Source organism: Symphodus melops (assembly GCF_947650265.1).
Source record: "Symphodus melops genome assembly, chromosome: 11".
NCBI classification, from domain to species: domain Eukaryota; kingdom Metazoa; phylum Chordata; class Actinopteri; order Labriformes; family Labridae; genus Symphodus; species Symphodus melops.
The window spans coordinates 9,082,735-9,153,171 of NC_136701.1; the positions used below are offsets into that span (position 1 = coordinate 9,082,735).

The 70,437-nt window shown below is 40.0% G+C and overlaps 5 protein-coding genes across 8 annotated transcripts; 4 read left to right on the forward strand and 1 right to left on the reverse strand.

Moving 5' to 3' along the window:
• Positions 1-2,056: 2,056 nt before the first annotated feature.
• sar1b (secretion associated, Ras related GTPase 1B) lies at positions 2,057-14,149 on the reverse strand. The gene is made up of 7 exons (XM_079355004.1): positions 13,966-14,149; positions 11,283-11,358; positions 9,144-9,263; positions 8,308-8,373; positions 8,010-8,113; positions 5,143-5,274; positions 2,057-3,790 (listed from the first exon to the last, which is right to left on the reverse strand). The coding sequence occupies exons 2-7, from the start codon at positions 11,338-11,340 to the stop codon at positions 3,674-3,676; spliced, it is 597 nt and encodes a 198-aa protein (XP_079211130.1). The 5' UTR covers positions 11,341-11,358; positions 13,966-14,149; the 3' UTR covers positions 2,057-3,673.
• Positions 14,150-14,553: 404 nt separating this feature from the next.
• On the forward strand, positions 14,554-33,313 carry sec24a (SEC24 homolog A, COPII coat complex component). 3 transcript variants are annotated; one of them, XM_079355002.1, is made up of 24 exons: positions 14,554-14,987; positions 17,335-17,946; positions 20,361-20,528; positions 21,351-21,428; positions 21,932-21,994; positions 22,612-22,778; positions 23,402-23,589; positions 23,763-23,865; positions 24,390-24,513; positions 25,643-25,752; positions 25,849-25,961; positions 26,168-26,286; positions 26,763-26,818; positions 27,500-27,706; positions 28,241-28,364; positions 28,604-28,762; positions 28,905-29,078; positions 29,189-29,299; positions 30,492-30,667; positions 30,819-30,956; positions 31,130-31,234; positions 31,635-31,727; positions 31,878-31,981; positions 32,320-33,313. In XM_079355002.1, exons 1-24 carry the CDS (start codon positions 14,927-14,929, stop codon positions 32,432-32,434), a joined length of 3,468 nt encoding a protein of 1,155 aa, XP_079211128.1. In that variant the 5' UTR covers positions 14,554-14,926; the 3' UTR covers positions 32,435-33,313. The 3 variants fall into 3 exon arrangements, with proteins under 3 accessions (XP_079211128.1, XP_079211127.1, XP_079211129.1); XM_079355001.1 differs by having other exon boundaries at positions 14,555-14,987; positions 24,387-24,513; XM_079355003.1 differs by lacking the exon at positions 21,351-21,428 and having other exon boundaries at positions 14,557-14,987; positions 24,387-24,513.
• Positions 33,314-35,869: 2,556 nt separating this feature from the next.
• camlg (calcium modulating ligand) lies at positions 35,870-40,406 on the forward strand. The gene is made up of 4 exons (XM_079355305.1): positions 35,870-36,180; positions 37,236-37,699; positions 38,026-38,091; positions 38,424-40,406. The coding sequence occupies exons 1-4, from the start codon at positions 36,030-36,032 to the stop codon at positions 38,613-38,615; spliced, it is 873 nt and encodes a 290-aa protein (XP_079211431.1). The 5' UTR covers positions 35,870-36,029; the 3' UTR covers positions 38,616-40,406.
• A 1,001-nt stretch (positions 40,407-41,407) lies between these two features.
• Positions 41,408-55,933, forward strand: ddx46 (DEAD (Asp-Glu-Ala-Asp) box polypeptide 46). Its single transcript, XM_079355633.1, has 23 exons — positions 41,408-41,569; positions 41,812-41,976; positions 42,350-42,472; positions 42,670-42,757; positions 42,851-43,019; positions 44,196-44,434; positions 44,871-44,981; positions 45,194-45,359; positions 45,715-45,835; positions 46,676-46,851; positions 47,122-47,243; positions 48,068-48,146; positions 49,792-49,874; positions 51,143-51,307; positions 51,498-51,660; positions 51,947-52,140; positions 52,924-53,061; positions 53,501-53,650; positions 53,799-54,026; positions 54,528-54,746; positions 54,955-55,099; positions 55,189-55,262; positions 55,451-55,933. Exons 1-23 carry the CDS (start codon positions 41,553-41,555, stop codon positions 55,496-55,498), a joined length of 3,183 nt encoding a protein of 1,060 aa, XP_079211759.1. The 5' UTR covers positions 41,408-41,552; the 3' UTR covers positions 55,499-55,933.
• A 98-nt stretch (positions 55,934-56,031) lies between these two features.
• Positions 56,032-59,012, forward strand: cUnh5orf24 (chromosome Un C5orf24 homolog). Of its 2 annotated transcripts, none has more exons than XM_079355636.1 (2): positions 56,032-56,517; positions 57,858-59,012. In XM_079355636.1, the coding sequence occupies exon 2, from the start codon at positions 57,864-57,866 to the stop codon at positions 58,485-58,487; it is 624 nt and encodes a 207-aa protein (XP_079211762.1). In that variant the 5' UTR covers positions 56,032-56,517; positions 57,858-57,863; the 3' UTR covers positions 58,488-59,012. The 2 variants fall into 2 exon arrangements, with proteins under 2 accessions (XP_079211762.1, XP_079211761.1); XM_079355635.1 differs by having other exon boundaries at positions 57,861-59,012.
• The last annotated feature ends 11,425 nt before the right edge of the window (positions 59,013-70,437 follow it).

Sequence of the window (70,437 nt, forward strand, 5' to 3'; positions counted from 1 at the left end):
TGTTGGCCGGACTGGACTGTCTCTGGTTGGTCTCTCAATGTGTCGATTGTCTTACGTGATTCCTGGTCTGTACCAAATGGGTCAGAGAGACTGTCAGAATTGTCACTGATTGTCTCAGGTGATTCTTTGACAGTCTCAAGTGTGACCAGGGTGTTCTTATGTGACTCTTTGCTTGCCTCCAAAGTGTCTTCCTCTCTTGTTTTGTCCTCAGATGTCTCCTGCAGAGGGGGAGGCTTCGCTTTCAGCCCACATGTATTGAGACCGAACTGTCCACAGAGCTCCTTCGACAAATTCAGCAGTACATTTACATTGTACAGGTCATAATTTGTCTTTTTTCTGGTATTTCCTTTAAGATTGTGCTTTCTGCAGTACGTGTTTGATTTTTTTAAGATAAGTTTACTCTTAGAGTCACTTAAGATTGTTTGCACCAACATGAATTAAATGAATCCTGGTTTAGGGTTTATCTAGTTTTACTAATTCTAGGTTTAAACTTGTTTATAATGAATTACAGGTGTATTTCACATCATCATTTTAACTCTGGATTATAACTAGTTTAAACAAGGATTGAAATAGGATTAGTTTGTGGTTTGCTTCTGCCATGATGGATTCTGGTGAAATGTGAAGAAGTTCACAATGTAGGCTACATAAATATCGGGACCTCTATAAATTCAAGAGCTCTATCTCGTAAACAAGAGTGTTTTGAATAAACCATGTGTTACCTTTAATGTTATCCTATAGGTGACGCTACAGCACTTAACAAACTTCTGAGATTAGCCTACTGTAGTCTGCTGTGAAAACTTTCTATTGTCATTAAATGCAATTGGGTTTAACCTATCTTTCATTTTCCAGCAAGGAACTCTTTCCTCTAACCCCTTCCAGCGAAGATATGCAGCCATGTTGTCAACGTAACTGAGCTATAGCTAGCATAAACCTCCTCCAGGGTTGGTTTACCAAGGTTGCGAAACCAGGTTTAGACTAGGCCTAAAATAACTGGTGCAACAGATTAAAAATTCAATCTACTGTATGTTCAAGTGGAATTTAAACTGAGACTGCCAAAGGGTTAACATTCACCAGGTTTGATTGTAAACTAAATTTAAACTAGGTTTAAAGTTTGGTGCGACACATTTAACACTTAAACCATGAGTTCATCCAATTCATGTTGGTGCAACCCAGCCTCAATCTTTCTAGCTTGGGTTAAAGCTTTTACAGTCCGTTCTGTGACATCACCAAAGCCACTGTCATTATTTAAAAGTAAACAATCAAGAATGGCATCGTGATGAAGGATTTCTGTAGGCCGGACTGGACTGTCTCTGGTTGGTCTCTCAATGTGTCCCTTGTCTTGGGTGATTCCTGGTCTGTACCAAATGGGTCAGAGAGACTGTCAGAATTGTCACTGATTGTCTCAGGTGATTCTTTGACAGTCTCAAGTGTGACCAGGGTGTTCTTATGTGACTCTTTGCTTGCCTCCAAAGTGTCTTCCTCTCTTGTTTTGTCCTCAAATGTCTCCTGCAGAGGGGGAGGCTTCGCTTTCAGCCCACATGTATTGAGACCGAACTGTCCACAGAGCTCCTTCGACAAATTCAGCAGTACTTTTACATTGTACAGGTCACAATTTGTCTTTTTTCTGGTTTTTCCTTTAAGAGATGAATGGTTAATTAAAGATCGGTGAATCACATAAACCTTGGTTTAATCCAATTTTAGAGTTAATCCATGTTTCCACTTAAATCTAGAGTTGTTGATTGTTGTCATGGTTTCATTTACAGTTTGAGGCCAAAGAGGGCGATCTATTTATCCATCTCATATTAGGCTCATCTACTTACACTTCTCTCCATCATACCAAACTTATCATTCAGATGCATTTTTTTATTGCAGTTTCTATACTTTGAGAACGTTTTCCTTAGACTTCATGTACTTTCACATCATTTGAATGTAGGACTACCTTGCAGTGGAGTTTTTTCCCCCACCATTTCATTAGTATTTTTACACAAGAGAATGAACTTAACTGCCGATTTTAACAAAGCTAATTGTAAAGAAAAAAATGCATTTTGGATCAATGTTAAAGTCTGTTATTCATTGAAAACATTTATTACATTTTTTTTTATGATGCAAACAACAGCAAGTCCCACCCTTGTTGGAACAGCTCATCACGTTGTCATGAGGGAATGAAATAGACAAGGGGACAGGGACAGAGAAAAACACATGTATTAAGCGCAATTCCATCGTTTCTGTTAAGGGAAAAAAAACATGATAATCTTATGGAAAATTTTGGCATCTTTTCCCCTCCTGTTGTTCGCTCTGAAATATTGGTCATTCAAAATCAAAAGAACAAGGCATGCATAATAGTTTCTGGTAATGCACGAGTCAAAGGATACCACTTAATACAAAATCCATGTACGGTGTTCATGTACATTTCATATACATATATGGTCCCTTTTCTTAGAGGCTGCAGCGGCCTACCTACCTGTTCCCATTGAGGGACTGTGTCCTCTGTTATCTACACTTGGTCACTATTCACCCTGTGAAAAGGTCTGGAAAATACATCTAAAGGATGGAATTCCAATATTGACAATTACTAGATGTTACAATCATCTGTTTAGTTCTTCCATCATATCTCACTGCATGTTATCATCAAGCTTTCGATCCCAAACGTTCATTTATTTGTTTCTTAGCATCAACCGACGTGTGTGCCTTCTACACCATGATAAACTTTTACTGGATTATAGCCTGAATTATTTCCATTAAAAGTCAGATACAATATTCTATACTAACACCCCATGACATCTCTAAAAGGGGAAACCACAGATTACGTGAATCCATTCAATGCAACTGTGCTCACAAGATAGAAAAGTCTGGCTCGAGTTTTGTATCTTTCATGTAACCCTAAATGAATTGACCAAATCTCTGAAACACTAAGTTTAATGCACTGGTCCATCTAATTAACGGGTGAAAAAGCCATGCGTCTATAGTGAGGGCTGTATACATGGCCACACTTATTAAATGAATTGTAAAAAAAAAAAAAAAAAAAAAAAAAGAGAAAAGAAAGCAGGACAAACCAAAGTGTCGATTAAATACAATGTCGAATGAATGTCTTTACTGTTAAAAAAGTGTACTGCAATGTATGCTTCTATGTGGTTCCCTCTCGTAGCTCAAAATGAGCTAAAGAGGGGACATAAGCATCAGGATTGTTGATATACCAATGAAATCATATACAGATTTACAGTTATAATGCATCTATCATCACACTCAACTGATGGCAGGATGGGAGGTTTTTTTTTGGGGGGGGGGGGGGGGGGGGGCAAGAAAATGACAGACACAATATAGAAAAGATTCATCTGTTTGAATTTAAACACCCTTTGCAGTGAAACCAATCCTATGTTACTCTTAGAAAAAACAAGAAGGAGAGTTTGAGAGAGTGCGTGTGTGTATATAGGTATGATTTCTAGAAGTGCAGAACCAAATGTTCAACCAATAAAAGTCTATTGGGATCAAGTTGTACTGGTTTCTCTGAAGGTGGAGGCAGACTTGTTAACCAAACATGGGGCTGTGTAAGATGGTACTGGTGGCAACAATGGGCGTCTTGAGTGGTTCGGTGTTTACGCCGTCCCCCCCCCCCCCCCCCCTCCCCCCGAACCCCCCTGGTGGTGGTGGTGGTGTATTTCAGGGTTTGACTGCTTTAATCGATGTATTGGGAGAGCCAGCGGAAGCCATCGCCATAGCCTTGTCTCTTCAACACACTGCACATGAAGACCTCCAGTGGTCTCGTGTTCAGCTCCTTCATGGCAATGTTGCCCTGCGAGTAAAACAAGAAATGAAGTCACACTGTGTCCGATTTCAGGTACACAAAGGGAGATTATGTGCCAACTCAGGTAGATCTAATGTCATAATACTAACAAAGACCTAATTATACTGAGATATTGTGTTCATAAGGATTAGACACCTGGACTCTCAGGACCTTAACGACTCCAATGGAATCACTTCATCCTGAATTAGTCGTGGTGAAATGTCAATATATTCTCTCCTTGACAGAGATAATTAAAGTCAGTTTAAGAGAATGGCGAAACAATTCAAACGTTACTCTGTTATTCAGGCATTAGAGGAGAACTGCATCTCAGTTAACATACCGATGAGTTTTGGCCAAAAATCTTTTTCTGAGAGTTCATGAATCCAAGCGAACATTTGAGCTATGTTCAGAAGATCATGTTCACAAGCAAGGGACGGACAGTTCCATCGAGAGAGATCCCAAAAACACCTCCGACTATAGCTGTAGAATCTATTTACATTATCACACATGAGAAGGTAACGTCACAAGCTTTAACCGATGCCCTTGGTCTACATAAACTCCTAAGGCCTGGTGACTTTGAAACAATAGAAAGTTATATTTATTTGTAAATGTTTGAATTACCGTAAATTCCGGACTATTGAGCGCACCTGGATATAAGCCGCACCGGCTAAAAATAAGTAAAAAAATGTATTTGTACATATATAAGCCGCACTTGATTATAAGCCGCAGGTGTCCACGTTATAACAAGAGCTATTTACACAGAAAGACGTGACACAAAGACATTTTTTTAACTTTTAATGAAATACGTACTACTGGTAACATCCGCAAATATGAAGCCTACTGTAAATCCTTTATCAAACAGTGTCTGTAACGCAGCTGATGAAAAAGATTACCGTAATATATTTCACAGGAAAAAGTCCATCCATTCACTGCCTCAGAATGACTTCATTACTCACTTCCTCAGTCTCTTTTTCGTTGTCGCTGTCAGTGTCAACTTTACGTGCAGCAGCTCTAGTTCCTTCTTTGACAGCCAGTTCGATCGCCTTTAACTTGAAAGCTGCATCATATGTATTTCTCCGTGTGTTTTCCATGATGAGGGTGCGTGCATAAAGCGCAAAATGACTGATATTAAGATCCGATGTGACGAAGTCAAATGTTTTTGCGGCACAAGCTCATTGTCCCGCAAGAAAAATCCATAAATAAGCCGCATCCTTGTAAAAGCTGCAGTGTTCAAAACGTGACAAAAAGTAGCGGCTTATAGTCCGGAATTTACGGTACTTAACGACTTCTACATCTTGGGATCAGATGTTTGTAAAGAAGCTCTTTGTTAGATATGTGCTGGGATGGACTGGTCTACTCACTTTGCCTGTGGTCTGTCCGTACAATCCAAACATTTCCCTCAGCTTCTCCTCACTGATGGCGTCATTTCTGTCGATCTTGTTGCCCAGGATCAGGATAGGCACATTTCCAATGGTCTCGTCTGTCATTAATGCCTGGGAGGAGAAGAGAATGCCTTTTACTTCTAATGTTAAGTAAAGTGAAGGAAATCAAGCCTTGTACACGTTTTTGTAAAATTCATGACATTATATTTAGGATTCATTTCAACATGGATACATAAAATAATACCTCACTCCTTACATTCTCAGGATTTCCAAAGAACTAAAAAACAACATTATTTCCTCCATGTTTAGTTGGTTGAGAAAAATTGCAGTGTAAGATATTTTAGTCGGGAGAGTAAGTCAGTTATTTGTTGTGTTGAGCTGCGTCAGCTCAAAGAATGAAAACATATTAGACAGGGCATTTTATTTTCATGGCCTTTTCAATAAATAATTCTTTAAAGTAAAAGTTAAAAAAACAACAATTCACCCGTTTCTGTGTGCAAGGGATTGCGTTTATGTATACAGTATGGTTCCTGTATATTTCTGGGCTATTTTTTCTTTTTCTCCCTTATTGCAAATGACAATGTTTACACATTATAATAAAACATTGATCACAAAAAACAATTGTGCACTCTCCGCAGAGACAGACTAACATGTATGTCTGCACATAAAATCCTGCTTAGCAAAAATGACTCCATGCTTTGAGCGATAGATGTGCACTAATAAGTCTGCCCCTAACAGTGAGCCAAAGAGTGTTAGAGATTTGTTCTTTGCGATTTTTCTGGCAGAAATTGCGATTTTGATCATTGTCACGATTTTCTTCAAATCAAGCTTGTGCAATGTTCTCAATGTACAGTAACATTTACAAACATGACAGGAAATTACATCATACCAGTTAAAACTTTGAATGCCAGAACTCTAAATTAATAGAATGAAAACTAAAGTTAAGAATTGATTTCAGATTTATTTATTAAGAAGAAACAAACAGACGGTTCTTGTTTTTAGTGTCAGTTTGACAGAAATCTGGTCATAAGCGTTGATATATTTTGTGCCTTTGGGGTTGCCATAGGTGACTTAGTTCACAGAAGTTATGCAACAAGAGAAGCCAACACTGTCTAGGGTGACCATATTTTGATTTCCAAAAAAGAGGACACTTGGGACGGCCATGAGACACAAATTCAGACATGCTTCTCAGAGGTCTATGATCATGATTTATTATGCCTCAATGGTGCAAATGTAACTAATGTAATGAAATCAAATGAAATATGTAACTACCTGTAACAAAATAATAGCTCTCTTTTCAATTAAATCATGTGAAAATATGAACTCTTATTTATCCTGCTTTTCTTCTTCATCCTCCTTGTCTGCCCGTCCATATTTTCTGCAGAACTGGTCTTTCCCAGCAGTTTCCAGTTGCTCAACAAATAAGCATAAAAGTCTTTGCAAGACATCTCTTTGCGGTTGCTGTGTAGCTGCTATAGTGTTTTACAGTGTTTTTGTTGTTCATCTGTGAAGCTGCACTTACGCTTCGGCATTTCGTGTGCAATCATTGCTGCTCCGCTGTCAGCTCTGTTGCCGCTGTCAGCTGTTCCCTGTGAATGTGCACGTCGCAGAGCCGCCCACAAAGCAGTCTCTCGAGAATTACGTCACGCAACGAAGTAGCTACCGTAGTATTTTGCGCCGGTCAATTTAAGTACAAACTTGATGGTTCCATGAAAGACAGTGAACCCCGGACATTTTCATGATTTTATAAAAACGCCCCGGACAGGACGTAAAAAGTGGACATGTCTGGGCAAAAGAGGACGTTTGGTCACCCTAACACTGTCTTCATTTTTTCTTCTAGCCATACGGCCGAAACATTTGCCTGTGAGTGTCATTTCATGTTCAGATCTTGCATTGTTTCTTTTGAGTATGTTTAATAAGGTTACAACGAGAGATAACAACAATTGATACATTCGCGATGCTAACCGTTAGCATTCCTATTCAAATTCTCATAGACGTTAGCATCAAGCTAGCGGACTTTTCGGTTTAACTTCTGTTTTGATGTCCATTTAGTTTTACAGTGCTTCTTTTATTAAAGACTGGACAAAGAAACTTCAGTGTCTTTATTGGAGGAAAACTGTTAGCTATCTGTCGAGTTGTGTATCAGGCTAAAGAAGTCACGCACACACGCAGGGGCAGAATAGACGGCGTGTATGTGTAAATTGACAACAGCTCCTGGGTCAGTCGGGAGAAGCACTGCCAAAAACCGTGGCTTTGGCGATCACGTGATCACATTTTTTGAAATTGCGATTTCGATCAAAAAACGATAAATCTTTCCTCTGCTTTAGATTAATGTTTAACAACTATCATTTTACAAACAGCAAATAATCTCCTATTGCGATGCCAGTGCACACTGTATTTGAGCTGATTGTGATGGCATTTCCATGAGTATCTTCAAAATGATTTCCCTTCACTCAGATATTTGTCATTTCATTTGTTTATTTCTCGAGCTTCTAGGGTTTTTATTTTATTTATTTTTTTAAGAATGCTTGACGAGATTAAACCATCAACCCAGGCCAGTTTGAGGACGCACTGTTCCATCACCAGTTTGTACACTGCACAAAACACGTCATTTTTTTTACATTAAACTTGATGAGCCAACAAGGAGGAGCGTAGCTTTGTTTTTGTGTGCTTTAATTATTGAAGTTTTTTGGTTACATACATTTAGAGAACATGTACTAATAAAGGTCTGTTGTGCGAGTCTTAGAGGGCAGATTAGACTGCATCAGTAAGTATTTTAAAGAGTTCTGGATGCAAACTAAGCGCCCCACGGTGTTACTGTGACAAGGCATGGAGCTGCTACTTACATCAAGTTCTGCTTTTGATTCAGCCAACCTTATGAGGTCTGCACAGTCCACGAGGAAGACGATGCCATTAATGGCAGGGAGGTAGTTCTTCCACACTCTTCGGGCTGTGTGAACAAACAAAACAAAATGTGTGAGTGTGCAGTGCAACCCGTCACCTTTTGCACGTTTTAGCCATGTCTACTGATACATCCTATTTGCCATCATAGAACTTCTTAAACAAAAATTCCCTGTTGTATTTCCTGTCATGGTGGCGATCATGTATTCTGCCTGAACACCCTCCTCACATACACACACTAACCTTGTGCGTGGCCTCCAAGGTCAAAGGTGGTGAAAGTCATGCCAGCGATCGTCAGCTCTTCCGAGGCTGGAGGTTGAGAACAGAAAGAAAACATTTACCGTATTTTCCAGACTATAAGTCGCATTTATTTAGAATTTTATTTCACAAAATCCAAGACCAAGAACAGACATTTAATAAGGAAAGGTAAGTTATTGAACTACACAATAGCACACAGAACAACAAGCTAAATATGTGTCCAGTATGTTAACGTAACACATTAACAGTTATTCAGCTACACAATAGCATAGAGCACACTCCAACAACAGGCGAAATTAACACAACAAGCCAGTGAGGCGACCAAGCTCGCGATCTCAATCCACATAACTGAATCCATTAAAGTCCTCATGTTTAGTGACTAAACAACTCTGGAGGAAGATGAAGCCCGGTCTCTTTTTCTGAAGGGTTATACAGTTGTCACAAGCCTAGAGCGCCCTCTTGAGGCTGTAGACGGTAATGTGTACTACTTATTTAATGTCAGTCAGTATGCACGTAGCCTATATTTTGATATATACAGTAAGTCGCACCTGACTAAGAGTTGCAGGACCAACTATAAAGAAAAGTGTGACTACAGTCGGGAAAATCCGGTAAGCAGCTGAAACACACTGACAAACCCTTTCTTATATAAGTAGGCTGCATGTATCCTGCATTAGAATGGTTTTCGCCAAATTCAAGTATACTCTGAGCTTGTAATCTGAAAATGGTAAATATAATTGCCTCTGATTAATCCAGTCTGTGTATTTATGGGGACGGTTTTGAATACATCACTGGCTGTGTGTGGGAGAGCGGCACCGACTCACTTGGATGTAAAGTTGGCACATGCTGTCCCAATCTGTCATCTTTAAGCATGTGCAGTAGCGTCGTTTTGCCAGCGTTGTCCAGGCCAAGAAATACTAACTTGCCGCATTTCTTGTACAGTCCTGAAACAAAACCCAAAGAGTTTCAGAACATGGGCCTTGACACAAGAAAGCAAACTATTCACATGTGAGAGAATGTTTGGAAATGAGGTAAAAAGAAAAACGCACATCATCACAGTTGATTAGTCAGGTGGCACTAAAGATCATATATGAAAGGTTCGAGAGTTTGGAAGAAGAAAATAAAGGTAAAAGACCTGACTTTTGACTAAAGAGTTGCTCAGTCTACCGGATCTAGTGTGACCAAACAGGTTGTCTGATTCACAATGAACACATGCAAAGGTAACTGTTATCACATACTCTTACAAGAACTAAAATTACTGACAGTACAGTAATGTATATATTATTTGGGAAGCTGACTAACAGATAAATAACAGACCCTCTGACCTCTGCTTCAAACCTGACATGATTTGATTGGCAGTTCAGTCAGATGGTGTATGGTCTGAGAGAACAGAGGAGAAAAGGTGTAACTCAGGCTTCTCCTTCTTTAACACCTCTGACGTGATAACAAGGCTCTCCGTTTACCTCCCTCTGAGTCAGCATAGTGAGTGGATTTGTCAAATTTCTCAGTGAGTCAGCGCCACCAAAACGTAACTATACTCATAAGCGCACTATGTTACCCGTCTGACCGGGAGAACAGGACCAACTGCTTCAAAGAAAGGAACTCTGACACACTAAAGTAGAACAGCAAAGCTCAGGAGAGGAGCAGCAGCTGCACCTGGAAACATTTTCCATCACATTATTTTATGGATAGAAAAGCCGGGGTGAATTATGACGTCATGACTCGATGAAATAGAGTTCCTTTAGGCTCTTTCATTTTCAGATAATATTGAGATTCTCCCTTTTAAAAATCAGATCACTTTTGATCAAGGAATTGTTTAGTTTGTTCAAAGAACAGTAACATACTGTAACAGAACTGGTAATCGTCCAGAGTTATCAATAATGTTAGGGAGGTTTTAAGAATCACTCATTTCCGGAATGTGGTTTGAGAAACCCCTCACTGTTCTTCTGGTCAATTACCAGTCTGTTACCAGGAAGTAAAAAGCTGACATAACATGTGCCATGTAATGTAAGCTTTCAGCCACACCACTATACAGACGCATAGGATTTATGTTCTGCCCCAAACAGAATCAAACTCATATTCCATCTTCTGTGAATGCTCAAACAACAGATTCACAAAAAATCATTTGGAGGCACATGAAAACATTTAAAAGGAATTATTTTTATGTTTTGATGATCACCACAGAGGATGAAATCACAAAGTGTTTCCAATCTTTAAATACAGATTATTTCAAGGATTGACAGAGTACTTGCGTTCCAGGTCACAAACTATATTCTATTTTATTTAAGTACTTGCTATTTTTGTTTTTATACACTTTATTAATTCCCGAGGGAGAAAATCGTGTTTCGCTCGGTTATTGTAGAGACATGCTTCTTAAACACACAGGCGTGAATCACACGCATGCAGGACCTGTTGACATGCATTCATGTAGAGACGTCAGAGTGCAGCGACTGCCTCCACTGGAAATGCCTCCTGAGCTGGTGGTGGTCCGGTGCCTTGCTCAAGGGCACCTCGGCAGTGCTCGAGAGGTGGTGTGGCAGTTCTCCAGCTACCAGAACAACTTCCACACTTTGGTCCGAGTCTAGAGCTACTGCGCCCCATTTATTTAGCCTTATTTCGCATGTTAACTGTTTTTTGCGTCAAGACAAATTCCTTGTAAATGTAAACGGACTTGGCAATAAAAAAAACTATTCTGAACTTGTACAGAAACTCTGCTTTTTCCTTACAACAAGGAAGAGAGGAACAAAGCCCACCATTGTGAAGTACACTGTAAGACTTTAGGGCAGTGGTGCCTCACAGACCAGTAGTTGTTTCAATTAAAGTTGTTGTGATCACATAAATGAGACTTGAGTCACAGTAAATCTTGAATTAAAGGTTCTGTTCATCACGTCACAGAAAATCTCTAAAGAAGAAGAAGAAAAAAAAGGCTTTGTGCTGTAGAATGTGCGTTCACTCATACTTACCTAAAAACTGTAGCACACCATTGAAACTGTTATAAACCCATTGCAATAAGAATGACATATCCGGAGCTGTTGAGTCCTGAAACAACAACAAGCACAGGAAAAGAAGAGGTAAGAAGTGTGTGATGAAAGGATAAGAGAACAGGAAAGAGAGGAGCTGTGATCCATCATCATCATAAATCTTATAAGACAAATATAAACAACACTGTACACTGAACTGTCCAGCTAAAAGTCATCTCGTTTGTGCACTTCTTTCCAACTGGTTCTTCATCAGTAGTTTTTTTATACTGTTGTCACTGATGCTGCCTACAGTCTCCTTTCCTCTAGATGAGGAATAACTTATCAGCTGCACTCAGACAGTATCCTACCCAGTTTATTTTCATTATTCTTCAAATCCTAAAACCACAGGGTGGAAGTGTTAACACTTCATTCAATATTTAGACCTGAGATTCAAAGTCTCAGAGTAAGCGGAATAAATGGGTAAATTCCTGTTCACATTTGGCTGATTACTTTTTGCGCTGTCAATGAAACACAGTTTTCAAAGATGACAACACAACTTTTAATTTGTCATGACACAGTGTCAGAAAACTCAAATTGCATAGTGAGCACCTTTAGGGGATAATAACCAAAGTGGAATACAAATTAGAAACCTAACACAATAGGAGACAAAGTGTACAATCGATAGAAACCAACCACAAAAGTGCCAGCACTCAGCTCTAAAAGTATGTACACTGCCTCATCCAATCAGATATCTGCATTTAGTGATAAGAACAATGACTAATGGTCTACAGCCAATGATAAGCTTGTTCTAGTAGGAATCTTTGGACAGCAGACTTAGAGCACTGATCACATACGAACATCTGACAACTCCTCTAAAACCCATCTGCGAGGACCTTGGGAATAAAGCCTAGTCTTAGCTTTTCATGATAAGCGGGACAGAGTGTATTACCATCGAAACACAATGAATCTGAGATCGGACCTGCTGAGATCGGACCTGCTGTTACTGTGTGACATCAAACAGCTTTCTGACAAAACACATGCCACAGATTGTTTCTAGCTTTGTTCATTTGCTGTTCTAGTTCACACAAGCTCTTTTTCCCCCTCAAATGATTTGATCAGCCGATTCAGCTGCAGTCATGAAAACAAAAGTCTGAGAAGGGGAGTAAAAAAACAAAACACAAACTTCCTATCACTGAAACTTAAGAACAAACTTTTTTTGTAACCTCAATATTATTTTAACATCACACCAGGACGTTTGCTATGTTGGACAAATGAACTCTGCTTTACATTATTACTTAAATTCCCAAGACTTTTGTCTGTGACAGCCAAAGTTAACAAGAACAAAGGTAAGCTAGTGCTGCTGACCTCAAGCCTTTCTTACGTAACGTGCAAACAACACAGGGGCTAAAGTATACAGTAGGTATAAAGTTCAAGAACAAGCAAATACAGCTGAACTACACGTCAGCTGTTGCTACAGTATGCTCCAGTCAGAAATGATGATGCTGTGGGTTTGAGTTTCTGAGTGATGCTCCCATGTGGAGTTTCATGCAGCTGTGAATATGAAACAGTTTGACAACAGTCACAAGCAAATGTGGTTTCATATCAGACAAATATAAAAGTGTTTGAAGATTATAGCAAACAAAAAAAGAGTAACTTTAAAACGATTAAGGAATATGCAGTAGGTTTAAAATGTGGACACAAATAAAAACCACAACCATCCACAGTTATATTACAGGTGTGATAAAAGAGTTCAGATAGTTGAAATTGAACAAGAAGACAAACTGAAAGAGACATCTGATATTACAATTTTATCAACAAAGATGCCAATTAATCCAAAACACGTGGACAGAAACTATATCTTTAAACGTTTTCAATCTTTACTATACATAAAAAGAACCAAACCCGATTTTAAACATCTGAGGGGGGAAACGGCTGGACGTTATTTACAGAATAACGGTTTGAATAAAAACTGAACATTTTAAAATCTTTTGCCTGATCTAAAAATTGATGTTCAAGAAATGCGTTTAAAAGTTTGGTAGCTTTACCATGGCAATATTTTCCTTCACAATATTTAGTCTGGATTGACACGATTTTCATTAACCTGTCAGGAAGGGATTCTGATAATTAAAACTAATAATAAAACTGTCCTTGGTTTCTCTGACTCTGTGTCACATTTACAGCCGCTGTCAACGAAGTTAGCTAACATTTACCTTTACGGCTAACGTTAATATGGAGGTCTTTTGCTCCGGCAGAAACTTTAAATAATGTCCAAACATGAGAATAACATTTGTTAAATAATAAACAGGAACGAGGGCCATTGTGTGTAATGTCACAGAGCTGGGGTCAGGCCGGGTAGTCCGCCGGCTAACATAATCAAACTAGCTACGTGTCATCTTCTGTAACGTTGCATCGAGTTAGCTCGAAGCTAAGTTAGCGACAGAAAACTAAAAACATGTACTGATGAAAGAGATACATGAGGTTTAAAGAGTATTTCACACCCCAATAATAAAAGTGAATTTTGACAAATACAAGCACAACTTGTTAAGTGAACGTTCAGGTTGTGTCTATTTGATTGACCAAGTAAGCAAACTTGGTGTTAGCTATGCTAATGTTGCGGGGTGACGTGCTAACAGAGACGCCGATCATTCACGTAAGATCCTTTTTATGGAAAAATACAAACACTTACCCGTTGTTTAGGTGTAGACTAATTAACCGAATGTGTTTGCTCTTATAGTCATGTAAATTGGTCCCGTGGTCGCCTGTGAAAAGCCTTCCTCTCTCTTTTCGTGTTTTGTTACTGAGCCACGACTCTACAATGGCTGCTAACTCTCCTCCCAACTCTCTGCCGCTTCCTGTTTATGTTTCACAATCATCTCTCCGGCAGGCCAACTGATTCATAAAGACTGCAAATGTTCTTCTAACGATATATATATATATTTCTCTCTCACACACACACATATTTCACTGGATTTTGTCGAACAATTTGTAGTTTAGTAAGTATTCCTGGGTTATATAAACAGCCACAAAGTACTGTAGTGGATGTTTCAAACTGTTTTCAAATAAATGAATGTCACTTATTTCGACTGATGGCAGTCTGTTTTAGGGTCGTTTGAACTTTGTACAAACAGACTAGACACCATTAAGAATGTCACTCTATAATTAGCTGATGTTGACATCCTTTAAAATAAGTAATTGTATAAAAACTCGGCCAATGTAGTCTTGACTACAGGTCTCTGGTCTCTACTCTTGTTTCTGGTACTCTGGAAAAGCCAGGACACCAGAGGAAATGCCACGTGTACACACTGCGCATGCCCGACGATTTTGACGTTGATCCTGCTGGGTGATCCCAACTTCCGGTGAAAGAGGAGAAGTGTTTCACACGGTTACTCTGACCAGGCCTATCTTAAAACCACCCGTAGACAGTCCACGGGGTTTCTGTTTAAGTCATGGCCCTGTGATCACCACCAGGCCGCCTAATTCACTTTATACGATACCAGCGGAAGACTGTCGACGCAGATCGGACTGATCGGAGGAGCCGCAGGTTTAGAACTGAACCGGGACTACGAGAGCTAGGAGGCTAGCTAAAGACGCAGCTACCTATTCGGCTACCAAGCACCTCTAACTTGGATTCTGGTGTCTATTTCAAGATGTCAACAGCAGGGTTCAACTCCCAGAATGGGACAGGAACAGGGCAGACATATGCGAATGGTGGGTTGTTTTAAAATACAATTTAAATTGTCCCGGGGCAATAAGCTAACATTCAGCATGAAGCTAGCTAACACTAGCAACAGTCTCCACTCTGGCTATTTGCTAACTGTTAGCCTACTAGCTGTCTTAGTTAAGTTAACACTATAATTTAAAGTGGCACGAGCTGCCAGGTAACTCTACTTACCTGTGGATTAACTTCGGCAAATCTTGATGCGTTAATATGACATGAATAATTAATACACAAACTATACGTTACCTGTAAGCACCTGTGTTGTTTATTAAATTTGGCCGATGTTACCTTTGGTTTATTGACTTGGAAGATCAACAGGTGGATACATGTGAAGACCTTTATTTAAAGGGATTGTAATTCATCTCAGAAGAAGTAGTTTGACGATGGTAATTTGGCAGCTGCTCAACAAGTCTTTCTTTTATATCTAAACTTTAAATGTGTCTTCACTTGTTTTTTTTCCACCAGTGTAGATCCATTGCTAGTGAACATGCAAGTCTGAATGTTTACAAGTTACCTTAAATGTAGTCATGTTTCTGGTTTGTATGTGTTTATCCATTCACTGTACATGTGGCACATTGGGAATGATCCAGATACGGTACCGCTCTCTCTTTGCAGTCTCAACCACGTACTGAGAGAGAGACTGAGTAGAGCTGCAGAATACTTTTCAATGATCACTGAAAAAGACACACCTGCAAAAGATATCAAAAGTGTGAATGTGTCCAGCCTTCATTTTTTAATATTGGTGCTTGTGAATGGTATCTCTAGTTCTGCACTGTGGAAGTTAAGTAGAAGTCAAATTGCAGCTGTGGTTTACTTAAGTTCTAGATAAGTGTGTGTGTGTGTGTGTGTGTGTGTGTGTGTGTGTGTGTGTGTGTGTGTGTGTGTGTGTTCTTGGCAATCCTGTTATTCTTCCAATAGTCATTTAATCAGATGGGCCACTAAAAGGTGTTAATCTATCTCTATTGTTTGAACTGTGATCAATCTTAACACAGTTTGATTAACTCTAAAAACAAACCCTGTCGGCATGCCACTAAAGCTAAATTAGGTCAGTGGTTGCAAATCAATCCTTCTCATATCATTTCTTTAATTCTAAACTATCAAAGTCTAGATATATTAACAGAAAGCTCTATATTTCAAACCTTTTCCACAAAAAGTGTCATTTTAAAAGAGTTTTAGTATGAACATGCTCATAACATACAAATGCTATGTCTTTTTTTCTTTATACATTTACACTCTTGAGTCTTGATTGACAATGGAAAACTGGGTTAAGTTGTGATCTCCAAGAGGGCCCTTTTCTGATTGGACGCCAGCTGTAACTGACCGTGAGCTTTAGTTCTTAAAACTTCCCTGCTCCGAGGAAGGAAGGAGATTTGAGATGGATTATGCTCCTTCATTTATCTTTGATCATTGGGAAGAGTTGTTTACTAATCCCTTTAACTCTGCTGACTTGACACTACTTTAAATTGTGTAGTACTATATAAGTGGATAGGAGTAAGTAATCTGTTGGTATTATGGCATTATTTAAGTTGGAGAAATCTACAATGGCAGCAATGCTGGTTTTAAGGTAACACCGTTATTGATATGCATTCCCACTCTGACCCAATTCTTTCTCCTTTTACTTTTCTTTCCTGAATAGTAGATGAGATTTGTTTTTTATATCAATGCCTGCACAATATAGAGTAAAGGCATTTGTAATCATGGAATAGAGTGTGTTGTTTGAATATGACAGTGTTTAGAAAGTTCAGACTTTGATCCCCCACACTGGCTGTCCCTGGGAGCAGATCATGGTGAATTAGATCCAGGTAAAGAGATTAGACCCTGAGCACTGAGCAGGCAGCTTATTGGTTGTTTGGTGGATCTCAGTTCTTTTTTTACTCAGCGTTGCCATTAACAATATTGGTATATCATCATGTGACTTTTTAAAACTGGGCTCCAGATTTAAACCCAAGGATTTCCTTTCACTAAAACACAAATGAATCCTTATGAAAGCAAACGTCTTGCCTTTGGGGAACTATAACATTGCTTATCTTTATTTGGGTGGCTGTACTTTTTATTTTGTAATCAAAGGCCACTTTCCAGAAGTATTCCTGGATATTTCTGGTCCAGCATTGTTAGTCTGTCTCACTTGAAAAGCTGCAGTCATTTGAAAATGTTGCCATCTGGTACAGGAAAGTAAATTCTACAACCAATTTATAGCAGTACTTTAAAAGCATTATAAGTTGCAGCTGTCTGTTAGTACATGTCTGAAAGGACATGATTTTATTTTGGTGGCTATACACGTGACTATAGACCTGTGAACTCTCAACCTTGTCTGTATTTTTCTTTTGTCTTCTCCAGGTCCGTCACAGAATCCAGTCGCCCTGCAGCAGTTGCCCGGGGTCAACTATGGCATGAACCACCAGCCAACCTACAACCCAATGCAAGCCAAAGCTCCAGCACCCCCCGGCCCCGGACTCTATCCAGTTGGGCCATATCAACCTGTTCCCCCAGTCAGCTCCTTCCCTCCTGGCCCACCAGTCTCCTACCAAGCTCCTCCAGGCCAGCCACTGTTGACAAGACCTCCACTCGCAGGTCCTCCATCCCATACCCCTCCTCAGTCTGCCAGCCCAAGCCCTGGTCCTAGGCTGCCCCCTGCACAAGCCACGCCCCCGCCTCCTGCTGTGTCATCTAGTAGCTACTACCAAAACCCCCAGCAGCCTCAGCCCATGGCTCCAACATGGCAGTACAACACAGCTCCCCCACCAATGGGGCCGCCTACTTCCATGAACACACCTCCCCGCGGCCCCCCAGCTAACCATGTGAACCCCGCTGCAAGCTCAGCAGCACCACTGCCGCCAATGTCATCAGCATCTTATAACCCAGCTCCACCAGCCACCTTGTCTCACAGTGCCACCCAGCCCCCCGGCCCGCGGATGCCCCCCACATCTCTGCACGGATACATCCAGCCAGGTAGGACAACGTAATCTCCTTTGAGGGACAACCGGTATGTTCTAGAATCACAATATTAGTATTAGGGGTGGGACTTTAATGCCTAAATTACGATTAATTAATTACATTAATTACATTTTTTAACGCATTTTGTTTGCCGCATACACGGCTCGGAACCGTTTGTCATTGCTTCGCGCTAGCTTTTCGTTAGCTTCGCCACAAGTACAAACAAGAAGCGTGTACAGCCGAAACTCGACCAAATAACTGTCTTTAGGACCAAAATTAGTAATTCATTGTGTGATAAACTTACAAATTCTCTCGCTAAATTGATTGCTCTGGACTGTAGACCACTATTAGTGGTATAAGATAAGGGGTTAGAAAATGTGCTACAGATAGCAACGTGTGATCCAACTTTCCAACTGCTGTGCAGAAAAACTATTTCAAACAAGCTCCAACAGCTTCATGAAACTGAGAAGCAAGTAAAATTGCATGCATTGCATCCAAAATCCATTTAGATTGAGAAGTGTTGCATTTTTAGGGCAAATATTGTGATGCACTTAAAATGCGATTAATTTCGATTAATTAATTAGAAAGCCCTGAGTTAATTAGTAATTTTTTTTAAAATCAAATCCCACCCCTAATATCCTTTAATTTTCTAATGAAAGGTAAATTAATTACACAGAGAATGATGGTACAGTTCATAAACGTGACGCAGGCACTCCCTGGGCCATATCCATAAACAGATGAGTCATCCTCTCGGCCTCTGTTACAATCTGATATCAAAATTTAAGCAAACACATTTTGCCCCTGTATTTTAATCACAAGAATTTAAAAGAAAAAAAACATGTTATTTTATATCTACTACGGTTCCAATGTGACTTTTCAAAGTGTCTCTTTTTCTCATCATCAATGTCTTACATTGGCATGTGCCGCAGATATGCATATCTACAACACTGATAAGTTGGACGTGGACGTTGACCTCTGACTCTGGCTGGATTTATATTAACTCTGAATTTGTTCAAAGTTCAAATATTTTATTGTTAACCATGATATGACGTGGCATTTAAAGCAACTTGAAACTTCCTTTTCTGAAGATGTTTTAGAATAGATTTTTCTGGAATTCACACAACTCTATCTTCTGACTTTAAAGAGTATTTGATTGTGGTTACAGATTTTATTTTGTTCCATGTGAGTGTTAGGGTCAAGTCTACTGCTCACTGTTTGGCTGCTGGTTCTTCTCATAGAGAATCCCTGTAACTTTTTATGTTCACCAACAATTAAGATGTTCTCTTGAGAAATCAATGGAAGCATTATAAAAGTTGGTTACAGAAGCTTTAACTGGTCTCAGAATTTGTCTTTGAGAGAAATGGTACTTCTGCATAGAAGCAGCTGTCACATGATCCGCCTGTTACCAAACATATCGCTGAACCCAGTGGTCAGATCAGCTTGAAAATTGCTGTTTACACACCCAGCCCCGACAAGAAGAGTGTGCCTGATTCAGGGTGACCTTTCCCCCAGCACCGACATCAGCTCCCATATTCCCAGTACAATGCTGACAGTGAAAGCAGCAGTTTATCAGAGACGTTATGAGATGCATTTTCAAAGATTCTGTTGACGAGTAACTCAAATGTGACTCATGTAACAGCAAATTCTAAAATGTCATGCTTCACCACCAGCTGTCATATGTTCAACAGCTTTGACTCTGATGAGCTGTGCAGTTGACAAGGGTTCAGTCACAATGTTTTTTATCGGTCAAATGTTTAGAAATAAGTCTTAACATGGCACAGAACCACTCTGACATGTATTACAAAGTGTATTGGACAATGTGAAGAAAGAGGAATTGTGTTTTTGGTCTTTAACAGACAGTTTTATCAAAAAGGTTCTTACACTATTTCCCATCTTGTGTTGATGAAATTAAAGATTTCACTCCAAAGAGACAATCAGTCTTTATGGTGTGCTCTACATTTCTGACTTAGTTTTAGTTTTATTTCAGTGCAGACACATCTCATTCGGCTGGTTTGTCAGTGGAGATCAACATGTTGCTGTCACTGTTCTGACATTGGCTTCCTGTGGGCCGTTAGTGCCATCAGCTGCTGTCGCCTCGACTTGGAGCTTATAATGTTACACTTAGTCTTGCCTCATGTCTCTTCGACGTGATATGTGACAACACCATAGACAGCTCTTGTTTCACAAGCCTCAGTAATGTTGACATCATTTCCGAGGTCACGCACATCCCTAAATTATCTCTCTGATTGAGGATGTTAGTGAGGCTGTGTCAGACGTTCACAGGAAATCACAGCTGAAGAAATAAGTCCATTTAAACAGAAATGCTTGAACGCAACACTGATTCATCTGAAAATTCAATTTTCACACAGTTGATGGTTTAAGCTTGCTCGTTTGTTTGAGGTTTAACCAGTGGGTGCATCTCTCATCAGGTGCTGCACCTCCTCATCAAATGAATCCAATGGTCCCCAACACATACCAACCAAACAGAGCTCCCTACGGCCCGCCTCCTACAGGCCCACCACCAACCATGAAACCTGCTTCGCCGGCAACTGGACCCCCAATGGCAAATGCCACACCTCCTCCCCCCAAGGCAGAGGGTAAGCTGTTAGTCTGTTTTTATCTTGGAACATTAGATTTTTGGGTTTTGACCTCAGACAGGGCATTCAATAAAAGCACCAATGAGTGTCACATCTAAATGCAAGAATGCTTCCTCATAAAGTACATCAAAAAAAAAAATTAATAATAATTAAGGTGCTGCAGTTGCTCAGTCCGTAGTGACCTGTGTTGGGAACCGGAGGATCGCAGGTTCAAGTCTCGATGTGGACCAAAAAATGTTCTGGTAGCTGGAGATGTACCAGATATATCCTATTGAGCACTGCTGAGGTGCCCTTGAGCAAGGCACTGAATCCCAACCAGCTCATGGGGTGCTTCTAGTGGGCGCAGCTGCCGCACTCTGGCATCTCTCAATGAATGCCTGTCAATAGGTCCTGCATGTGTGTGATTCAGGCCTGTCTGTGTGAGAAGCATCTCTCAAAATAACAGAGTGCCAATCACAATTTTCCCCTTCAGGGATGAAGAAAGTAGTTCAAATTAAAGTGATTTAAAGCATGCTATTGGCTAAGAGTAGTCATTTATTTGTCATTTATTAGCTCAAATGGCCAAAGACAAAGGGCTAATTCATCGTAGATGGTCCTACATCAATAAGTTTACAGGTCAGATGAGGTTTAAAGTCAGGGTAGCACAACTATTTCTTCACGAACAAGGAACCTATAGTGTGGAGTCGATGGCTCATTTACTCTTTATTGATCTGTGCCAATTCAAAACGGTGTCATTGAGTATAGTAATGTAACTGTATTTTCCTTTGTATAAGCCCGTTATTTGTGTTCTGATCATCCTCCATTGTTTCCTCCTCATGCCAGCTCAGTGTGGGTGGGCGGTTAACAGCCCCCTCTCCCCCACTGAGCCCGACTGCCAGGAGGAAGATATTGAATGTCCAGGTGTGGCTAAATCAATCAGTAGCTGATAGATATCGTGTCAGTCCCGTCTTCACTGTGCTCTTCTTCATTGTATCTAGGGATGCACCAAGTCTTATTTGAGTCCTAGAACTGACGAGCAGATTAAGCTGATATACTGTAGGCATCAGCTCGGTTATATTTACAGATCACTGTAGAAAAGGAAACTCCATCTGTGTGCTTTGTTTTAAACTGTAATACAACTTGTGTGGAAGTTGTTGTGATAGTGCTCCTCTAGGCTTCTTTTTCTTTTCCCAGAATCAGTGCATCCCTGGAAACATATTTCCTGTGGGTAGTTTGTTTCCCCCCTCTCTTCCATCCATTCCCACCATGACTCTCGTATCAACTCAAACTTATTCATCACACACCAGTAACCATCACCATGAGAATTGCTGTTGAGCTTCAGTGTTTCTTTGTTCATCCGACTGTTCCATCGTCCAACGTGGTCCCAAGATATTCACATCACATCTGTGTTTCCTTTGCAACAGAACCTGTGGCTGGAAACGGCCCACAAGCACCAAACAGCTACAATCATGTTGACAACAAAATGGGTGAGTTGAGTTTTCTGCCACGTCTGACTCTTTCCACTCCAACACATGGAGCGTCTAGATTTACAACCCTAGGTATCATTTAAGCTACAGCATGTAAAGGAAAAACAATTCATATTTTCACCTCATTTTATTTTACACACTTTAAACATTACATTTTTTCTTTAGTAGTATTTTAACAATGATGGATTATTTTCTCTATCAATAACAAAATACACAAAATCAAATGTTAGCTCAGGGATGGCCAACTTTTTCTAGCATTTTTCTAATACGAACCTCCTTTGTTGTTTGTTTAGTTATAATAATATTATATATTATCACAATATTATTATGATAATCATATTATTGTGCGTATCATAAACACTCCCAAGAACACAAAACTAAACATTATTATTATTTTCTGGAGACACCTCTTGTCTCTTTTTTTTCTGAGTTTACACAAAATATTTGTGACTTGTGTCTGTAGGATGAGCGATCCAGACAGAGCGAGGAAGTTAAACAGAGTGGAAAGACAAACATGCAAACGTTTGTTTGTTTTGTTGCTTTTTGTTAGAGAAGTAAAGAGAACATGATGAAATAACACTATTCTTAATCCTTGCTTCTCTTCTGTTCTTCCCCAGCTGGCCCGCCTCAGCACGGACCACCAGGTCGCCACTTGGGCCACTACCCGTCTCTCCCCCCTGGGTACCAGAACACCTCAGCTCCCCACAATGCAACACCCCCCATGCATCCTGCACTGCAGGCCGCCACACAGCCTTATACACAAGCACCTCAGCCATACCAGCAGGTGAGGGGGGAGACGAGACCTCCTGCAACATTTTAATGTTATTCCATCCAGAGTTATTATCAGAGAACCACATTTCATAATGAGCCTTGAGATGGAACTTTTAAAATCACATGCAAGAACAGCTGTTCTAAAGTTCAATATCAGTCACAAAACACACTTTATTTTCAATATTACATCTTTTTGTTTCAAAGTCTTTGCATAGATGAAATAATACTGAACATATGATCTCTTATCTTCGATCATTCATTAAAGTGTCTTTCTTTCGCTTCAGGTGAGTTGGGAGAGTGTAGTCAGATCTGGTTCTAATTTTTAAGGACTTTAATGAGAGTGTTCTCCTTTTATTTTGAATGATTGTGAATGGAAGGAGAAAGAGTTGGCTCAGTACTTCACTGTTATATGTCAGTTACTGCTCTCAACTCAAGTAATCTACCAGTACTAGTTAAGAAAACAAAAGGGGCATTGAAATTTTAAGTAATCTTTAAAGTAATAAGTTAAGTTATGATAGCTAGACTGGTTTGGGTGCATCTGTTGAGGTTAAGTCTAAATGTAGTCGAGTGAGATTCATCAGAGTGTCTGATCACCATTAAAAAACCATCACTTATTGTTTGTTTCTGTCCTTTCAGCCTCCTGTTGGCCCAGGCCCGGCCCAGCTGAGCCCGTCCTTGGCAGCCTTGAGCCTCCAGTCGAACACACCAGAGGCTCTGAGAGTGGTCAACCTGCTGCAGGAGAGGAACCTGCTGCCACCAAGTCCAATCCCCGCCCCGACACCCTGCCTCCCACAGGACCTGCAGAAGATCAACTGCAACCCAGAGTAAGCCATGATGTGATGCTGCTGACACCGTGTGCCTCTTTCTCATGTTTCTATGTTTATGTTAGCACCGATAGTGTCGGGCACTATTTTGAGAACTCTGATATTGAAGTATTATTGTATACTACTCCTGACACCTCTTCCTTTATCTGATCTTAACTGCTGCGTCTTTCCAGGGTTTTTCGTTCCACGCTAACCAGCATCCCTCAGACGCAGTCTCTGCTCAATAAAGCCAAGTTGCCTCTAGGCCTGCTGCTCCATCCGTTCAAAGACCTCTCGGTAACACCTCACTTCAATATTGAATCCCTGCAAACATATATGAATCCCTTTTACATGAACCGACATGACCTTTTTATAGTGATCAGGGCACTCGATGCCATTTCAATGTTTAACAGGTTACTGTCGCTTCAGGTTGAGAACACTGAGAGAATATACAGACGTTAATCTGAATATGTTTTCTTGCATTAATGTGAAGGAAGCCATTGTATACAGATACAATGAGTATGGGCGATTAGCTGAACTTTTTCCTGAATGACTTTCAAAATCAGCCTCAGTATAATCATGAAGTCATTTAAAGATGACATGAGCAGATCTGATTGTTTGTTATATTAAACATTAAGAATCCTCTGAATTAGACTAACAGGCCTCTGGGGGAAAAAAGAAATGCCAGAACCAATCATATTCTTTCATGGGTTTGTTTGAGGACACAGTCGTTGGACAGTCTTTGTTGAAATGCAAACAAGAAAGTGAGTTGGCTTAAAGGCAGTCCTTTCTGTTTTCTTCTGTGGTTTTCTTTGTAGCAGCTTCCTGTCGTGACATCCAGTACCATCGTCAGGTGTCGTTCATGCAGAACATACATCAATCCCTTCGTCACCTTCCTGGACCAGAGGAGGTGGAAGTGTAACCTTTGCTACCGAGTCAATGACGGTAAGAAGTGAGGGGAGGAGTAATGAAAGAGAGTTTATCATCTGATGTGTCTTCTGTCAGTGCGAGCACTGCAACTGGTCAAAATAGTGATTTTTACCTGCTTTCCATTGACACGGGAGGGCGCTGTGCGAACCTTAGAGAGTCAACACTCTCTCAGGTGACAACGGTTACGCTCTTTGATCGAGTTTGAAACAACATATACTATTAGTGAAAAGGTGACAAATTGTTGCTTTAAGTAGCATTTAGAGAAAATTATGTGAGAATTGTTTTATTTCTCAATCAGCTGTTTGTGAAAACCCCAATTATTCTTACATGAAGTTACTCCTTATGTTACACAACATTCCCAAAAACACCTGTTGAGAATAATTTAGAACACTGACCTCTGGATGAATTTAAACTATCTGTAATAATCCACGAGGCGCCCTGAACCCCAGACCGGGGTTCAGACCGGGCAGATGCACAAAGCACCAAGAATCTTTTGTTTACGTTTTTCAAAGATAATTGCAAATGTAGATATGAAAAGCTTCAAGATGTTGGAACATTCAAGTCAAAAAATTTAAGTTATGTGATCATGATAAGTCACTCAAATGTTTGCATCCTTCAAATATCGTTTTAGTCTGTTTAAATATTGTTTTAATGTTGTAATAATAGTCTAAACAACACTTGTATATGAATACCCACATGACTTTCTTAGGATGGCTCGACTGCATACATGTTTTTTTTATGTATTTAAACAGGAAGGCCTCCATTGAGATTAGGAATATGTTTACAAGAGTGTCCAGGTCAAGTCAGGCAGATGTACATTAGAACAAAGTCACAGTTACAGACAGATGACACAAAACAGTTACAAACCCCAGGTCAGCACACAGTATGCTGGCTCACAGAGCAGTGAAGCATTCATTGATGCCTCTTCTTGAATTTGCTTTGATTTGTTCTTCCACACGCCCAATACAAATGTCACCCTTAATACAGTGAATAAGCATTCCTGTCCTTGCATTGGTTACGATCTTCCCCATAATCATGAATTACTCAAAAAGTACAGGGCTTTGTGCAGTTACTCAAAAAGTACACAGAGGACGATTCATTACGATGACCTCACTCACTGGATGTGTTGTGTGTCTGTGTACAGTTCCAGAGGAGTTTATGTATAACCCAGTCAGCAGATCTTACGGGGAGCCGCATAAAAGACCAGAAGTCCAGAACGCCACCATTGAATTCATTGCTCCTTCAGAATACATGGTGGGTTTAAAAAACATATATTAAAGTGTATTCCTTGTACAAATAGTCCATCCTGTGTGTATCTATATTTACCTTGAGTTCTCTGTTTCTACCCAGCTGAGGCCACCGCAGCCTGCTGTTTACCTCTTCATTCTTGATGTATCCCACAATGCAGTTGAGACTGGCTACCTGAATGTGTTTTGCCAGTCGCTGCTTGACAACATTAATGCGTAAGTTCCCATTATGCTTTCAAACAGTCATAAGCAGGTTTGAAATAAAAACTAAAATCAGTTCAGTTATTTTTTGATCTTTACTGTGTCGTATGATGAGTCAATAGAAATAGCATATCTTTGTTGTGCAAGGTTCAAATGAGGCTTTGTAAATATTAAGGTCACTCCTGTTGTAAGTTATTTAAGCTTGTTTGTTCGTGTCCTAGGCTGCCTGGAGACTCACGGACAAAGGTGGGCTTCATCACCTTCGATAGCACCATCCACTTTTACAACCTCCAGGAGGGACTTTCTCAGCCACAGATGCTCATCGTGTCTGACATCGAAGGTGAGACGCAGCCAAAGGCGCAGGACAAATGACCATTACTGCTGCAGCTTTATACAAAGAAGTTACGAGACACAAGGCTGTCTGAGTTGGCCAACTTGAGTGGTTATTAGTTATTGCTGAATATTGTGCTCTTTGTGACAAACAGTTTGGGTCTGTAGGCTTCAAACTAGTTACTTCATGGTAGCTACACTTTTCAAATTAAATCCAATTACTATTGGAGGTGAAGTGGTTAGTGCACGCTTTCCCATATATGGAGGCTATGGTCCTCAACGTGGGGGGCCCGGGTTCGACTCCAGCCTGTGGCTCCTTTCCCGCATGTCGATCCCCACTCTCTCTCCCTGATTTCCATCTCTGTCCACTGCCCTATCTCTCCAAAAAAGGCATACAAAGCCAAAAAAGAAATCTTAAAAAAAATCTAAATACTATTTTAATATCAGTATGTTTTTGTTAAGATAATACATTTTGTGCTTCCACAGATATCTTTTTACCAACACCAGACAGCCTTCTAGTAAACCTAAATGAATGCAAAGAGGTAAGGAAATACTACATTGATTTAATGATTTCATAGAAATCAATATCCAAAGCCATCCACTTCTGACTTTAAAGGGATACTTCACCCATTTGCACGAAGCTGTGTATCATTAGAAACATGGTAGTAGTCAATCTTTATCAATCAATCAATCTTTATTTATATAGCATCAATTCATAACAGGCGTTATCTCAAGGCACTTTACAAAAGCAGGTAAAGGACCTTACTGTTTGTCTGTTAACATTAACAAAAGAGCAGGTAACAAGACCATGCTCATTGTTATGTTTACAAAAAGCAGGTAAAGGACCTTACTTATGGCTATGTTACAAGAGCCCAGCTTAATCCGTCATAGCGTGGCAAGAAAAAGACTTCCTTTTAACAGGCAGAAATCTTCAGCAGACCCGGGCTCATGACTGAACAGCCATCTGCTAAACTGTGCTGGGCTTGAAAATGGGATAGGGGAGATGGGACAAGATGCAGAGTAGTGTAGTAGTGTAATGAGACAAAGCTTCATGCAAATGGGTGAAGTATCCCTTTAAGAATGATGAAATGTTTTAGTCACAAGTTCCTTGTTTATGTTCACTCTGACCTCCTTGTAGATCCATTCAATGAAAAACTCAACGATTTCTCAGGGACTAATCACTCCAAAAAAACGAGGCTCACTCTTTATACATTTCCCCCCAGCTTGTACAGGATCTGCTAAAGAGTCTACCCACTTTATTTGAGAAGACCATGGAGACCCAGTCTGCCCTGGGCTCAGCTCTTCAAGCAGCCTTCAAGCTGCTGTCGCCCACAGGAGGGCGCATGTCTGTGTTTCAGACCCAGCTGCCTAACCTGGGTGTAGGGGCGCTCCAGTCCAGAGAAGATCCCAACCAGCGAGCTTCTGCTAAGGTAGGTGCTCTGATCATGAGTATGTAGGATTATGTAAAGAAAAATAAAAGAGCTTGAGCCTACCCTCAGATTTAGTGTTCAAATTTGTGGTTGAACTTGTTAACAGTATCATGATTAGTTGCGAAAGAAAATATCCCATTCAAGGTTTTATCGGTCGCTATTCAGCCATCACTCATTGAAATTTTAAGGATTTTTGAAGAAAAAAAAAGAGAGAGAGAGAATGGGGGGGAAAAAACAAGTTCTTCAAGTATCCTTGCATCATTGATCACTAGAAGTACACAGATTTACACAAGTCATAAGAGGAAAGTCAGAATTCTCTTTAGGAATAAACAGTAGTTGCTGAAGCCATATTTGAACTGCACTAATAAACAGCACAAGCAAACAAAGCAACGTTTTGAGGTACATGTTAAGAAAGCGCTCTGCTTTAGCAATAGGTCGTCATGGTAAAGTTACTGATTTATTATCATAAACTGTTAGGTGGGTTTATTACGTTCTGGTTTGAGTTAATGTTCTCACCCTGCTGGGTTTTTTCAGGACATCCAGCACTTATCTCCAGCAACAGATTTCTACAAGAAGCTGGCTCTGGACTGCTCCGGCCAGCAGGTGGCGGTCGACCTGTTCCTGCTCAGCTCCCAATACTGTGACCTGGCATCACTCGGTAAGACTGATGGGAGAGTGAGATTGAAGAACATGAGGACAGGAGGCCGATATGAATTTGTACACAGAACAGAACAATTTTACTGGTAAAGCTGAATTCATAGTTAAGTTTCTGGTTGCCAAGGTAACGTACATCTTTTTGAAAAACAGGGGAGTTGATTTTAGATTTAAAGCTAACTGAACAATATTGTCTTCTGGTTTCTTTAGAAACATTTGCTCTTGTGTCTCTCTGTGTCCCAGGCTGCATATCCAGATACTCTGCAGGAAGTGTTTATTACTACCCCTCGTATCACCACCAACACAACCCCGCTCAGGTGGAGTGCTTCCAGAAGGATCTGAAGAGATACTTAACCAGGAAGATCGGCTTCGAGGCTGTCATGAGGATACGCTGCACGAAAGGTGAAGCGTTTCACCTGAGACTGCTTTACCTGATTTTAGCTTAGAAATGTTCTTTTCTTTTCCTTCAGTTGAGTATTATAGTTTTTTTGTTTTTTTTGGTCATGCCATTGTTTTTGATTTCTCTGTGTGCGTCTCTCTGCAGGTCTTTCCATCCACACGTTCCATGGAAACTTCTTTGTGCGCTCTACGGATCTCCTGTCCCTGCCCAACGTGAACCCAGATGCCGGTTTTGCAGTTCAGATGTCCATCGAGGAAAACCTAGACGACATGCAGGCCGTCTCCTTCCAGGCTGCACTACTATACACATCTAGCAAAGGTAAACAATATGTCTCACACACTCACACACACGCGCGTGCAAAAACAAATGCAAAACTTAGAAAAAGTATCTGGCTATTTTGTGAAAATAAAACGTGTTTCCCCTGACAGGAGAGCGAAGGATCCGTGTCCACACTCTGTCTCTCCCTGTGGTCAATTCTCTGTCAGACATCTTTGCTGGAGCTGACGTTCAGGCCATCTCTGGACTGCTGGCATGCATGGGTACGTGAAACTCTGTCTAAGATGTGTGGGGGTCTTTTTTTACACTTAATAACGCTCTGTCTGAACTCATTATTCATGGCCGATCTTACCAAATCTAAGTGTCTGTACACACTTTAAGAAGGTGTACACTGGTCCAAGATTTTTTTTACAAAGAGTCTGGCCCCCTCCAGTTGAGGTGGTCACCAGCAAATCCCCTTTTTGAGAGTTCACATGACATGATAAAGACATCAACCCTTGGAGAAGGATTATTCGTAAAACTATATAGAATATTTCTTAGTATTCAATAAAAATGTAAAGTTGAACAGAAAGTGCATTTTAAAAAGTTTCTCCAGTTACCAGAACTATTTTTGATGATTTGTTCATCTTCAGTTCTCCACTGATGTTTGTTAGAACTCAGTGTGTTGTCAGTCTGTTTTTCTTCCTGTGTAAGATCCTCTGTAACAGGAATCTGGGGATAAAGTACAAAGAAATGTAGTGCTGCTGTCTATTTAAAAGCTAATGATTTGTGGATACTTCGACATGAATATTTTGTTATCTGAAATGATTCCTCACTGTTGTTTTGAACGGTCTGATCACTGCGAGCTTTTCATCCCATTTGCTGTTATTAGTGCGGACAGATGGAGATGAGAGGCAACAGCTGTGGTTACCAAGCAACCATCGAGTACTGAGCAGTCAGATTTTTCCCTGCTCATCTCATAGTCACTTACAGAACAGACGCTGACATTTTACTTCCTTCAAAATAAGAGTCAGAAAAGTCTACTACCAATGTTTGTTTGTTGCAGAGACTGTTAGGACACAGCTGATTATTGTACAAAACACTTAAACTCTTCAGGTTACATTAAGAAAAAAAAAGCGTTGCTGATATAATACATAAATATAAAACGGTTTAACAGTTTTTAATCAATCACTTAAAGTCGAAATATTCTCACAAACACAATCCTCTCTCCTTCTTACACATGCTCGCAGTGCATTCAGTTATTCATAAAATAATCAGTTCTGCTATTGAGCCTCCATTTAGCTGTATTTCTCACTCGTTTTATTTTTTCGAAGCCTTTGGGATATTTATTTTGTCAAGAAAAACTGGACAATTAAAATGTTGTCACTTGGGTCATCTATGTCGGAAGTCTCACAGATTCTATAAAAGCTGATATTTGTTGTCATGACGACTACATGCTTCTCCCTCTCTGTATAGCTGTGGACCGGTCTGTGACGGCCAGTCTAAGTGATGCCAGAGACGCGATGACAAACGCTTCCATCGACTCGCTGTCATCGTACCGACAGTCTGTGCTGACCATCCAACAGCCGGGCCTGCTGGCTCCGGCCTGCCTCCGACTCTTCCCACTCTTCATCCTCGCCCTGCTCAAACAAGTAAGCTTTTTTTTCTGTCTGCAAAGTTAGTTGATTTACACATTGAGTGAACACAAAACTTGTTATATTGTTCTTCAGTAATAGATAAAGTGTTTCAGTTTGTAGTTTGACCTTTATTGACCCTGCTTCATGTGTTTGTGTTTCCCTGCAGAAAGCTTTCAGGACGGGCACCAGCACCAGGCTGGACGACCGTGTGTTTGCCATGTGTCAGCTGAAGTACCAGCCGCTGGCTTACTCCCTGCTGATGATCCACCCGTCTCTGTACCGAATCGACGATCTGACGGATGAGGTGAGGAGGATGCATGCAGTGATTTTTTTACTTACAGTGATATGTGAGGGGAAAAAATGGAGAGAAATTAGTTTTCTGTTTGTCGGCCGAGCTGAAACACTCATCCTATATTTTTGCATATTAGTTTAAGTCTCTTCATGTTACTGAGTAAACTTTTCTTTCCTTCACCTCAGGGAGCTTTGAACATCAATGAGCGGACCATTCCTCAGCCCAGGCTGCTGCAGCTGACTGTGGAAAAGCTTAGTAGAGAGGCAGCTTTCCTCATGGATGCTGGAACGGTACGAACCTTCAAGCCATGGTTTTATATTCACCCTCCTCAAAAGTGAAACAAAATTAATATCTAGTACCTGACGCCTCTTGTTTCCTGGGGGAAAAAAGCGTCTTTCTTAACTACTTTTGTAAGCCTTTACGCATCATTAATAAAACATTTCTCTACATCTGTGGGTTATTGTGTTGAATGGAGTGGTAAGAATAACATTGTAAGAGAGAGTTGACTTGTCAAATGCGTATAATTAGCATTTTTATGTATTTATACATAATGAGTATTTATTCAAGCTCAAAATGAAACGAATCCTTAACCCATGAGATGGACAAGCGTTCACACTAATTGCTCTAAAGACTTAAATTCTAAGTATATATTCCCAAATTGACCTGATATTTCTAATTCTGATCCTGAAGGTGATGTATCTTTGGATTGGGCGAAACTGCAACCCCACTTTCCTCACACAAGTCCTTGGAGTTCCCAGCTACGCTGCCGTGCCTGATAACCTGGTAGGAAGCTGTTGTCCACTTTGACCCCCTGATAGATAATCTTTCTCCTCCAGGACGTGTCATTAAATCTTTAGACATAGGGTACATTATTAAGTAGTGAATGCATCCCCATTGATTACAAAACCTGACTGTGTCTTTCTCCTCTCTCAGTATCTGCTCCCAGAGCTGGACACTGCCGAGTCACAGAGAACCCGAGCTTTCATTGGTTGGCTGAGGGATCAGAGGCCGTTCTTCCCCTCCCTGAATATCATCAGGTGGGCAGCTCACCATACTGTATTAGATTGAGAATGTTTTTTTTTTTTTACTATTATGTGAGATAAATGGCTGTGGTTTTTCCTTCTAAAAAAAAATCTCTGAACTTATTGTTGTGTAGTTTGAATTATAGTTAGTGTAACCACTGACAAATAAATAGGAAATAGTAACCTGAAATAAGAATTCAGAGGTGAATTAAAAGCTGTGTGCAATCCCAAGATTTTAAATAGTTTCATTCTCAAAGTATAGAAATCTAAATTTTTTATTTCTCACCAATATCATGTAAGCAGCAACAACGACTTATCTTGCTCTATTTTTCTATCTGTTATCTCACTCTTAGGGACGAGAGCCAGCGGAAAGCCAGCTTTTTACAGAATATGATTGAGGACCGAACAGAGTCAGCCCTGTCCTACTACGAATTCCTGCTTCACCTCCAACAGCAAATCTCCAAATAAACTTCAGTGGGACTTTGCAAATTAGGAGACTCTGAAGTGAGGACATGCATTGGTGTGTGTGTGTCCCTTTGTATGTATGTTGGTATGTTTTTCGAGTGTCTCTGTGTGGAAGAGGATGCTTCAGCATAGCCGAGCTGCTGCAACGTTGCGTCACTCAAATCAAATTCTGTGACGAACACTTGGACGGAGTGTCAAACAACAATCCATTCTGATGCCCGCTGAAGCATCACATTTGGAAGAAAAAAAGAGATCCGTGTTGATGATGATTATTATATTGTCAATGATTGAATGAATCAGTGTTTATTCTCATAGAACAATACTATCTTACTGAGGTATCGTTCAGATACTGTCCAGGCAAACGGATGTGTGAAGTGTTTTTGTTCAAAAAGCACATTGTCTTCACTAAATCAAGTCAAACGTATGTACTGTATGTGTGTATGTAGACTTGAAAATAGTCTATGAGGATGTCTAGTATGTTTGTGCTCAAAGACTGTTATTGGGTGTCACCAGGAGTATTTGTACACGCAAACACCTGAGCTCTAACAACACTCTAATATCGTTACCTGGAGGACAGAACGTGTGCTTTTTATTTCTGTCATTATAATTGTGTGTCGAACAAATCTGTAGACTCTGTCGTAACCGTTGAAACGTTGTTTGAAGGTGGATGCAAAAGGCCGTCTTAGCTGCCTGAATGTTTGGATTCGGCAGTGGGAAGTTTATTTTATGGGTCTCATCTGTCCTTCAGAAACTTTCTGTCATCTTTTCAGAACACCTCAATAACACCCTGGTCTGTTTGTTTCTTTCCTTCCTTTTTTTGTTCTCTGATACTTAATAATTTATGAGACTCCCATTCTGATTAAATTCTATAATTGCCTTGTATGGGAACTCACTTTTTATTATTAAACCTCTGTTTAAATACAGACTCTATATGAAATATTTTAATATAATAGGATATGGGAAATTCTTTAACACAGACAGAACAAAGCCATTGTGATCTTTTAATCATGCTTATTGATACTTGTACATTGAAAAGACTGCATTATATAAAGGTGAAGAAATGCTGATGATTTTAGTATAAACATTAAGGTGGAATGATGCTAAGAAAATAAAATGTTTGGGACTTTTTAAATGTAGTTTTGTGTTTTGGTGAGTGAACAGCAGGAGATACACTGAAAAGAAAGGCTTCGAAACGGAATACTTACACATATATGGTCAATATTTGTCCTGACTGGGTTTAAAATGACATTTTTTGGTCTGATTTCATACAGTTTGTAATCTATGTATAATAAAAACAAATGTATTTAGGGAAAAATACATGATTAAGTCTTCATGCACAGTTTTTTTCCATTAAAAGATGAATGAAACTAAATAAACAATAAGGCAGGTTTTTGTAGACTTTTTTTTTTTTAAGTTGACATAATATCCTGCCTTTTCAATAATTTTAAATAAGTCTGAGGTCCCCAACATTTGTGTGGAGTTTCTTGTTATAAATCGCCTTTGATCCTGTATTTCTTCATGCCTATTAACCCCTCTATTTCAGCCCTGTTTCTGTGTCTTTAAATGCAAATAAGCTGTTGTTCAGCCACGCCCCTTCGAAAGGATTTGGGTTGCCTGGGCTTTCTTACACCATGCCTTTTGTTTATGGTAAGAAAGCAGACTTAAGGGCGGAACAATCACCAGCTGTAGGAGTGTGACCCACCTGGAGGAGGCGTTACTGCCCTTTCTGATATCATAAAGGGAAAATCTCCAAACAGTTTGAGCACACATTTTCAGAACATTTTAGCAGGCAAGAGACTGAAAGGATGGACTTTCTCAGTGAAGACACATTGGTGTGAGAAACACATGAAGTGTGTTTTGCACAATATGTGACCTTTCAGAAGAATGTTACTTAATTGATAAAATACACTATTTGATCAAATTTGTCATCATGGTGCCTTACAGCCGTGATTCCCAATGTGGGATGTGAGACTTTTAAGGGGGCCCTGCAAGGCTTGGCTGAAACAATGCTCATCGCTTTTTTTTACATCCAGCAAAGCATTACACTTTGAGAGGCCTTCAAAGTTATTCATAGAAAAGTCACAAAAAGTAAAAAAAGGGAAATGTTCCTGTTTGAACCTTGAAGTTAAGCACACAACTGCTGAATAGAGGACTGCATCCCTGCAGCTGTACATGGCAGTCATACCAACACTGGATATTTACTGACCATATCAGTACACTGTTTGGTTTTAAAGTTATTTGTCCTTAAACTTTAAATGTATTTTAGGTTGATGTTATTCTTTCTGTAAAGAATAACAAATAAGTAAAGTGGCCTTTATGAACATAAATATTGTAGTTCAGTCTTAAACAAATTGTCAACTTATGGACAATTGTCCATTTTCAAATCCAGCATGACTTGCCGTACAAGTTCATTTTTAACTGTTATTAAACTTTCTTTGAATTCAACTAATCATTGTGTGTAGCCTATCAGGCTATTTGTAGCAGCAGGCTTCCATGTTTAGCGCTCTGATTTTAAACTAGTCAATTAAAAGCAGACACTTTTCTTACTTGCTGCTGTACAGTGGCTGTGATCAGGATTGTTTAAAATGTGGTTATGCTGGCGCCATTTCCATAATTAGTTTTTTTTGTTTTAATTTATTAGTTTATTATTTCGTGGAAAATCAGCTTTAGCCTTTGTGGTTAATTTCCAGCTGTAGTCCCAGGCCAGTTGTGAATCGGCAACCTGAAGTGCATAACACATAAAACATAATAAACTGAGAGTAAGGAAGAACACGTGTCTGCAAGATAATAAGATTCCATAAGAGAAAGAGACGTCAGATAAAAATAAAAAAACTCCAAAACTGATGCACAAAAAGTTTTTTTTAAACACCTTTATTAAACTTTTTTGATTATTATTTTTCAAATCTGCATATTATACAAGTTTAGAGTTTGCACATTTTTGTTGAATTTAGTTGATAAAAAAGTACACAACCTTTGTGAGATAAACTATAAATTGTTTGAATAATAGGCTAGGCCTTCAATTCAATTCAAAAAACGTTATTTGTCCCTGGGGGGCAATTCAAGACAATTTATAGAAATTAATTCTACATCTACATTAATCTCTATAAAGCATTCTGATTGAGACAGTTATTTCTCAAACAAAAAGTTGTTAGTGCCTTCATAATATTTCATGTCCTAAAGTTTTGAACGCCTTAAAAAAAAATGCAAGCATTCAGGATCAATGGAGAGGTGTGAGTGTGATTAATAATCTTATTTAATAATTTTCTTAGTCACCAAGCAAAGAATAAATGAAAAAATTATGCTCCACAGTATCAAATGCTTCATAGCAATCCAAGAGCACGCTGTGGGCCCCAGATTCAGTGTATTACGAGTAATTCAGCAAAGAAAAAGAAAAGGTTTAATTTATTGATTTAGCTGACGGCTAACAGTGAAAACCTGTTCGCCTGGTGACGTCATCACTGTGCGTCCTTTCTCAGACATCGCTCAGTCATGTTTATCGGTTAATTCAGTGGGCTGGGCTTTTGTTTTGTCGATACTTATCTGCTCTTATTTTGGCTCCTTGAATTTAATTTGTTGTAAACGCTTTATTTGTTTGACCATGGAATCCGGAGAGGGCAACGAGGAAAAAGCAGCTTCTCTGTCAGCTGCGCAGAGAAGAGCCGAGATCCGAAGGAGAAAACTGCTCCTGAATTCAGAGGACCGCATGAACAGGATAGTGGGCTTCACCAAAACCGAGTCTGAAAATAACGGTAGGATATGATAAAGACAGCAGTATACACCTCAGTGCCCGAGTATTCACCTAATCTGTTTTACTGCTGTTGTTTGAGCTGCAGTCAGCACATATCCTTTATTCATCAAACAGTTTTATCATTGATGTAAATATTCACTACTGGTGAATAGATAGAAACATGAATTATCATTCATCTAAATATTTACTACTGGTGAACAGATAGAAACATGGGTTGTCATTAATATAAATATTCACTACTGGTGACTAGATGGAAACATGGGTTATCATTAATGTCAATATTCACCACTGGTGACTAGATGGAAACATGGGTTATCATTAATGTCAATATTCACTACTGGTGAATAGATGGAAACATGGGTTCACAAGCTGCATGAATGGGACTCAAAGTAGCTGCTACCTATATTGTGCTGGGTTTATTGAGCTGTAAAATAGTTGATTCATGAATAAAGTATACCAAAACATGTATAATAGTTTATTAGACATTAGCATTATTCTTGATACAGAAACGTCATGGTTGTTAATATTAAATAAATTTCTTAGTCTTAAATATTGTCGACTAAAATATTTTGGTTGAAAGAAAAAAAGGTTGAAGGAAGTGCTGCATTGGGCCAAATGAGATGCTCTCCAAGAAAAGGAGAAAGAAGTCAAATAGCAAATAAATAAACGATTGTCCTGATTACAAAGTTTGTTGTGAAGATGGAGAATAAGTCTGAGGCTCGCTGATGCAGTATCCTTTATTAGTAAGGATGTGTCTACACGTCCACCTTTCTTTCACAACTAACTTTGTAATCATTAGATTCATTTATTTATTCACTTGAATATGGTTGAATATTGTGGGTCTCTCTCAATAAACTACCAAATTAGAAACACTATGTAGAATTCTGGACACTGGTATGATTCATTTTCTCCCCTAAAATATTGTATTTTCAGATTTACCAGCCAAAAGATTATAAAGATTATATTTCACAGACAAATGAAACAGAATGATGCAGAAAATGTCAATTCATAAGCAGTTTGATGTGATAAAACAGTGTGTGTTGCTTACATCCTCAGCTGCAGCATCTCGGCGTCCCACAGAACCCCGCTTTCACCTGGATCTTGACAGGACAGAGCCATGGTCCTCATCTTCGTCTTCATCAAGACCGTCCCCTTTCTTGCCAGAAGCTTCAGGTGTTGGCAGCCGCTCCCACAGTGCCACTCCAGAGAGGAGGGGCTCACCACTGCCAGGCTGCAGCGAGTCACACACGAGCTCCCTGGATGATGATATTGCGGGGATCCGACAGAGATCGAGGGGAGAGCGTGCATCGGACGACATCAGTAACTCCCCCCGAAGAGGCCTTCAGAAGTACCTGTCCCGTTTTGACGATGCCATGAAACTGCGAGGTCAGCTGGCCAATGAGAAGCCGACCCAGGACGGAGAGTCTGAGGTTGAGGAGTTTGATCCCTTCATAGTCTTTAGGCTCATTGGCAGCATCCTCCTCGCTATTTTCGTCAGAGTTTCTGTCTGCAAGTATCTGGTGAGTCTGCTGGAATAAGTCATTCATGGGAGTAGAAAAGATGAGTCACATGTTGTTCATATAGCCTGTGCTTGGCATCATCCAAGACGGTAAGAGATCATTAATACAACTTGGTAATGTCTTTATAAAATTACACATTTGTAAAAATGTAAAAACAACTATGTTCTCCTTTCCTAACATGTAGTGAACCAACAAAATAGTGGTAAACTTTGTGTACCTGGTATCATCTCTCAGAGGGCTGATTACAGATGATTTTGTGGACAAGTCATGAACCTTAACTTATAACGATTTTTTATGAAAGTAATTTCATCTTCTTTTCTTTTTAGTCAATATTTGCTCCATTCCTGACCCTCGAGCTGGCCTACATGGGGTTGTCCAAATACTTTCCAAAGGTGAGTTTCCAGTCAATTTTTCAAGTATACGTACTTTCCCCATTTTAATGGAGAATAATTTATCATGTAAAACAAACATGATACAAGAATGAATAAATAAATGACAGCTTTCTTGATGCATACTGTTGTATTTTTTGTCATAGTTACAGAGCAGTAGTGTTAACATTAGGCGGTATTATGGAGGTGCGGTATTGAAGCAGTGATATCTATGGTTCAGATAAGGGCTCAGTTGGATTTTCATTATTTTTGGTGAAAGCTGGATTATTTTAATCCTCAGAGAAATGTCATCATAAATTGCTGCTATGAATCATAGTTGTACTTTGTACCTCCAGGTGGAGAAGAAGGCCCAGACCACAGTACTGACTGCTGCGCTGTTGCTCTCCGGCATCCCTGCTGAGGTCATCAACCGCTCCATGGACACCTACAGGAGGATGGGAGATGTCTTTGCCGACCTCTGCGTTTACTTCTTCACCTTCATACTCTCACATGAGATCCTGCTTCTTATAGGCTCAGAGACCCCCTGATGGACTGGAAGCCCAGCCTCTTCCTTTCTTTCCGTCTGTCTCCCAAAGCAACAAATTGTGGTCATTTAAATGGGCTGATGTGAGCTTGTTGTGTACAGTCTGGAAATGAGTCTTTGCAGCTGTATGTTTGGGGCAGTATGTCAGATGGACGCTGTGCTCATTAATCTTCTGATAAGGCCACACTACATGTGATTGTAAAAAGAGAACCTTGTTCACAGATTTCAAATTCGTTCTTGTTTTGAACCAAACCAGAAAAACAAACAGGTTTATGTTTGCTTGTGCGACAAACATACTGCACCATTTCTCTTGCTAGGTTTGATTAATTTGTAAGATTTAGCAATGAATTAGTAAATGTAATACTCAAGAATGGAAAATGGTTCAATTCAAAAAAACTTTATTTGACCCTGAGGGGCAATTCAAACTTTTACATTTACAAACAAGTACATGTCATCAATCGTCACTTACAAACTGGTAAGCAACTGAGGGGACAATGGACAGTGAAAATCCATAGGAACATATGGAGGGATGTGTATGATAATGTAGTCGCTACAGTTAGACACAAGCTAACATTTGCTTTCAATAAATACCTGATGTGCAAAATAGTTTTGGCTATTGTTACACTGTATGATTGGAATGTTTGTTTTACATTCATCGTTAAATACATGCGATGAAGCTATTGCTTTGTACTTTGTTAAAATAAACATGTAAAACATTTCCATCATATTGTGTAACTATCAGTGCGTAGCGTTTGCAAACAATGGTTGTATGCTAACATAAATTGATACAACAGCAGCTTAAAAGTTATAAATGTGCCGTTTAATTTTGAAGTACTTAATATCTCTCTGGATTCTGACTATCCGTTGTCTTTGATTGGAGACAGAAATATGAGGAGTTAACAGACTTGCTATGTTCATACTACTTGCAGCGTTAAACACAGAAGCTAAGTATTTCAGTCATTCAAGTTAGCTTTTGAATCTAACGTATGTTACCAAGAATCTGTTGACACCACGCCACTGGCAAAAAAATGAACCAGGGTCGGCTTTTTATTACGAAGCTTTTCTGAATTTAGGATCAATCTATCAGAAACATGAACTCTCCTCTTATCGATTTATATAAATCTTGTGTTTGTGCTTTAAGTACCATTTCCTATTGCTATCGGCCATCCTGTTTTCAAAAGAGCCAGCATTTGTTATGAACTGTTAAGATCTGCTGTATTTTTGTTGTGAAGTCAAAAAAAGCATTTATCCCTTGATGTCGAGTTTATTTTGCACTAAAATGAGCCGAAAATGCAGTTAACTTCATACACTATTCAACGCAATGAAATCTTGTTATTGACAGGATTTTGTGGGTTAAACTGGAAAGCAGTGTCTCTGTAAATGATTATAAGGCAGTGGGGGATTGTACGCTTATTTGTGCAGAGTAATTCTAGTGAAGTGTCCTGCTATAGTTTGTTCAGCCTTGATCTTTCATTATTTATATATACTCTACTTCTGGGCTGGGATGTCTCCTTCCATCCTTCATATATTATCCAAATTAATTTATTTGATGTGAATATTTTTTTTCCTTATACATAAATTGGTTTGGTTTACCCTATGACTTGTCTGAACCTACTTGAATGTTTTTTGATCATGCTTACAGAATACCCGTTTTTTTATGACTCCTTCAGACCCATACGTATTTCATCTGAAGTAAAAAGCTGAGTGTTGACATATTAACATTATCTCCTTATAAACAGGAATAATAATCTGACAAGTCATACCAAATAAATAGTACTTGTACAAATAAATCTTACCTTGTTTTGCCTCTCAATTTCTATTTATTCATTTTAGTTTATGTTACAGCATAAACAGCGGAAATACTTTACTAACACTTGCATACTGCTGATCTCTTGCAACCTTTGACAGAGATTTTAAAGTGGACATATGAAGAAAATTTGAACTTTTATTTGGGTAACCTGAGTGTCTATCGACCTACACAATTTGAAATAAATCCATCCAGTCATTTGTTTGTGGTCTGCAGAAGTCTTTCCACACAGAAAAATACTTTGTTTCAAAATGTCTCAGTTTGTGACATCACAAGTTGGATTCTGGTAAGAAGATACCCTGCCCTGGTATCTCCACTCATCAAGTTCAAGGTTCAAGGTTCTTTATTTGTCAAATATGCCACATGTTAAACATACAGCACAGATGAAATTGCATTCTCCCCCCCCCCCCCCCCCCCAGTGCAAACCTGCAGTGCATAAAAGAGCACTGAAGAAAAAAACTAGCAATACTGTACAACAAATAACTTAACTAAAGACATTTGGACAACAAATAACGAACTACAGACAACAAATAACTTAACTAAAGACATTTGGACAACAAATAACGAACAACAGACAATCGACAGACAAGGCACTTGTGAGTGTTTCGCTTTGAGGTAGAATGTGGATAAATTACTATGAGGTAGATAAATTACAGTATTAACAATATAAACAGAGTGCAGATTAAAATACGAAGTTAAAGTGAGGTAGTGTGCAGTAGTGCAAATAGCAAATTACTATGAGGTAGATAAATTACAGTATTAACAATATAGACAGAGTGCAGATTAAAAAATACAAAGTTAAAGTGAGGTAGTGTGCAATAGTGCAATAGCATAGTCAATACAGTTCAATAACTCATGGACTGCATATTATATTTGGACCAAAGCACAGCACATTTAGTTTTTATTAGGCATGTGACAAATTGGCTTCACGTGCCTTAGGAAATTCTATTCAGGAGTTGCCACTCTGACCTCCCACCGCGGGGCGGCGTTGTTTCACGTCTGAGTTTGTGAACTGAGCCGTCGCAGTTTTTTTTAGCTGCAGGTTCAGGACACAAACAACCACCACACTTACAAGAGCTGCGACTATCTGCAAACTTATTGAATTCTTTACTAGACTTTACCCCGTGGAAAGATATGGGGCGCGAGTCAAGGTATTTCAGAATGATAAAAACACATCTTTTGTTATCCTTGCTTAAATTGATTTTAATCAACTCGTGGATGCTAAGCCGGCTAATTTCTAGTAGCATGCTAGCTTTGGTATGAATGTTAAAGCACAGCGGTCTCGTGTTATACTTGTTTAATGTGAATCACAGTTTTATATTTGCAGGTTTCCTTTAACAAAAATGAAGCTAACTTTCCTCTGACCTGAATATTGTAATGTTTTGGTCTTCAGACACTACAGGAAACGCTCTGCATCTTGCGGACGATCCGGGAGCCGATCAAAGAGTCGATCCCCGGAAAAACGCTCCAAGAAGGACGACCGGGACCGAAACAGGAGGGAGCGATCCCGGAGCCGGGAACGCCGCAGGTCCCGATCCAGAGACAGGAAACGGGTCAGGTGAGCGTGAGACGATGTAAAGGGGTTGTAGCACTGATGACATGAAAGATCACTAGATACTGGAAAGCAGAAGAAGACAACTAAATGATGGAGCTTGTACCATGATATCAACAGAACCCTAAGGGGACCCAAGTGGGCTGACTTTGAATTCACAATGTTCAAATCTGTTTCACTTCTCATAACAAAACTCACAATCATTATTAAAGACATTTTCAATGTAATTTAGTGCTATGACTATATAGTTATGTAGGTGTTTGAAGTTGTTTGCTTATTTATAGTCCATTGTGAGTGATCACCTGACAATAAGAACTGAAAAAACTTCTGTAAAGAAGTCAGCGTTGCCTTCCTCTCATCTGATGCCTCTGCTGTCCAGGCGCTCCAGGAGCAGAGACAGGAGAAGGTCCAGGAGCAGAGAGAGGAGAAGATCAGGCAGCAGGAGTCGAGCCAGGAGGTCCCGATCTGCTAGCCCCAGCAAGGGCAGGAGACCAGATGAAAAGTGAGGCAAAGTAGAAAAAATATCATAACCATCAAAACCTCTGCAGTCGTGAATTATGACTTTGTAACGGCAGTTGATGTTTTTTGTGCAATTTCCAATGGAGTTGTTTTTACATTAACAAAAATGATGTGAACATTTTTCTCTTTTTTCCCCCTTTTTTTTTCAATTCTCTTTTCTGACTGTTAACTTCCCTAAAGGTCAAGGAGCAAAGAGAAAGACAGCGTTGATCCTATATCCGACAAGAAAAAGATAAAAGAGGAGAAAGAAGATGAGAAGGTTGAGGATGTAAGTTCTGTTAATTACAATCTTGGAACCTCTAAAACGTCATTACGTGTAAAGTGATGCCACATTTCTCATCTCTTCTTTGTGTCCATGCAGCAAGACTTTGACCAGAACAAGCTGGAGGAGGAGATGAGGAAGAGGAAGGAGCGTGTGGAGAAATGGAGGGAAGAGCAGAGGAAGAAGGCAATCGAGAACATTGGAGAGATTAAGAGAGAACTGGAGGAGATGAAGCAGGGCAAGAAGTGGAGTCTGGAGGATGATGACGGTGAGAAATCACTGTTTAGTTCATTTTAGGTTATCATGAATATCCTTAACAACAGCGGAAAACACAAGTTAATTCAGTCAATTCAGATGAAGTTGTAATTGATTCATCCACTTTTCTCAAACACACCCACCCACTCACTCACTGGGCCTTTTTCAAACCAACTCCTACACACTCCCCCTCCGTGACGGAGTGCACTCCGTCAGAAGTCACACTCGCAGCTGAATGAAGTCCCCTCCATCCAGGTGTAGGGTAGAAATACAGCCACAGGCTTTGGGACAAACTTCGCTCTCTCAGGTGGAAACAGGAAGTGTGTGTTACCATGGTTACTCAGAGGCATCCTGGGGGAACGGCTTATTATTAATGTACGTAATACATTCTGTAAAAGTCTTTATGTAGATTATTTTTCTCTAGTAAATTTATATTAGCGTAGACTTATAGCAAAACGATCAGATGGAGCCCACATTCTTTATTGTAATTTATAATTGAATTTTTAGTTAATTTATTATATCAAAGAACAGGTTGTCTTAAATGAAAGCACAGACAAGGAGACTATAAATGAACATCACAGCTGCAAGACGTTTATTTTTTTGTTGTAGCCGAAATTAAGTTTTACAAAGAAATCAAAAGTAGAACAATGATAGATAAATAACAGTGAGAAGTTGTCTGCAACATAATTTAATATTCTTTAGTTTTTGCAACAGTCCCTTTAAATATGAAACACAATCAAATAAACACATCAACAGAAGGAAGTAAAGAAGAGAAGGCTTTTATTTGAAACTTTAAAACAATAAACAGGTGAAGTTGTTCACGTCTGTATGATGATATTAAATGTCCATCTGAGTTGGAGCAGTGTTTTGGTTTGTTCAAACACTTACACACGGAACTTACTTTTGTATAGGTCACTCCTTCCGTGACTACCGGACGCAATAGGCGTTACACGTGATCATCAAGTCGGCATTGGTGCAGACTCGCTGGCGGAGGGTTTTATGTTCCACTACCACTCCCCGCTAAGTGGTTTGAGACGGACTTAATATGGCGGGCCCTCCGCGCAAACGGAGGGGTAGTGGGTAGGGCTAGGGTGTAGTGGACGGTTTGAAAAAGACCCACTCACTCACTCACTCACTCACACTCAACACTTGAATCCTGTGCAGTCTAACAGTTGACTCTTCATTTCAGATGACGATGAGGATGCTTCAGCTCCGATGGAAGCTGACGACGATGAAGATGGGGAGGGTAAGAGTGAGATTAAGGAAAAGGACATAAAGGAGGAGCTGTTAGACGAGGGAGAGAAGGAGGAGACTCCCATGGAGCAGATAGCCGAGGAGGACGACATCGACCCTCTGGACGCCTACATGGAGGAAGTGAAACAGGAGGTGAAGAAGTTCAACATGGGCGGTGTGAAAGGAAATGACAAGGTAAGTGTGAGGACAAAATACTACAGCATCGCTGTAGTCGATTTCATGGTGTCATGGTATGTCAGAGTTTGGCTTATGAAGCATTCTTCTGAAACCATGCTTCTCCACCTGCAGCCACAAGTTTGTGCTACTTGTTAAAGGAGCTTATATTGTATCAGTGTCTTTGATGTTTATTAGAAACCAATGGGAACTGATTAAACGTGACCTCCTCCTGCCATCAGGACAGAAAAAGAGCAAAGCAACATTTTTAAACGTTTTTTTAGTGCAGAGCTGTTAATGTGGTATCCACACTGTTAATTAGCGTTAGCTGTACACACAGTGTGTTGATTGTCCTCTGCTGTTTTTCATTGAGTCTGGGACCAGTTTAAAATCTCGTCTTTGTATTTGTTTGTTATTGTTTGGATAAATCTAAACTTACTTGTCTTATGTTCAACAGAAAGGAGCGATGATGGTGACCAAAGTGGTGACCGTTGTTAAAACCAAGAAAGGACCTCACACACACAAGAAGAAGGGTGAGCTGATGGAGAATGACCAGGATGCTATGGAAGTGAGTTATTTTACATTTGTATTTTGTTAAACCATCATCATTGTTGCTGGTTTGTTTCAATTTTTTTAAGAAGGTGATACATTTTTCTCTTCAGCTCTGATGGCTTTAATTAAAAAAATGTTTTGTCAGTTGTAAGTCGTGAACTGATCAAACAAAGTTTAAAGTTTCTCTTGAGGGAACACACTGCTAACTGTCCGATTTGTGTTTGATAGTACTCGTCAGAAGAGGAGGAGGTGGATCTGCAAACGGCACTGACAGGCTTTCAGACCAAACAGAGGAAGATCCTGGAGCCTGTCGACCATGGGAAGATCCAGTACGAGCCGTATCGTAAAAACTTCTACGTGGAGGTCCCTGAGCTCGCCAGGATGTCTCAGGAAGGTACGTAAAATAAGCAACATGAAAATGATGATCCAGTGTTTGTATTCAAATTCTCAAAATATTCAATAAATGTAATCTCTACATATAAAACTTTGCTCCTTAACAATACAAAATGCAGCCAGTCTTCATAAAGATATATTTATTCACTATGAATTGAATCAAGCTACATCATATATATATTTATATATATTTATGAGTAGACGCCAACAAAGATTAGAACTAATCGTGTAAAGTGTGCTTCTTTCCAGCAGTTCAATAAAACATGTTGATGACTTGTTATATTAAGCACAATGGTTCATGTAAATCTTTACTACCCATTTAACATTTCCCTGTTATCTTGTTTTCATTGTTTTAGATGTGAATGCGTACAGACTTGAACTGGAAGGCATTATTGTCAAAGGGAAGGGCTGTCCTAAACCCATCAAGACCTGGGTGCAGTGTGGTGTGTCTATGAAGATCCTCAGTGCTCTGAAGAGGTGAGGAAACATTCAGGGGGTTATTCAAACAAAGTTAGCAGAGACGTGAAGAAGAGATATTTGCCAGGTGTGTTAGGCCCCATTTACACAGAGACGCTGTGTTCAGAAACGCATCGAAGTACAGACAGTCTACACGGCAGGTCTTGCCTGAGTGAAAATGATATAGTTCTCACGCCCGGCCAGTAGTGGGCAGTGGAACTTTACAGCGCAACACGCACGACCCTCACCAGTACAACCACTTCCTACAAAACATCCTCTTTAGCGACTAGTTCTCCCAAGTCTTACCCAAATGCTGCGTATGGTCGCCCTGTGCTTGGGTAAAGGTTGAACAATTTGCAGCAAGTGTTCAATGCTCTTTCGGCGGCGACATACACGATGTATCATATCAAGGTTCTGTTTATACAACGCGAATAGCTGCTGAAGCACATAGCACAAGCAAATCCGCCGCCATTGTTGCTTATGTTTGTTCTCGACTACTGCGCATGTCCAAATGTATGGGGGGAGGTGTGGTGAGGTCATCGCAGCCAGAGAGTTCGCTCCGTTTCGTTCACATGGCTGCGATACGCCCCCCGTATCAGTTTCGCTCCACCCTGGAGGTCGAATTCAAAAGCTTGCGTTTTCACCCCCGTGAAACAACGCCGTGTGAACGAAAGGCCAATCCAATACTCAACTGTTTCGTTTTACTGTCACAGCATTACAGGGCCTTAGAAACCTTCCACTCCTGTAAGTTCTGCCCTCTGAAAACACCTACAGCACTGTGACATTATCAGGCCTGCAGGAACGATTGTTTTTATTCTATATAATGCTTGACTCTTTCTGAACATTAACATGTGCACCCAGGCAAGCCTATGAAAAGCCCACGCCCATCCAGGCCCAGGCCATCCCCGCCGTCATGTCAGGCAGAGACCTCATCGGCATCGCTAAGACCGGCAGCGGGAAGACCATCGCCTTCCTGCTGCCCATGTTCCGACACATCATGGACCAGAGGCCCCTGGAGGAGTCCGAGGGACCAATCTGTACGGACTTAAACCTGCTTCGGCTTCTAGTGACAACAAAAATGTTTCTCATTTCTATTCTACGAATAATTCAAAACCCACTTTTTTCTCCAATCAGGACAAAAATAAAACCTGTATAGTGGGGTCAAAACACTTACAGTAATATTCTTAAGCATTTCTTATTTCTTTATTCAGCTGCTCTTTAAAGAATAGCACAGAATATGTTTTAAGCAATACTTGAGAAGCCCAACAAAGTGAAACATTTTCGGTGTGTCTCTCACTCTCCTCCAGCTGTAATCATGACTCCCACCAGAGAGCTGGCTCTGCAGATCACCAAGGAGTGTAAGAAGTTCTCTAAATCACTGGGACTCAGGGTGGTCTGTGTTTATGGAGGCACAGGTATCAGCGAGCAGGTAAACACTTATTTTCCTTGTGTGTTTCATTTTACTCAGGGCTGCAATTGGCTCTATCACATGAACATGTATTTTATTAAACCCTGAGGGGGAAATTGTGTTTCGCACTCTGTTATTGTAGAGACATGCACAAACAGGACCTGTGGACATTAATGGAGAGATGTGGGGGTTATGTGCCTTGCTCAATGGCACCTCTGCAGTACTCGGGAACTGATCTGGCACCTCTTCCGTAATCCATAATAATAAACTTATATTTATATTTTTGGTCCGCTTCGGGACTTGAACCAGCAACCCTCCAGTTCCCACTGCAAGTCCCTACGGACTCACTACGGAGCTGCTGTTGCTCCTACGTCACACAGCTGGCTGTGATCTTTTCTGAAAGTAACGGATGTTCATCACATTTTTCTTTGTTTGGATATCTGAATCCCTTTTCACGTCCTCCAACCGCTCTTAGGTGCTGTGAACGCTACATTTCAGTATTCAACTGTTCACTCCGTAGAAGGAGCTAGGTATTGAACCACAGATTTTTGGATCTTTGATCGGTCAACTACCTGCCCTTACAGTGAGCCACAGTTTCCTCGGTTGAGTGATGATCAGAACTGTCACTTTCATTTAGTCTCTTAGACACATGTTCTGTAGTCAGCGTCTCATCTTCCCTTCAAGTAGCTCGCTGCTGCGTTAGCCTGAACTCGTACGACGGGTCTGACTCTGTTTGCCCTGCTCAGATTTGAACAAGAAAGTCCAGTAAAGAAATGCATCCTTTTGTTTCTTTCACAGTTGTTTTGTTCTTATTAATTCTGTCATTTGTTGTTGTTGGCTTGCAGATCGCTGAGCTGAAGAGAGGAGCCGAGATCATCGTGTGCACACCTGGAAGAATGATCGACATGTTGGGGGCCAACAGCGGTGAGTTCTCACACCCTGACCCTCTCATTCAAACGCCTTTTGTTGATTACCTTTGCATGGGATGAATGTAACATTATGATAAAGAACATAATGAACCAAGCCAGTACCACTTACTAAACTGTCAACATTATTTGACCACCTTTGGGATCAGTCAAATCTTCACGACAGTGATTCCTGAAGAACAGGAGAAGTGCAGGTAGGTGGACCTGGTGCTGTCTCTGAGGTTCCTCAAACCCTGAGCCAGAGAGGATCTAAATGTGATGAATGTATTGTAACGTGAGTCTGTCAGGATCTGTCGCTTGTTATAGTAAGTGAACAAGCTTGCATGCTCAACCAAAGGATCTTACAGTGTTTTTGATTTGACTGGAATAGTGACAACGTATTTTTGTTGGCCAACCCGGAAGTGGCTTCGCCATGGAATGAGAATTCACCTATGGGATTTTAGCATTGGATTTTGGATCATTGCAGAAAATAAGATCTGTGGCAAACACGTTTTTCATGCGTAGCGGTTTGGTTCAGCTGGATAATCTTTACAGATGAACATCACTTATATGAAGTTTGAAGTATTAATGCAGCCGAGAGAAGTAAAAGCTAACCGCGGTCAGTTTATTTTGACGTCACGACCATTATGCTTCATCGATCTAATCAGCAGTTTTGACAAGCTAGCAAAACTGTAACTTAATAATTTGTTTACTAACCTAACGAGCCCTGAAAAACATGACTAGAGGCTCTAAAACGGATTAGTGAGAGAGTTCCCAGCATGATCATGTCTCCACTTGTTAGCGACCGCAGTTTTAAATATGTGTAAAAACTGTAACTATGTTAGCTGAGACCCCCACCTGTGAATTTTAATTTCTTCTAACAAAACGTCAACTCCCCTAAGCTTGTGTTAGCCACAGACCTTATTTCAGGCATCTCATCTCAAACCCATTCAAAATCCCCATTGACTTTTAGAGATAGGAACCCATGGCGCTATAATGCTAACTCACATCCAGGTTTTAGGACTCACTCATGTGCCAGTCTAAAGACAAACTTTTGTGAATAGTGTAAACTGATTTAAAAAAAAAAAAGGCACATCTTCGCTAAAGGAAATGAAAGAAAATGTCTCTTTGGAAAAACAAACTCCCCAGTATTGTCATTTAGCTTCTTAGTATTTGCATTACAAAGTGAAGAGTATGTAAACAGCTGTGTATGAATATCAGGGTAATGTTTGAAGCCTTTTTTTCTGCAAAATCTTTAAAGAAAGGGTTCTTGTTGTTTCCACACATGCGCGGTAATCTGTAATATGTTTCCCTTGTAGGTGAAAAGGCGCTCGGTCAGATAATGCTTGATGGGCCTCCATCTCTTGTATGTTATCTTGAGGCTGTTTTCTGACTTTTTACAGGTCCCTCATGCCACTGAGATGGTACGCAAGAGCTGAGATCACCAAAAAAAACCCACACATTTTAAAGCATTAATTATAATGAAACCCTGACCAGCTGAAAGTAGTTCTCAGAATAATGTGCACAAGTCAGGAAGCCTTGTTTTATCAAGTAATGCCAACTAGTTGTAAAAAGAGTTCTTTGTGGTTAGAAGATTAATTTCATGATTTTTGAAGAAGGCAGGACGTGTTTGAGAGCTGACTTTTCTTGACTGTTGTGTTAAGGTCGAGTCACTAACCTGCGCAGAGCGACGTACGTGGTGTTGGACGAAGCAGACAGGATGTTTGACATGGGCTTCGAGCCACAGGTAGGTGTCACCCTGATTTTTGCTGAAGCAGAAACACTTTGGCTTATTTACTTTTTGATGCCTAATACAAATGTTTCTGATTGTTTTTTTTTGCAATCAGAGATGGTTGAAGTGCCTGAAAGCCATACTTGTGTGAGATAAAGATACCATACCAAAATCTGTCTCGAGTAGAAGTGAAAGTCTTTTATTCTAGTTGAAGCTAGAAATATATATTTTAAAAAAAATTGTGGTTAAATGCAAAAAGTCAATAGTTAATCAAAATAAATCACATTTTTAATCACGTTTGAAAATCCATTATGTCATACTTAAGAATAAAATCTGTGAGGTGTTTAGTTTTGAAAGCCTTTAAAGGTCTCATTTCCCTTTAAAAATCATTCAGTCGTTCTTTTCCATCACCATGACTACAGGGAGACACTGCTGAGGTTTATCTACTGTGTGACTGAAGGGACAAAAAAAAAACATACAATGAATTGCGATTTAAAAAAAAAAATGCATTCCTTTCTTCATTAATTGTGAGTTCTCAAAACAATGGTCAAAGTGCTGCTCCAGGGATGAAGAAGGGGAATTAAGGAAGCCCAGAAGAAGAGGGCTTTGAGTCGGTTAAGAGGAGAAAAAGTTCCTGAAGCTGCTGTCTCACTTTGATGTTTACGAGCTGACAGCCCTCATTCTAATGTTACTGAAATAAAAATCTTAAAATCTCTCGGATAGTTTTGTACTAAAGTTTATAAAATTGAAAGTTGTCAGAATCTCAAGCATAATGAACAATATTTTTAAATTTAAATAACCTTAAAAACTGAAGCACTTAAAGAAGAAAAATGTTGTAGTGGAAATCAAGTTTTCCATCACCAATGTTCAGCCTTCACACATTTTGCTTAAAGCGATCATAGCTTGTGACAAAACTCAGTTTGAGGCACCTCATTTCAGTGTGCAAAGCCACAGACCTTCAGGACAGACTCAGGTGTGAATTATAAATGAACATGTGCTCATACACAACAACACTAGCTCATTACCTCTGAGATGAGTAACAGCAGGGGATGTGCGTCCTCTGTGTTCATTTCTTTTTATACACACTTCAGTCATTGAACATAATCTGACGTGTCTACCTCACATTTGATGCACATCATTCATTATTTCGAGATTAGAGTTGGAGAAGAAGCTATAAGCATTTATTTACGCTGGACAAGTGATGCAGAAAAACACTATCAAATTTGAGACTGAGTAGAGCACTCCCTAACCTCCTGATTTTCCCTCGTGGTTCCTCCTCTCAGGTGATGCGTATTGTGGACAACGTGCGTCCAGATCGTCAGACGGTCATGTTTTCTGCCACCTTCCCCAGAGCCATGGAGGCACTGGCTCGTAGGATCTTGGCAAAACCTATAGAGGTCCAGGTGGGAGGCCGCAGTGTCGTCTGCTCGGATGTGGAACAGCACGTGGTAAATCATTCACATTTCAAATTCACCTCACTGTAAAGTAATCATTGAAAGGGTTTATTTGTAGCTTGACAGGCCTGGATGCGAATCACCCGTTCTAAAGAATCCCTTAGTTGTTCTGTCCAAATGAAACATGCATATCATATCTCACTATTTCTCCCCCTCCTCTTCCTTTGCATCTGTCTTTGCATAGTTGGTAATTGGAGAGGACAAAAAGTTCCTCAAGCTGCTGGAGATTCTCGGTCACTATCAGGAGAAGGGCTCGGTCATCATCTTCGTGGACAAACAGGAGCATGCAGACGCTCTGCTCAAAGACCTGATGAAAGCCTCATATCCTTGCATGTCACTGCACGGAGGTAAGGGGTCACATATAAGGAACCTAAAATCAGCTACACTCATGTTACTCAATGAAATATTTCAGCTGTATAGATTTCCATTTTTAGTCCATTGATGGCCAGTTTGCCCTGTATAAGCTCTGAGGTATAAATGTTTTCAGTGAAGCTCTTGCTGAAGATGCAAAGTATTAAAATCATTCTGTGTCTTGATCTCATTCCTGCTTCAGCCCCTAAACCTCTTAAAAAAGCTGTTAGCTTTGACTGCTATTTAACCTCGACGTGTTCTCCTTTCCTTCTGTCTTCTCAGGAATCGATCAGTACGACAGAGACAGCATCATCAATGACTTCAAGAATGGAGCTTGTCGCTTGATGGTGGCCACCTCAGTGGCAGCCAGAGGCCTGGATGTCAAGCAGCTGATCCTGGTTGTCAACTACAACTGTCCCAACCACTACGAGGACTACGTGCACAGGGCGGGACGCACAGGCCGGGCGGGCAACAAGGTCAACAACTTACAGCGGAAATGATGACGTCTTTAGTATCTTAGACTGACGAGCTTGTTGTCAAATGTTTTTTTATCTCAATGGATTTACAGAAGTTTATAACTTTTTATTTCACCAGGAAAACCTCACTGAGATTAAAAATCCCTTCTTCAAAAGTGTCTTGAACCAAACAGGCAAGCAGCACAGTGATCAAAGTTACTGACAGACAACAAGCAGCAATACAGCCAGCCATAATATAAGAGAACAAGTTACACACAAAATGTCAAATTAGAACAGCAAGTATTTATTTCCCACAATTATTATGTATTTGAACATCGACAGCGAGGTGTCTGCCTCCAAGCCTCTGAAAAATAAAGAGCAGCTCCTTTAGTTTCAGCTCTTTCTGTTTGTCGTTCCAAGTGAAGCAGAAACTTCAACACTTTTTCTCCAAATGGTTCTGACCTTTGGAACAGACGGTAAAAAAAGTTCCTGCGACCAAAGATTGTAAGTTCCCGCCCTCTTCTGTGTGGTGTCGGTCAGAAGGTACGAAAGAAGCAGTTCTAAAACAGATATGTTGATCAACACGCCTGTGTTTACAGCTGCTTATGGACAAAGACAACAACTAATGACGAGTGAGGGCTATAAAATTCATTCAATCTTTGTCTTCCAGCATGGACAGAAAAGTGACGGCAGTTTTAGACTCTAAAGAAAATGAGGATTTGATTCTGAAATTTAAAAAAAAAAAAAACCCTCTTATAAGTTGATTTACTTACATTCTGTCTGTCTTCCTGTTCTGTCTTCCAGGGCTACGCCTACACCTTCATCACAGAGGATCAGGTTCGTTACGCTGGTGATATCATCAAAGCGTTGGAGCTGTCTGGCTCACCGGTCCCGCCTGAACTGGAGCAGCTTTGGGCCTCCTTCAAAGACCAGCAGAAAGCGGTAAGATGAGGCATGTGTTCATCAGATTTCACTCATGATATTTTAGTGGATGTAATTACCTGCCATTTTGTGTTTCGCATTGCTGGAAAGGGAAACGGTTACCAGACTTAAAAGTTGCCTTCCAGTGTGTCGGCAGGCATAGATTCCTTTTATCTGTTTCACTCATCATTCATTCATTACTTCCAATTTGTCATCAATAATTGCTTAAAATAATTAAATCAGTATCTTGAAGTAATCTTAGATTAGCTTTGTCTCAATTAATAAGAAATTATGAAAAATAAACTTGTTAAAAGATAGATGGATACTTTATTGATCGAGAGGGAAATTCAGAAGGAACATCTTTGCACTGCTTTCACGATGATCCATGGCAAATTAATTTGCATAGATTTCCCTTGTTTTTCTCTTGCTCTTCCTTTTTCCCCCCATCTTCATCTGACAGGAAGGAAAGACCATTAAGAGCAGCAGTGGCTTCTCGGGAAAAGGCTTCAAGTTTGACGAGACAGAGCATGCCTTAGCCAATGAGAGGAAGAAGCTGCAGAAAGCTGCTCTCGGACTTCAGGACTCTGACGATGAGGATGGCGCTCTGGATGTGAGTAACGTCTGCATTGAATTGTTTATCAAACATGATGTACTTGTTGTTGTGTTGCCCTCTACTGGAGTCTACCGCTTCCTTATCACACACTAATCAATCCAGTGTCTTCGTTCAAACCCGTCTCATCTCTTCTCCTCTTACTCAGATTGAGGAGCAAATCGAGAGCATGTTTAACTCTAAGAAGAGAGTGAAGGATATGTCTGCACCCGGGGCAGCCCAAGGCGCTCCAGGAGTGGTCGCTGCCACATCAGCTGTCCCTGGAGGACTGCCGGGTCTCGGACCCACATCTGCTGGAAACATCCAGAAACTGGAGATGGCCAAGAGGCTGGCGCTGAAGATCAACGCTCAGAAGAACCTGGGTGCCGAGGCTCAGGTAGGCCGAACGCAGATGAAGTTATGTGTTCATGTTCTCTGCAGGATGATGATGTCTCGTTTATCTGTGTAGATTAGTTCACAGTTGCATCATGGAAGTGAAGCTTTACTCAGTGTGCACCTCAGCGTTTAAGCTCTTGATGAGGGCCTGGCTGGTATTTATTTCCATCCATGCAAATCATAATTACTCATTGACAAAAACATTGAATTAATACTTTAAAAGACATCCAAATCACATCATCAAATCACATCATCTCTCTCATTGGCCACTTGTCCTGGTTGTTGTTTTACTGTTTCTTTATTATAATTGGACTAAATTCTAAGTTAGGTGCTTCTGTGGAGACATACGAAATGAGTATCAAGAATCTTTAATACATTCATACGTCTCTCCTGTTGTGACTTTAATTAGCATCCTCTCTGACATGCATTGTAACTTTAGATTTCTCTGTGCTTCATATGTGCATCCTTTGATGGTTTTTTTTTTTTTTTTGTTCTCGTTCAGGATGTGATGCAGCAGGCCACCAACGCCATCCTGCGAGGTGGCACCATCATGACACCCTCTGTTTCAGCAAAGACCATTGCAGAGCAGCTGGCGGAGAAAATCAATGCCAAGCTGAACTACACGCCCGTGGAGAAGCTGGAGGAGGAGCGGCAGGGGGCCGAGCCGACCGAGACTGTCAAGAGATACGAAGAGGAGCTGGAGATCAATGACTTCCCACAGGTCAGGTTCTCCTTAAAACCTGGATAAAAACATAGCAGTCTTTCTTTTCAACATTTTATCTCCGTAACTAATTAAAAAATTATTTTAATGTTGTATGCTCAACAATTTGAGGGAAGCAGGTGGAAAAGAAGAAAATGTAGGCGACACGCTCCCTCTGACAGTGTTTAAAGGAAGACGTACAAAATGCTTTTCATTGTGATCTTTCCAGACGGCCAGGTGGAAGGTGACGTCTAAAGAAGCTCTGCAGAGGATCGGTGAATACTCTGAAGCTGCCATCACCATCAGAGGAACATATTTCCCTCCAGGCAAAGAGCCTAAAGAGGGCGAGCGCAAGATCTACCTGGCTATTGAAAGTATGTGTAGAAAACGTATATATATATTTTTTTACTACCCTTCGACCAATGTAATTTCATATCACATTTACTTGTGCTTGATGTTTTAGGTGCAAATGAACTGGCTGTGCAGAAAGCCAAAACAGAGATTACACGGCTGATCAAGGAAGAGCTCATCAGATTAGTAAGTATCTTCTGCAGCTTGAAACACCAAACAGTACTAGACATACAGCTCATATCAGGTAGAATTAGAAACCTGGTCCAGTCGTTTTGTCGTTGTAGATGTTTACAGCCAGAGACATGAGTTTGTAAAAAAAAAAAATCAACAAAAGATGTTTCTTATCGTGTTTTTCCCTCCGTTTTCCCTTCCAGCAAAATTCTTACCAACCAACAAGCAAAGGCCGGTACAAAGTGTTGTAGAGGAGGAACACAAGGCCCACTGGAAAAGTTTCATTGCTCAACAGTCTCCTGTCGTCTCTCAACTTGCATCGAATTGGTTTATGGATATTTTAGTCTATATTTTTATAATGTTCTCTTCAATTACACAAGTGAAGTTTCTCAGTTCTTCCTAAGTTTATTCTGTTCTTCACTTGACTTTCCTGTAATTTTATTCATATTTTAAGTTTCCAAATGTTTGATGTTCATTTGACCTCCAGTGACATTGAGCCACCACAATCATACGCTGATTTATCTGTCATATGTTTTTAAATATTGGACATTTTCTTTGATGTTTTTTTTTTTTTGGTTCAGATTTCCTCCTGTAAAAAGGAAGGAGCAACATACCAAAAGTGGACTTTATTATGAATTAAAATGTGTTTTTACTTTTCCTCACAATAAAACATGTTGCTAAAGAAACGGACTTGATTTGTTTAGTTGTTTGTAAACACAAATAATGTAGCTACTGTGTACCCATGACGACTATTTAAATTATTCAACAGTGTGCTTTTGTATATTATTCATTAGTGGTGTTTGATAAACATTAAAACCGAATTGCATTTCATCTCCAGTACGGTGACCTTAAAACATAAAGCAGTTTTACTTTAGCTTTTTTGATAGATTTTCTGGATTTTTTGAGTAAATAAAGATCTTTCTCATATCAGCTTTAGCAGTGAAGGAGAACCTCTTCTTCACATCCTCTGTTTGGTGCACTGCGCATGCTCAGACTGCCCTCCCGTCTTATTAATTTTTAATGGAAAATGGCTGCGTTTCTAATCCAAACCTCTGGAGCTGGGAGATAAAAAAAAACACGTTCAACAAGAACAAAAACGTCTCGGCAACATTTACATCGATTCAGCCGTGTGTGCTTAGCTAACGTCAGCTCGCCGATGACCCGTGCTGAGTAATTATTTTGGGGGAAAATGGATCGACTCGCGCTTTGAGGGATGAAAGATCATTTTTCTCCTTAACCCTTTCAAGTCCGAGATCTGCAAACAATCGAGGTACAGTAATGTTAGTGCTCATGTTGGCGGCCGGAGGTTGTTTTTATAGACTTACTATTCTTGCTAAAATGTACGCAGTGTGATTGGTAATCTGCGTAGTTTTCAGCCCTCATCAACAATTTAAACCCCTTTATACCCCTAAACCTGAACACAGCTGTTTGTGTTAAACATGATGAACGAAGTGACACTGGGCTGGATTTGTTGTCTTCACACAAACATGTCTACTACATGTGCAAAGGTTTTTGTGAATGAGTGTTACTACTGACGTGTATGTAATAGTAAAAAACAAACCTCCTTACATCCAGCCTCATTAGTTATGAGTTAGACATATACTGCCCCATGTCAGAGGTCTGGGTCAGCAGACCTGCAGGGTATTCAGGATTTTGCTCAAAGGCACTTCAGCACTACTTTAAATTAGTTTGTACAAGGACTTAAACCCAAGACCTGTAGGTTACCCCCAACCTCTATTACATGTGTTTATGTATTAATAAGTTCAGTTTATTTCAAGTATTTTCTGATTAAACTGGGTATTTTGAACTTTTTGACCATTCACTCTGTTTAATGTGACATCTATGAGGTATAGGACTAAACAAACAGATCCAGTCATAGGTGTGGATACCCAGGCACCAGAACTACACAAAAGCACAATAACAGTAAACAAACCAAAGCTAGCCTACAAGGTAACTGCAATTATTAATTATTCCTGACACAATGTGTTAATAATGTTCAGTTTAAGTATGTGCCAAGTAAATATGCTTGTTGTACCAGCTACAGCAGCAAGTTGTTTGTCTTGTGATTAATGATACAACATAAATTCAAGCTATGGATGTTTTCTTTTGAGGTTGTTTTATTTTTAGACAACATTGTAAGACAACAAGTGCATAGTTTGTCGTCCAATCATGTACCAAAAACTGTGGGTGTTCGTAAGACTTTTAACACATAGACTGAAACCTTTATGCCCAGTTTAAAATAAATATGATGCTGTATTAAAGATGACTTTGTACTTCATTGAGATTAAACATCAATGAGGATATTATAGTGCAATAAGGGTCGTAAAATAGTCAAATGAGAAGTAGTTATTTTGTCACAGGCTACTCTTATAAACCTTTATAACCTTGTCTACCAGAAGGCAAATTGTTCCTACCGTTAATGAGGCCAGGTTTCATTTTTATAGTGGTTAAGATATTCAAATGTTCTCCCTTTCATCGTTGTAAAGAGCATGAAGTTAACAATGTCATCACTGTTGTTATATGTGACCTAGCCTTGTACTGATCAGAAACATGTTAGTGCTTTTACATATTGGGGATAATAACACAGTTAAAACTTATTTGTGACCCCAGCAGAAGATGATGCGTCAGGTGACAAGCAGTGACTTCTGCATGAATAGCAGGCCATCATGCCTCGCAGAAGACAGCCACCATCCGGCCTCCCACTTTGAACTGTGCACCTCCCAGCCCAACAAGTTCTACCCTCCTCCCCCTCCGTCAGCGCTCCAGATGACGTTGGCTCCAATGGCCTTGTCCACCCAGGGCCACAAGTCCATGGTGTGTCAAAGACAGGAAGTGCTTGGGGTGGACGCCCGTTCGCCTGGAAAAGTACCTGGCATTAAGAGCACTGATCAAGCACCGGATGACGGAAAGAAGAAGAACAAGGCTGTCGGGAAAACGGGCAGACGCGGAAGGCCTTTGGGAACCACCAAGCTTGCCGGATACAGAACCAGCACAGGGCGACCCCTCGGCACAACGAGAGCTGCTGGGTTCAAGACCAGCCCGGGAAGGCCACTGGGTACAACCAGAGCAGCTGGGTATAAGGTCAGCCCCGGTCGGCCTCCAGGCAGCATCAAGGGCCTCTCTCGTCTCAACAAACTGGCTTATGGTAGCACCTGCAGCGGAGCAGCTTTTCCCTATCCAATACCACACAAAGAGATCCTCTGTGAACCCTCCTGCAAAGAGAAGACAGCTAACGAGTAGATGTTTCTACTCATCCTCCAAGAAGAGACGCATGTGTACAGGTTTCCTGCCAGATTCTGGGGGTGATTGTGTGATTTTTTTTTCCCCATGCGAGACAGAGAGGAGGAGATTTTCTATCATTCGTGTTTGTGTTATCTGTGTGCCGGCCACCTGATATAATACTGTTAGGTTTCAGTGCTGCAGCCAGAGATCGAAAGTGAGTTAAGGGTTCAATTTCACTTTTCGGTGTCTGTATACCAAGAAAAAAATAATGACAGTTGTTTAGTGAGCAAGGGGCTTTTATCTTTCTTATGGTAGTAATGTTTTTTCATGATAAATTTGATTTTAATTGTGCTTTATGTAGCATTTAAATGCAGTTGCAAGAACTTTAAAAAATAATTTGAAGCAAATTTTTTCTGCAAACGAAGGACGACATGAAAGGATAGTTAGCAACACTTGTGTGAAATCTGCATCAAACTAAGACCGACTTTACTTGAAATGAATATTAGCTAATCTTTCTGAACATTTGTGTTCTTTAAACAAACACTCACAAAGTGAGAACAAAGGAGTAAGAGGGACACGTTGCAAAACTGTCCATGCAACAGGAAGATTTGGTACATTATGTAGCACCTTTTTGTCACATTTGAAAAAAGGGGCATTTCAGTCTTGATTTCAACTTTTAATTTAAAGTATTATGAGGGAGTTGGGGATTGGGGATAGGGGTTGGGGTTGGGGTCTCGTGCCTTGCTCATCGGCACTTCAAATGCAGTTGTACAGATTATCCTCCAGGTTGACAGCAGCCCCTAAAACTGAAAACAAAATAATATTTTAATCCATCATTTTCCACTCTGATCTCAAATTTATCACTAAACTCTCTCACTTTGTGAATGTCAGCTTGAGAATGTTGACAAGTTATGTGCATGCAAATCATCAAAGCGACAGGGGCAACATACAGAAAGTTGTGACGAATAACACTGTTATTGTTTGTCTTTATTGTTACAAAAGGTGTAAAATGAAACAAACTGCATTAACACAGAAACTCCAATCAACTCCTGCTTCTTCAAACCTGCCAAAAGAAAACACCAGAGTGTATAACCTGGGGTGCTTGCTCTAAAACATTTGGATAAAGAGTGTGTATATTTGCATGATACTTGATTGTTGTGGAAGAAACATTTGAGGTTGTTCATCCACATTTTAAAACATCATTTGATTATTTCTAGCTCTTAATGGGTTTCATTTGAGGTTGCAACACACTATTTCTACTCCTTTTGTTGAAGTAATTTTTTGGGACTTTTGCCTTGCTCAGATAGGACAGCTGAAGAGAGACAGGAAATGTTGGGAGGAGAAGAAAGGACTATAGATTCCATCAAGTCTGACAGGATTTCAATCCTTTATAACTGATTGGCTATATGACTATGTGTCAATTAGTTTTAGTCATGTTTCTATAACTTAATGTCCAAAACTATTCAATTAGCAATTTTATTTGCAAAAGGCCGTTTTCAAACCCGGAGAGGAAAATGCTGTTGAAGCTTCCCTGAGTTGCTCTCTCATATTGAAAAATGATCAAGTAGTTCAATTTGGTGCAATAATTTGTTGTGTGTATTGTACTGTGAAAACTTTGATACTATCACTTTTTATTATGGCTGTATTTTTATACTTGTGTGTACAAGCCTTCTGCCACTCGTTGTGTTGATGTGTGTGGTGTTAACAGAGGTCACTGAAGTGTCACAGACAAACACGGTTGTCACCCTCCTTTACCAAAGAACATGACGTCCTCTAACTAATACACTGTTTGTTTAAGTGATGCTACGTCCCACTAAATAACCATATACGGTGAGAGTGACTGTTTATAATGTCAATGAAGAAGCACTTGGAGACCACTATCCCATAAAAGATAGTATGATTGTTTGTAGGAAAAGAAAAAAAGTTCCCTTGTCACATCTAAAGGGATGAAATTTCTGTTTGTTTAATGCATTGTAAATTATACATTAATAATGTAAAGTGACTTCATTATATTTCACATGTATATCTATAGTTCTCTCTTTGTATTATCATTTAGACAGCCATCTTTGATATTTATTTGACATTTGATGTTGAGGAGTAGCACGGCTGTCTCACATCCTGAAGGGTTTGTTCGGGCTTTGAATGCATCCACTTAAGTGAAGCCTGAGGGGTCAGACATGCTGGTTGTATGCATTGGAGGCAGAAGAGCACTTGGTTTTTACAGAAGACATTTGAATAAACCATGGCTGTATTTAATTAAGCGGCTTCAGTTTAAGGTTATTACCACACTGTTGACAGGGACTATTGATGTTAACAGTGATATCTGTGCTTTGCCCTACATACAAAAAGTCAAAATGTCTGATGGAAAACACTTGGTGAACAAAACTCTCTTTCTTTACTGAGTTTTGTTTATTTGATGGAACACACTGACTTGTTGGACTGTGACACAAAGATGAGTCCATCAAAGAAACTACTGGTGTGTGTAGAAGGTGAAATAACTGTTTTTTTGCTCCCATATTTCAAGAGAGAGACAGAAGGCACAACAACTGATAGATTATATTATAGTCTCTTTTTTTCCTTATTATTCTTTAGACTGGTGTTTTCTCATATATCCAGCATTGAATCCTCACATGGTCTGCTGTCGGTAGATGATGATTTTAAAAAAAGGTTTTTAAAAGGCCCAGTAATTCTTTAAGTATGATTGACCAAGCCTTGTAAAGCTTTGTATTACTCCCATTTGATTTTTGCATGATTGTTGTGGAATGTTTCAAAGTTGTGTAATAAAACTCAAAGTCACACATAACCACAACAGATTGTGCTGTAATATTTGTCTGTGGAAAAAAACCCAGCTGATATGTCTCGAATTCAAAATCATTTCATCGTTTGTTTGTTTTTTCCTGAAGATTAAAGAGCAATAAGTGCAGACCAAGTTCAAATTTTGGAATCTGTTTACATCAAACAAGATAGAAGAATCCTGAATGAAATAAAATTATCATGATCATTTTATTAGATTGCTGTAATGTAAACAATACAACTTAAACAGTATGTATGGACTCTACAACACGAGAGGTGGATCAGTCCATTACTGTTAATTTCTACTTGACCACATAAAGAAGAAGAAAATGTGATATGTTTTTTTAATCCCACCTGGTGAAATTTAATTTCACGCTAAGTAGTTGAACGTGCTACACAAACAGGCTGAAATAAACAAACATGCGCAAACAGGATCCTATTGACATGCACTAATGGAGAGATGTCAGAGTGAGGGAGTTTCCTACAGCATATGCGCCTGAGCTGGTTGTGGGGGGAGTCGGTGCTTTGCTCAAGGGCACCTCTGTAGTGCTCAGGGAGTGAACTGTCATCCCATTTTGTTATCAACCAGACCAATTTTTAGACTAGGTCCAGACTGGGACTTGAACTAGCGACCCGCTGGTTGCCAACCCAACGAACTGAGCTACTGAAGTAGTACAGAACTGCAGGGAGCAAAGATTTTGGGCCCATGTCTGTGAGAAACATGTCTCTCAATCACAGAGTTTAAAGCTTAATTCCCCCTGGGTGTCTAATGTATTTTTATGTATTTTATGTATTTTTATGTATTTGCATATGTATTTTGGCTGCTCGTTGTTTGTGTGAAACTTTGTAAATTGTGCTGCTGCTTGTCTTGTCCTAAAAAAGAGATTTTTAATCTCTTAAAAAGAGATTACTGTCACTGTTTTCTCTTGTCTAACTGGGTTCACAAAACTCAACCGTGCTTCCAGGAACCTGGAACCAAATTCCAGGTCAAAGAGGCTCATTGAATTTGGTCTAAACTCTGTGGAGGAGAGTCATGGTTTCAGAGACACTGTAGGAGGCTCGCTCTCGCATAGACACGCCACTGCAGCTCCACACAACATCAGGGATGAGTGGTGATGACCCTTCAACACACACTTCCTCCTTCCCTTTCCCCCTCAGTTAATTTCCTTTTTTTTAATTTTTCTTTTAGGATCTTGTGCCACAGTCAGGAGGCACTGTTTTGTGTAACTTTTTTGTTTTGTACTTGATGATCCAGGCACACTCCTATTATTGAGGATTGAGGACCTAAAAGAGGAGAGACATCTCCATTATGTCGGAATCTGTGTCTTCCACTTCGACATTCTAAAGCCCAAGATCTTTGATCATTGATCATTGAAACCAAAGCAACATTGTTCTCTGGATCCTGTTCTGCTGATATCTTTGATCTCTGCTAAATGTAGTCGTTCCACTTCACCTCCCAGTAACACCGGCCAGTTAGCCCCTCTTTGCTCAGGACCTGCTACCATTTAATAAATCTGTGTGAGTGCTCTGAACACAACTGCTCTTTTGCCATTAATGTTGCTTTCCCCCCCCCTGTCGCTTAAAAACAATTGTTTTCGTACTGTATTTGGATCCAGTGGAATTCAGCTCTGGTTCTGGGCTCTGCTTGGAGAGGAGAAATATCTGCTTCAGTCACAGCCAAGGAGATCCTGGCCCACTCGTCACTAAGAACAGCCTGCAGTTTAGTGGATGTTATCTTTTGTATGTGAGATCTGCTCCAGCTTGATGTCTGTCCTATGCAGTGATCAGTGATCATCTGCTACAGCTTTTGCTCAAGTTCTTGAGCTTGATTCACTTGAGTTTTCTGCTTGGATCTGATCTGCTGCGTCACTTCAGAGCGTATTTTCTCAATGAGACGGATCAGCTCAGTGAAGGTCTTCTTATTGTCTCTCACAGCTTCATCAGCAGATACATTGAACGCCTCCGCCCTCTGCTGAAGCATCTTTACGTCTCTCTCTCTATCCGTGACTCGTTGTTGGATTTCTTGCCGATTCGCTCTGAGCTTTTTGTGCCACTCAGTTTTCTCCGCTGCAGCAGACACTATGTCATGGCCTTTATGATCATCCATGGAGCAGATACAACAGATGCACTCCTGATCAGTGTGGCAGTAAATCCCCATCACCTCGTCAGGGCGAGAGCAGTTGTTCTCCTGGAGCTTGAAAGTTGCTTCAACCAGTTTGCCTTTCTTCAACAGAGCTACAGTACACTGTAGTGAGGCCAAATGTGTTGCTCACAGTTAGAGGCCATACACACCAGGCAGGACTTGAAAGCTTTCAGCTTTTTTTCCAGTGCAGTAATTACAGGCCACATCTTCCTTTCTGGCATAAGCAGGATCAGGTAAAGTAGTTTGAGGTTCTACTTTCTTCAGTTCTTCCATTCTTTCACCAGGACAGGCCTCAGCATGAATCTCTGCTTGCACTGAGGGCAGCTGCATGTCCTCCTTCTCTTCATCCCAGCAGTCGTTAATACAGCTCATGCAGTAGCTTTACCCACAGTGAATAGTTACTAGATCCTTCAGAAGATCCAGGCAGACTGAACAGCTTCATTTTTCTCGGTTGAGCTGAAATACCTTCTTGCTGCACCATTTTTCCTCTAGAGTTTAGACGACTGAGTGAATGGGAAAAAGTTGTACTTTCTATTCCAGATCAAATCTGTGCTCTCGTCCTTTAAGGTTGTTCACTGATCTGCAGTGTATGTGCTTTCCAGCTGCTTTCTAGTATTTCATCACATGGCGTTTGCACCCATCCCTGAACTGGTAGATCTCCAAAAGGGAGGGAGCAACCAATGCCTCAGTTAAAATATGAGAGAAGGAGGAGGCAAACCAGGAAATAAAGTCTGGAGAGGAATTTCAAACACACCGAGTGTATCACTGTCTGACAATACTATAAGGAACTTGTAAAGTCTCTTCTTTAGGGTGGAATAGGGTATTGTGGGACACTTTGGTAAATTTCTGTAACACATTTCTGCATGAAGGCAATGAGCAATACCAGCAGGTGACCTCATTTTGCAATCCCCAAGTTGTCTCCTCGTTAAATCAGAAGAGAGTTTTCAGATATTGTGCTTACAGGTAACATGGACCTTTTTTTTTTTGTTTTTTTTCTTGTGCAAACATTTTTCTAAATTTGTGGATTGTCAGAACTGGCTTAAATCTGGCGCTTAGAATGTTGAGCCAATTAATTTGCCACAGCACTCATGGTTACTATGCGGTACATGCTGCTATTTCTACTTGCACAAAATGAAGTGGCATACAGATACAATGTTATATTTGATATCACATTGTGATGAAATTCTATTTTTTTTACTAAGCTATTTAAGCAGCGAGTGTGATATATTCCAGCACAATTTCTGCCAATAATTAATACAAATACATTTTTTTTAAGTTACAGTTCTTTCAATTTAATTAGAATTTAATAAAAAAATTTTTTAAAACACTTCAGATCAGAAGTTGACTTTGGATGTGAAAATGATTTGGATCAAATGAAGTCCTATTTGTAATGGTTTGTGATAATGGTAATGTTTTTGTACAATGTTACTGGAGAGCAATTGCAGGGGCTTCTGAGAGAGGCCTTCAGGCCCTTATAGTACCAATAAGATAGGCCACCATTCCAGGTACCCTGACTTTGACACACTCTCACCGATTTTCCTTCAGGAGTTGAATTTTTTCTGTTGTCTTCACCTGTTTGTCTGATCCTCCTGTCTCCTCACCTGTCTGTTCTGCGTGAGTGCATGGGCATGGCTTTGTTTCACAGGCAGGACCAGGTGAACCTAATCCAGTAATCAACCCTCATAGTATCATACCCCGGTCTTCTCTTCACTTGCTGCCAGATTGTTTTATCACCCTGAGTGGTAGTTTACAAACTTAGGCTTTGCTTGTGTTGATTTCACGTCCTAGTGTTTATTGTTTTTTTGTGTGGATTATGCTCTTTTGAGTTTTGTTCTTCATGCTCCAGATTTTCTTTATCCACTCGACGTTGCCTGTCGCACTTTTCACGTGGACGTCAACTGAAGACTTGAGCTACATTATTATATTATATTATCCATGAAAGGATACCAAGAACCTGTCTTTTGAGTCGTTCATTTGGGTCCAGACCTCCCGTAGTTCATAACACAGAAGTAAATTATTTATTGGTGTTTTTATTCATTTAAAAGAGAACCTTGAGTCAAAGAATTTGCTTCAACAACCCATTTAACTATAAGCTGTGTAACATCAGTATGCTAAGTCGTGTTAACCCTTTAGCTCCTCTCCGTATATTATTCAAATAAAAGATTTTTGCATTTAAGTTAATGCTCAGTATTTCTTCTGAGTTCTAAGTGTTGTGATTTTAAGATATTTGGCCTTGAACATGTAGCACCTTTTAAAATATTTATTTTTGTGAGTTTTGTAAAGTCACTTTTATTAAACATGTTAAAAACGTTTGTGACACGAATACCTTTTTGTTTGTTTAGTTAGATGTTTTTGCGTTCGCCAGCAGCTGGCAGTTTAAGTTCTTCTGTTGCTGAAAGTGAAACTAAGGTGTTTGAGTATACAATCTAGAATTGTGGCATGGCTGCTTTGTGTGTTTTGCCATCCTTGCCTGTGGAGTAATACAGTGCACACGTTCTTCACTATCAGCGCCGTTGCAGACTGAATTGTGTAACGACCACAAAATAGATGTCCATAAAAGGAAAAAATGATCTTCTTAAATTAATTATATTCGGCACCAACCTTATTTCTGCAGTCAATTACTTGTCTTACATCCTGAAAAATGTAGCCCCAGTTTGCATCAAAAGACTGCCTTTAAGCCCATCAAGCTTTCTTCTCGCCTTTGAGGTTGTGCAAAGTCCAGCTGTGCACAGTCCTTGAACAGGGTTGTGGGTTGCCAAGTCGGCACATTAGAATAAAAATGTTATGTAGTTTCTAAATGTGTGCGTGCATTGTGATTCATCAATGATTTTGTAACTGTAGTATCTGCATTCATACAAAACGTGAGGCGTACAGTATTAACAATGAAACATAATCGGCCATATAGGTGTTTGTTTTTGTTTATTTACAAGCATCAAGCTTAGCAACCATGGAATACAATTCACCAAAAGACAACGTCACGTTCGATCCGTGCAGATCCTTTGGTGACGTCATTGAATGTGTCACAGAATACTCAGACCGTTACAAGTAGAAGCCGTTTGAGCCACCAGAGTAACATTTCGAAAGAGTAGAAATGGAGCTCTAACACCTGGCTAGATCCAGGTTCAGGCTTCAGTGTCAGGAAGAGTCACCAGCATGGTCAGTATAGAGCCAAGGCTCACCATGAGCCATGTGCTGGTGGATCTATACTGGCGCTGTCCTACCAGAAGATGGGGAACACCAGGTGGTCTCCTCTTCACAAGAAATGGGGACCTCTTGGGCCCCCTGTCATCCCGTAAAGATGGGGCCCATATGGTCCCTCACTGACAGAGTATAGTTCTAGCTGCAATGTTTGAGCTTCCACACTCCTCTTTTGGAGGTTTCTATCTTTCTCTCCATCACTCTTTCTTTTATTCTCAAATCAACTAATTACCACTTCTAAAGAGGAGAAGTGGAGCTCTTAACACCTGGCTAGATCCAGGTTCAGGCCTCAGTGTTAGGTAGAGTCACCAGCATGGTCAATATCGACCAAGGCTCATCAAGAGCCAGTTGCTGGTGGATCTATACTGGCACCATCCTGCCAGAACCTCAAAGGTCCCCAACTGGCAGGACAGGCTCCAATAGAACTCTCCTCTGTTGGAGCTGGATATCTCTCTTTCTCTCCCTTTTTCTTTTACACTCAAATCAATAAGCTCTGACTAATAGTTCAGTTTATTCACTGCTACAAAATCAGTTTCATTTAGCTGGTTCATAATATCATTTAAATTCAAATGTTTTCTTTCACATACTTATACAGCTTTTTCCTCAAATCAGCTTTGAATATATTTTAATGTTGGGTTGGTTCTTTCAGCACCACCCCTGACATACATTTGATCCAAAAGAGCTCAGAAGTAACTTATTTATGGGTGTTTTAATTCATTTAAAAAAGAACCTTGAGTCAAAGGATTTATAAGCTGTGTAACAACAGTATGTTAACTCATTTTAACCCTTTAGCTCCTCTCCGTATATTATTCAAATAAAAGATTTTTTGCACTTCAGGTAATGCTCAGTATTTCTTCCGTGAGTACTAAGTTTTGTGATTTTAAGATATTTGGCCTTGAACATGTAGCACCTGTTAACATGTTTATTTTTGTGAGTTATGTCGAGCCACTTTTATTTATTATGTGTTCAAAACATTCTGTGACATGAAATGCTTCTGTTTAGTTGGGTGTTTTTGCATTTCACATTCGTTGCTGAAAGTGAAACTTAAACAAGTGGTTTGAGTATACAGTCTGAGCTGGTACTCTGGGATGGTGCATACGAAAATAAATACAATAAAAATTGGGCACATTTGACTTGAACTGAATTGAGTTCATGAATCAACTTTTGGACAAAAACACAAAATACCATTAAAGGGATACTTCAGCCATTTACATGAAGCTGTGTATCATTAGAAACATGGTAGTAGTGTTGAATGGTCGTGAATTCAACCCTCATTTTGCCCTGAGACATGAAAAATGTGTTTTTCTTTGCTTGAAAGTTTTCTTCATGTGATGCAAAAAGCGTCATATTGCATCACATGAAGAAAATGGGTAATGGGTGGCAAATGGGTGAAGTATCCCTTTAAACAAGGGAAGCTAATGAACACAGAATACAGAATTCCAATACATTTAATAATTGTATTTTAGTGAATCAATAAGGCTTTTTAAAAATAAATGCTCAAAACTAGACCTATCAGATTTCCGTGCACCATTTAGCACCAGTATCTCTGTATGGCCTTACCTACATTTTACATATGTACACTTGTACTTCTTTTTTTCTGAGTATATGGTTCTCACAGCAGACTGTGTGCACTCCTTAAAAAGAAGTCACTGCTATTCCACTGTGCCAGCTTGCCTTATTAATAAACTGATCCTATTGTCTATGATTGCCTCAAAAGAGATTAATCTATGCTAAAGGCATAGCCACAATTTGTTCTTTAAAACTGTTAATTATCTCCTTTTAAGTTTCTAATTTTTATGTTTTATATTGTTGTTTTTTTATTCTGCTTCTAAGGTGTCCTTGGGCTTTTTGAAAGGTGCCCATAAATAAAATGTAATATTATTATTTACAAGTGCAAGCTGAAACCAATGACAAACTGTTACTCATGCATATGCAATATACCTATATCCTGTGAAAATATGAATATGCTCTGCAACCGGGACTACCCCGGGAATCTTTGACACATTCGTGACTGATGTCACTTCTGTAGCTGATTGCCCCTTTTTGCAAAAATAACATATTTTATGCAATAAAATACACAAAGACAAACGACGATTTTCGATCTTTATTGAGAAAACAGAAACATTTACGTGTCAGCAGGCTTATTGGCTCACACTGACATGGATTGCCTCATTCTCCTCTGAACTCTGTTGTCCTCTCTCTGAAAGACATAGAGAAAATCAAACTTTTCTATTAATACTTAAGTGAGATATAAACAGGACGTTCTGCTTGTTCTTTCAACTGATGCTAGAACATCATTTAATCCAGCATTTAATCTATGTTTGTGTGTACAGTGGCATACACTAGCAAATAAAAAGAGCCTCATGGGCTGCAACTCCCAAAAATGAAAACAATTCCAAAACACATCTGAAAATCACAAACAAACTTTAAACATTAAATTGCCATTCTTTTGAGTTGTATGCATTGTTTGTGAATAATTATATGTAAAAGTTTAACATGGCCAGTAAACACAAACAGCCAATATTGTCACAGTCTGCTCTGCTCCTCCCCTGCTCTGCTGCTCAGTCACACACCTCATCAGTCTAACAGCCCTCACCTGCTGCTCAGTCACACCCATCAGTCGAACTGCTCTCACCTGCTCGTCATCTCCAATCAAGCCAGTATATATGCAGCTTCACTTCACTCGCGCTTTGCCAGATTGTCTTAGCTCCCATGCCCGACGCTCCAGCACTTAATCCCGGATTGCCTACCTGGTATGGACCTGACCTGCCTCCGACCATCGTCTTTTGTTTCAGCCCCGGTAAACCTACTAGCCTTCTGTTTCTGACCACGAGTATTGCCTGCCTGTTTTCTGCTCCTCGTCTGCCTGTGGCTGGCTGGCATTTGGGCTGTTCCTGCTCAACCAAAGAGGCTCAACTAATCATCTTCACCTCTCCAGATCACTTCTTCTGGTCTGTTGTCTACATGCATTAACCTGCTAAATAAAGACTGTTTAAGAACGAAGCACTGGTTCATTTGTGCTGCAATTGGGTTCACTCCATACCGGTTACAAATATGGCTCACTGCTCTCCTTTTGAAATTGTCAGCTCTCGCTGGATATGAACATACATGAACAGTCCATGGGTTATTGGATTAATTTGTCACATTTTCAAGTCTGCAAATCTGGAACTTTAACTCCAGTTTACAAAAAAGATGTTCAATTGATTGTGAACGCCTGCAGCCTGTTCTCCATACAGAATCGATTTACCTTGGCACATGCTCCTCTTGCTCATGTATTTCTTCAACTTCTTTTTTTGAAAGATGTGCAACAACTGCTGCACCAATGCAGTCTGCCAGAATATTAACAGGAGGGCTGAGGCAATCCCTGAAAGTCACAGAGCAAATTAACCTGTGTACTGTATAGACAATGACAGACGGGATGCCATGCAACCTAAAGACGTGAACTGTGAGCAGTTCAGCGGTCTCGGAAGCAGAGGGCAACGTAGGTAGTGCAACAAAATGCGCCGACTTAGAAAAATGATCAACAATGGTAAGGATAACGGTACTAGCTTCGGAGGTAGGTAACCGGGTGATAAGGCTGAACGATTTTAGGAAAAGATTGAATAGCCAAATCTCTGGCAGAAATTGCGATTTCGATTTTTAATCACGATTTTCTTCAAATCAAGCTTGTGCAATGTTCTCAATGTACAGTAACATTTACACATGTAGCCGGTGGCACCGGAAACGCTGCTGTTCCTGCTAGGTATAAAGGGGGGGGGCAGGAACAGAGAGGGAGGTGTTGGTTTCCAGCCGGGAGGAGAGGGAAGGTGCACACCCTCGACCACGCCGGCTGTG

Coding starts and splice junctions, on each gene's coding strand:
- sar1b (XM_079355004.1), bottom strand. CDS start 11,340: ATGTCATTCTTATTGCAATGGGTTTATAACAGTTTCAATGGTGTGCTA. Junction 8,374..9,143: donor TGTGCCAACTTTACATCCAA/GTGAGTCGGTGC, acceptor CTCAACCTCCAG/CCTCGGAAGAGCTGACGATC. Junction 8,114..8,307: donor CCTTGGAGGCCACGCACAAG/GTTAGTGTGTGT, acceptor TTGTTCACACAG/CCCGAAGAGTGTGGAAGAAC.
- sec24a (XM_079355001.1), top strand. CDS start 14,927: ATGTCAACAGCAGGGTTCAACTCCCAGAATGGGACAGGAACAGGGCAG. Junction 21,995..22,611: donor TCATGTTGACAACAAAATGG/GTGAGTTGAGTT, acceptor GTTCTTCCCCAG/CTGGCCCGCCTCAGCACGGA. Junction 23,866..24,386: donor ATCCGTTCAAAGACCTCTCG/GTAACACCTCAC, acceptor TTTTCTTTGTAG/CAGCTTCCTGTCGTGACATC.
- camlg (XM_079355305.1), top strand. CDS start 36,030: ATGGAATCCGGAGAGGGCAACGAGGAAAAAGCAGCTTCTCTGTCAGCT. Junction 37,700..38,025: donor TTTCTGTCTGCAAGTATCTG/GTGAGTCTGCTG, acceptor TTTTCTTTTTAG/TCAATATTTGCTCCATTCCT. Junction 38,092..38,423: donor TGTCCAAATACTTTCCAAAG/GTGAGTTTCCAG, acceptor TTGTACCTCCAG/GTGGAGAAGAAGGCCCAGAC.
- ddx46 (XM_079355633.1), top strand. Junction 42,758..42,850: donor AAGATGAGAAGGTTGAGGAT/GTAAGTTCTGTT, acceptor GTGTCCATGCAG/CAAGACTTTGACCAGAACAA. Junction 53,062..53,500: donor TCAAAGACCAGCAGAAAGCG/GTAAGATGAGGC, acceptor TTCATCTGACAG/GAAGGAAAGACCATTAAGAG.
- cUnh5orf24 (XM_079355636.1), top strand. CDS start 57,864: ATGATGCGTCAGGTGACAAGCAGTGACTTCTGCATGAATAGCAGGCCA.